Raw genomic sequence first — 72,089 nt, 5'->3', positions numbered from 1 at the left:
TTTGTTAAGACAATATAATGTATTACAGTAGAGTAAATTTTAGTACATAAATAATAAGCAATACTTTTTTGAAGTAGCCTATAAACATTAAAACCAGTAGTTGTTTGTTATTCGGGGTTGAAGGAACAGCGGTGCTTTCTCAACATCAGGTGGGAACGAATTGATATACAAATTTCAAGTTTACACGATTGTGTCTATTAGAAAAGCTTCCCTCCCTGTGATGGTCAACGAGTTGCTTTCCCCTTCTGCAGTGGCAAGTGGTGGAAGATAGGGGAGTTTCCTATCAGGTTGTCTGAAATAGACTTCAGTACAGTTACCGTTTTATCAAATAAGGAATTTACAATGAATTTAGAAGTAAGACAAATATATATTTATTTCCAATATCAACTCTTCTCATACATATATTTTAGTTCAAGCTTAAATCATGTTGTATATGACCTTTCAGCGATTGTACTATTTTAAGTGTTAATCACATGAAAACTACTTGTCCATTGGACGGTAAAGGTTAATCCAGAGTACTAATTAGAGAAATGCAGATGGCAATTGGCTCCATAAATTTGAAAAACAGATGTTTTATTTTTAAGTGAAAGTCTTACACGAGTTAAGAATCTTACCCCGTCCAGCGAAATCTTAAATGATCCTGCAGAATCGATAGCCTGTCAAGAATGTATTAATTTTATTTTACTTCAGCCGACCAATTGTGATATACAGTTCACTCAGATGTTGAATAGCTAGTTTAGGAAGCTTGATAAATATTGTTGAAGCACAGTGCTGATTATATTCCATCCTCCGTATCTCGAGAGAGAATTATGAAACATTTCCATAACACCAACTTACCTTAATATTCCATTGGGTGTTAATGTGATTTCTGAAGTGTATAGCTAAATAATTTCGGCAATAATAATAATAATAATAATAATAATAATAATAATAATAATAATAATAATAATAATAATAATAATAATAATAATAATAATAATAATATTAATAATAATAATAATAATAAAATATAATAATAATAAAATATAATAATAATAATATTAGGAGAAGGAGGAGGAGGAATATGGAATATTTCAAACATTTGTAATTATTAGCTTTAGGTGAATCATTTCGGAAATCCAGATAGTAGATATTTTATGAAGTCATTGACTTGACACACTTTTTTGTGACAAGATGCTATACATACGTATGTAAACTTTCTTCTAGTTCTCCCGTTTTCCACAATACAGCACAAAATGAACGTTATATTGATATTTACATTTATATCTAGTACTACTGTTCTAACAGTAGTGTTTAGTCAAATAAGATTTTAGGATAAAAATTTAAATGTTAGAAAATACAGCGGAGAATGAACGTTGCGCTTTCATAAATATGAAATTTATCTTACATTTAAATTTATAGTGAACACCTTATTTTAATAAACATTATTGTTAAAGTAATACTAGTTATACATATAAATAGCGCTAAAACGTACATTTTGAGCTGTACTGCGGAATGTGTGACAAAATGGAGGACCTCCGAAAAATCCTATATAGCCTACTCTAAGCACCAAAAAATATTTCAAGTCAATAACATTCATAAAATATCTGCTACTTTTCTTTAAAACCTGAAGTTAATAATTGCAAGTGTTTCATATACTCCATACTCTTTTCTCCTTGTTTTATTATTATTATTATTATTATTATTATTATTATTATTTAGAGATGCAAAAAAGCCGGCTTTTTTGAATCGGTTTTTTCACATAAAAGCCAGCTTTTTTGAAAAAACGAGAATTTTGGAAATTTTGGCTTTTTTCATTTTCATAATTTTTCTATCTAAATAGCTTTCTTATAGTATATTCTATAGTTAGATAAAAATTCCATGACCTAAATGCGATATTTCGCTCTGAAATTCACCATCAAGATGGATGGAGCACATGTTTTACAAATTAAAGCTAACATGAAGAATGTAGTATTTGAGAGCAATTTTAGAGACTATTTAACTTTATTTTAACCTTTGAGTATCGACATTTTTTTCTTCTCTAGATCATTTTAGTTTGTCATCCGTGTTTCATTTCTAAGAGGTTTTAGTACTCTAGCTTGTAGCGCAAAAATTAAATTTGCCCGTTTTTCTATTTATCCGTCCAAGCGGACGTTTTTCAATATATTGTCAAGCCGTACTTCCACATTTATGTTATACTGTAGTTGTGAAGTGATTTAGCAATAATTTTCCGGACACAACCTTGAATACCAATTTATACAAATAATCAGTAGCGTATTTAGAAAAGTACTTTAGGGGGGGTTCTGATTGTTTCGTTTCCTAAAAAGTCCTAATTTTATTTGGGAGGTGCTTGAAGTTTATGAGTACAGGCATAACTAATATTTCGTTTCGTTTATATGTTTAGCAATAATCTTCCGGATACAACCTTAAAAATCATTTTATACTGAGAATCAGTAGCGGATTTATAAAAGTATTTTGGGAAGGGTTTTTGTTACTAACGTTTAGTTTTTCTAAACATTCGTAATTTTTATTTGACGGGAGCTTAAAGTTTATGAGTAAAGGCATAACTAATAGATATTTCGTTTGTTGCAGACATTCCGTAACTTTGGGGAACGGGCTTCAGACCGAAAGACCGACCCCCTAACCTTCGCAAAACCGTCACTGCTGGTAATTAGTAATAATAACGATTTAAAAGCAATAAGAAAGGAAGTCGGCCAAATCACAGTACACGCACTATTTCTACATTCACAGATGGAATGAAGAAAAGCTTTGTCAGAATGGTCGAATGCTTGCTGAATCCCGAACTTCCCGATAGAAGCGCAAAAGCTAATCACTCAGTCATATTTGTTGTGCAGTTGTGTTTAGCTTAACTTAAATATATTCCATAGTCATTTTTTTGGGGGGGGGGGGCGGAGTTCCGTAATGATATGTTGAATCCCTCTTTTAAAAATTCAGAAAACTTGAGAACCGGGTAAACCGTGATGGTGGTTATATAAAACTTAACTGTAGAATTTCCAGAATATACAGAACCAAAAACTCTAGATGCGCAGCCTTCAAGTGTATCATATAAATCTAAGTATTTCACTTATGTTTTACTTTCATTTTATTTTGTTTCAAAAAGAGGGTATGGAATATTTTGAAGTAAAAAAACTACATACTATTTTGCAAGTCATTTGTGTATTTTTTTTTTTTTCTTTAAAAAAGTGTTTACTTTTAGGGTTGGCTGGTTTACACCAACTTTTTTTTTAAATAACTGGTTTAAACAAAAAAATAAAAAGAATGAAAAATGCGAATCGTGTGAACTTCATGGTGACGTTTCCAGATATCAAACCACCTGCAATAGTTTTATTTCTCTTTCACCTTTTAATCAAGGTGTTCCATGTTCAATTCTCGGTCGAACCACAACCCTTCTTTCATGCGTAAACCAAGTAGCGGTTCGGATGTCACTTTAAGCGAAAGTCTTCTCCTTGATAACATCGGTATTTTGTAAGGATGTTAAGCGTAAATATACGAAACGAAACCAAATTGTATATTTCTGCATGCATAAATGCTTGTTGTTTTATAAAGAAGCCAAGATTGCTTAAATATATTGATAGAAATTGGCAAAATTTATCGATTGCCTACGTAGCTTCCAACATTAGCTTCGATTGGATTTTCAATGGTATCTACGTACTAAATTTGTAATTTAATACCTCAGTTTTAGCGTACTGATTTGATACGTTGACCTTGAAATTTTACATGCAAAGCAATAACATGATTTTCCCATTATTATCTTACATTTCAAGTAATGACGGGATTTTCCCGATGACTAGGGCGGGAGATTGTCAATTTAAGAAATTTACTGACCGGACTTCTTTAAGCTTATGGGAGTTCTTCCTTCATAACCCCGCTGTTGCATAATAACACAGGCGAAAGAAACTCATTTCTGTGAATATGTAATATAAACACATAAAGCAAAAAAGAATCTAAATCAAAAAGCCTGTTTTAAACCAAAAAAGCCTGGTTTGAACATCCCCCCAAAATCGGGTGTTTGGCATTTTCAAAAACAATCATGATTCTTGCCAACTCTGCTTACTTTTGTATATAGGAGGTTAAAAAATTTTTATTATATTCATTGCTTAATTCTGTGGAATTCATAATGTAAATATGTTGAAGAAAAATTGTTTGAAATATCTTTTCGAAATTCATAGTTTATTTTCGAGGTTTTATATTATTATCAGCATCAACCACTAATTAAATGACTTTTTGTGTTATAGGGAAGCGAAACAAAGTCTGCTTTATCAATTTAAATCAGAATTTTGAAAAGAGCCCAACATTCCCAAGCAAAAAAGCGAAGCAGGAAAAACCGAGTTTTTTTTCAAGCCCTTGTATCTCTATTATTATTATTATTATTATTATTATTATTATTATTATTATTATTATTATTATTATTATTATTATTATTATTATTATTATTGCAGGAATTTTCTTTACAGCCAAACGTGTCACTCTAATGAGCAAAAGTATTTCAAGTCAATGGCATTCATCTGCTACACCAAGTTCTTGATAATTGTTGACTTTCATGAAGAGTCAGTATCCGTTATTATAGAGACCATAACAATGATATTTTAAACTAAAGATTATCTAATATACCTCTTAAAGTAAGTATTCCGAAACATATTTCCACAATAAATACTTCTTTTGTGCAAGAAACAATATAATAAATAAGTAATGTTTATATATAAAACCATATGGTTGTTTAATGGTCAATTTCATTTCCTCTTCTTCCTTTAATTAAATAATAACGGACTGACTTTAGGGTACACCAAGCATGAAATTGATTCACATGCATACTTGTTTAAAGGCGTGCTAAAGCTTTTATATGTAAACTTGCTTTTTAATACGCCTTCCTTTCTCGTTTAAAAATGGATATATATATACTGTACGCGTGTTCGAATTCTTGTTCTATTTCTGGCAGCGTATATATAGTTCTGATCCCAAGTTAAGTATTAGGCCGAATACTCTTATAGCCTTGGTACTAAACTCAAAAACAATTAATTTAAAAGTGCTAATATTTTTATGTATTTCTTTAAAATAATCCTTTGTCTCCTAGACATACCAATTTATTTTTTAGTACGTATAACATATCTTCAATATATGCGAAAAATATATTTTACCGAAGCAAACACGAGGCAACTGAGTGAGGAAACCAGATGTAAAATGGTATCTTTCTGGCTAATTTGAACCCGAGTGCCATCGCGCAACTGCCTAAAACGGAAAGTGTAAAACCAAAAGGTAGATTTAGACTTAATGATTCGTTAACACTACACTAATTTCTAATTAATTTACTTTTGTCTACACTTTGCCCACTAAAACTCACACTTTAACCGCTTCGAGGAACCGATTTTTGAAAAATGTTGAAATTCGGCCCATATTAATGGATATACAGGGTGTTGGAGAACTATACCGACAAACTGTAAGAAGTGATTCCTCACATAAAAATAAGAGAAAAAAATCATATGGATGTATGGCGAAAACTGTATAGTTTCAGAGCTAGGGCTGTCCAAATCCCGAAAGAGACAAATTTAAAAGGGCCCTATTTTTAATTCGGGTGACTGTGAATGGTGGTCCTTATCAGCATAAAGGACTTCACGCATACGTAATCCAAAATTGTATATTTCATTAATGTTCAATGGGTGTACAGAGTATTTTATGCAGGGTGAAATTCCCAGAGATGCCATCAACCGAATTTTGAGATATGCTCTGGCTTTGTGATTGGTCGAAAGTAGGCAAACAGCCTTGATAAGCCTTGATGGCTTACTTTACGCTGATAAGAACTACCATCCACAGTTTCTGGAATTTGAAATAGGGGCTATTGAAATTTATCAAATTCGCGATTTTGGACAGCCTTAGCTCTAAAACTATGACCTTTTTCTCTTATTTTGATGTGAGGGATCGCATGGTACTGTTTGTGGGCATAGTTCATTAACAACCTGTATATAGATATATGTGTACATATCACATAATATAAAAAAATAATTGTGTCATTACTGTTTATCCTAGGATCATTGTTCGTACCTTATTCTCTTTAAAATAAAGCTACCGTTCGAAGGTTTCTACTCGCATGCCAATATCACACACTACAAACGGGAAGATAGGGAAAATAAGTAAACTTTTCCGAATAAATTCCTTCCTCTAAAACTTTGAGCACCTTGGGCCCGGACCCGGATTGATGTCTCAAAAAAAAATATAAATAATTAGAGAAATGCTTATCAAGATTTTCAATACGATACCTTGAAGCAAAGGGTGGATTCTTTTTTTGAAAATTGCGTAAAAAAATGTGACGTCACGCCCCCAGTTCCCTTTGGCTCCCCAATTTGACCATCTGGTTCTAAAATACATCTGGAGTGTTCTTTGATCCATGTGTGACTTGACCAATGAAAATAACCGGCTTTAAATGCCAGTTATGGCATCTAAATAAAACGTTATAGCCAACACTACATTATGCACGAAAATATACCATGGATCCATACCAATAAATTCAAAAGCACTTAGTGTACTCTGTTTCTAAACATTTCGCAAATTTCACCTAATTCTGACCTTTGAAGCTAGCAGTAAAAGAAATGTTAAGAGTATATTGCTCGAAAAAGATTATAATAAGGATTTAGCCCAATTTAGTAACAAATTGCAACTTAGTTTAGAGGTGCCTCTCGTGTTTCAAACCTCACGAAAAGCACTAGAAACGCTAAAACACGATTAGGTTATATTAGCTGCGACTTTGGCGTGGAACCTCGGATTCGATTATCGGCAGGAGCTCATGTGGTACGGATTCTACGTTAATCAGTAGGTCCTGTCTCTTATAGGCTCGCTGCTGAAAGAGACATTAAATTCAAATTCAACTCAACTTACGGTTTCGCCTCTTCCAAATAGGACCTATTTGTGCATATTGTATTTTACATTAATGAAACCTTACATATCCACATATTATATAAGAACTTCAAATAAATATTATTCACACTTTGAAAATGAAATCAATTGTTTAACGTCCCACGTTTATGCCATCGAGAGCTAAAAGCGACGAATGATATTGGAAGTGAATGATGAAAGGAATGGTGGAATAACAAGTGGGAGGAAACTGGAGAACCGTGAGAATACACAAGAAAACGATGTCGTCACCACGATAAGTAGAATAAGTAACGATAAGCAACACCTTTGGCATTGGGATGGTCACAAAAAAAAGTAAATATAAAACGTTGTTCACTCTGTCATTTCGCGGGCTAGCTGTCACAGGAGTTGAGATTGAACTTGGTAATAAATGTCATTGAATTTATCATCAATCAGTCTAGTGATCCTGAAATCTATATTAATTCAATGGAAATCTAAATCATTTTTCAACATTTTATTTATTTATTTATTTATTTATTTATTTATTTATTTATTTATTTATTTATTTATTTATTTTGCCTCTTTTCATCCCAAACGCTTCGCCAGTGGGGTATGCACTTGCACTTAGTATTGTGAGTGTCACTGTTCACTTTAGTGACCCTCCAAAATATACATTCAATACTCACATGTATCACTCTCGATTATTTTTACATGTCATCCACTTTTCCTGTCCTTGAAGGACATCCTAAAGACGTCTTACCTAATAGAATTCTTTTCCAGATTTATGTCATATGTGTATGTCATCTTAGATTTAGGACTGAGATTTCATAGTAAGTGACATATTTGTAACGTGAAGTAAGATACTGTATTTTCTCACATAATTGCATTTAAAACTAGGGACTGCCAGAACCGGTTCAAAGAAGATACCTTCCATATTTTGTGAAAGTTAAATAATTTCTATGATTTTAAGTTTTCCTACATGCCCTTCTCGGTACAAAGGGGCAGTGAATTGAATATACTACGTACTATTTTATTGCGCCTTAAATGCAGATCAACACTTCATATAGCTTCTCTACTAGACTTGCTGCTAAATGGTTTATATATACGCTTTTGCTGAAAAGGTTCAGGTTCAATTCCCGTTTGAAATTCATATGATTTTAATTCTTCATTAAACAGTATGTTCATATCTGACTCTTGAAAGGTATGCTGAACACCAATCTAATAAGGCGTGGAAGTCCTTGGTTCGATTTTCGGCGGGAGCTCATATGCTTCGGATTACACGTTAATAACGTATCATATAGCCTCGCTGCTGAACGGGTTAAACGGTCGCTGTTAAACTCAAAATCAACTCACTCAACTCCAATCCAACATACCATCCAGGGTTGATACTGACAAGAGAAGTTAGCTTTTAGAAAATGATTATTATTAGTACAGCTTTACTATTATTATTATTATTATTATTATTATTATTATTATTATTATTATTATTATTATTATTATTATTATTATTATTATTATTATTATTATTATTATAAACTAAAACTGAGTTAACTCATCCATATCTCCATGAAGAACTTCAACGCAAAGAAATGAACTCCATTGAGTTCCAACTAAGAAACACAGGACATGTTTCATGAAAATCTAATAATATTAGGAAAGTTATCCTTAAATCTTTATAGTACTTATTTTTTAAATGATCGTGCATGCTCATACTTTCCTTCTAAGTTAATATACTTCTCATGATTTATTTATCGTTATTACCTATTACAGAGCTATTGCTCCGTTTACAATAGGTATTACAGGTACTTTTCTTATGAAATTACACAGTAAAACTAATAAAGACGGACATTACAAAAAGAAAAGAATAAACAAAGTGAAAAAAAAGTAACAAACATATACAGAATAATGAAAGAAAATAGTACATATATTCAATACATTACGTAGTAAAAGAGTAAATACATTGTTTTGTTATAAATGTGTATTAAATGAATACATGAACAAAGTGCAAACCGTAGATATTCCTATATATAATTTCATATGCATTTGATATTTGTTTTGTAGTTTCTAAATATACATGGTTCAAATCGCATTGCAAATCAATAGGTTCTCATTAGCTACAAAAGTATTGTTTTACTTATTAATGTATTCTTTTATTATTCTAATATAATGTTCAATATTCATTGCAAAGTCGACACCACAACATTTTTTCACTAATAGATTATGCTTTCTAGTTATCCTTGCTATTGGCGAGTTTTGATGTACGAGTGTATTAGACTTACAACAGTGAAAAGGTAATCGAACTCGTAGACTGTGCTTCCTAATATTAAAATTTAATGAATGTAATAGTTCCTGACTATCGACCAAACCATTAACTATTTTGTACAAAAACATTTGATCAATTAATTCCCTCCTATCACACAAGCTATCATAATGAAATTCCGTTAAAAGGGTTTTATACGATATTCTCTCTTGATACGATGATCTTTTATGTTTTTTTATAAAAGAGACATCTTAAAAATTTATTTTGTACTCGTTCAATCCTTTTTATATAATATTGATAGCAGGGAACCCAAATTATACATCCATATTCTAATTTAGTTCTTACAAAGCTATTGTATAAATTGCAAATTGCATTTATATTTCTGAAATCAACAGTATTTCTGTTTATAAATCCCAATGTTCTATATACATCATTAGTAACAGATTAAATATGGTTTTCATATGTAAGACTGCAACTAATTGTCACACCTAAATCTTTCACTTTATCCTCTCTTCGTAGTATTTCGTCATTCATCTTATACTCATATTTATATATTACTAACTTTCTAGAAAATGATATAACAAGACATTTTCTTACATTAAAAAAACAATCTGTTTTCTATGCTCCACTTGTAACAATTATTTAACCCTTAAACGGCCAACGTGAGTCCAATGGACTCATCGCGTATAATTTTTATCCAGGTGCAGTTTATTTCTTGCTCAATAGATGTCTCTTTATAGATATGCTATCGGTAGGTAATGCAAAGTTTGAATACAATTTGGAATTTAAAAAATATACATTAGGGTAGGTTTTACAAATATATTTTTAATTTCGTAACATAAAAGGCCAACATGAGTCCAATGGACTCATTACTAAATTGCTTCATATATTTGGGTTCCCAGTGGTAATATAGGTAATTGTCTTTAAATTATTAATTATATGGCACATTTTTATCAGTTGATTCTTGTTGTGGTGCAGGTTGTGGAACTGTTAGTGTATATTAGTGTTAATGAAAGTGCAGAAATGGCTGCTTCTTCAAATATTGTATAAGGAAATCGTCAGTTGTTGGGGATGAAGACGAAGACATTATGTGGAGTGATTGGTAGCGGAAGTGATTGGGAAAGTGAAGAATTGGAAGTTTCTGATACGATTAGTAATTCTGAAATTGAAGATGTTGGAAATCGGTACCAAAGTAATGAAAAGATTTTATATGAAAAAGGACGGAACCACATGATATTCTGAACCTCCTTGACCACAGAAGACAAAGTCTCAGAACATCATCAGGGGGGAGTAAATAAGGTTTCTTCTTCAAAATAAAATAACCGAAAATCCCTTAGACGCTCTGTTATTATTTATTCAAGACGACGTGTTCGGTATACCCATGAAGAAGCAACATGCAGAATCAGTGTAGGCCGGTCGATGAGAGAGAATTGAAGTATTTACTTGGACCTTTGTATACTACTGGTCGTCTCAAAGCCAAAGATCTGAACATAGAACTGCTATGGGACAAAAAGTATGGACCACGAACATTTCGCGGTGCGATGAGTAAAAACAGGTTGAAGTATTTGCGCATATTTATCCAACTTGATGACAAAACAACAAGAAGTGACAGAAGAAATAAAGATAAACTGGCGTCAATACGTGAAGTTTGGGAAAGAATGAACCAATGCTTGAAAAGCCACTATGATCCTGGGCAAAATTTTAATGTCTATTTAGGCAATAAATGCCGTTGAAACCAGGTAAGTGTGGGATGAAGGTATGATGAATAGCAGATTCCAAAACACACTATCCTTTTGTATGGTACACTTTACGTTAGGAAAGAAAATAACAACCAAAAACTTGGGACAAAATGTGGTCTTGCATTTGGCGGAGTCTCGCTCTGGGAGTAATATATATATATATATATATATATATATATATATATATATATATATATATATATATATATAAATCACATGCAATAATTATTTCACACATTTTGATCTCGCCATCACATTGCTTTGCAATGGCCTTACACTAGTGGAAACACAGAAAAACAAAAGACGTTCGTTCCACCCGAATTCTTATCAAACTGAAGGAAGGAAGAGACCAATTGGCCCATGAATATCCATGGCAAACGAAGACTAATATATGATTATTTATTTTTTATGAATTTCTTGATGTATGGGCTGTTGCAGCCTATTCGTCTGGAGTACATTGCATCCTGATCGGGAGACTTCTAGAAAGGATATCCTTACTGCAATAGCACAAAGTCTCATCCAGCCACATATTGGCAAATCAATCCAGTCTGTGGCTGCCGAGTTCAAAAATAGTGATATAGGCTAATGCATGTTACCAACATGAGGTTGGAGAAAGAAAAAGAGAAGATTTTTTACTTGTGTGATGCGCGAAGAGGACAATTGCAAAGGCAAACATGCAGGACCTGCCAAAAGCATGTGTGTCCTAAAGATTCGGTTGTTTTTAGATACTGCAAAAAATGTAAATCAACAAACAAGTAAAACGAAGCATGTTCATCAGATGTCCAGGAAATTACAACAACATTCAAAACCAGCAATTCAAGAGCTCAATTCCAAAAGAGCCTAAGTCAAGAAAGTAAGCTTTTCAAGAGACGATATTTTGTGAGTTTCCATCATTCTATTTCCGTGAAAGAAAAGTAATCTTCGCAAAAGAAAATTTTAATTTCTACGTTTCGTAAGATAACGGTGAAATGAATATAGCAAGAGTTTTATAAGTGTTTGTAGGCATGAGTCACAAAATAACTTCAGAGAATGATGTTGGCTAAGGACATTTCGGACAATAACTCAGTTTTCATTTGCCTACAACTAATTTGATTTATGTAGTTTTGTCATGAAAGCATGTTCAATATACGAACATGCTGAAGTGGAACTTAATAGAACCAATATCTCAAAATTGACAAAGGGGGGCGCGGTGGCTCAGTGGTAGAGCGTTCACTTACGGTGTTTGGGGTTCCTGGTTCGATCCTAGCTCGCGGCGTGTGGACTTTGTGGTGGACAAACACCGTGCTCGTGAGTTTTCTCGGGGTTCTCCAGTTTCCTCCCACTTTCTTCATTCCACCATTTCACTCATCTCTCATCATCACCGTCTCCTTTAGCCTAACCGCCATAATCGTGAGACGTAAAACTTAAAGATTTCATTTCATTTTTTTTCAAAATTAACAAAAATTGACTCAGGCACTTTTGTAATCCTCCCCTTCAATTGCATTACTTATATAGTTTCTAATAACTTACAGTATTTTGAGAAAAACGTTTCTTGAAAACCTAGTAGTTAGCAAAAGTTGTTTCTACTAAAATTTATAATTACACTACCTTTTAAACAATACAAGAAAAATAATTTTAATTTCCACGAAAATTTTACATCAGATGGCAACACTGACGTTTTTAAAAACACTATAAGAATACCTAGTTGTTATACTTGCATGTTCCGTCGGAAAAACTTAAAATATTATACGAAAGTACACTCAATAACACAATATAAAATCTGATAACACAATATCAACAATGTGAGTCCATTGGACTCACCTTGGCTGTTTATGTTAGGAAAATAGGTTGGCCGTTGTAGGGTTAAGTCAGCCTGCAAATCTAAAGCGTCATTTATTTGGTTAACTACTTTATATATTTTAAGGTCATCTGCAAACAGCAAACAATGAGATGACTTAATTGTTTGCGGTAGATCATTTATAAATAACATAAAAAATAATGGTCCTAAGTTGGAACTTTGTGATACACCTGATAGTACTTCATACTGTACTGAATTAGTCTGATAATAGGAAACGTACTGTTTTCGACTTGATACATAGGATATGATCAATTTCAACAAACTATTAGGGAAACCATACATAGACAATTTTTTGATCAAGATAGAGTGATCAAGTTTGTCAAACGCTTTAGCAAAATCTGTATAAATTACATCAACTGAGTTACCATTGTTAATTGCATTAGATATAAATTGAGTAAACGTTACTAAGTTTGTCACTGTAGATCTTTTAGGACCAAAGCCATGCTGGAATTCAGAAATATATGATTTTACATGATTATATATTCTTTTGTACAAAATCTGTTCAAATATTTTAGAGGGTGCTGAAATTAACGATATTGGTCTATAGTTCTCAATCACATCAGGATTACCCGATTTGTGAATGGGACAAACTTTACTAAGTTTCCACTTATCAGGAAATATTTGAGTTTTCAGAATGATATTATATATATAACACAGAGGCTTCGCTATTAGATCGCGACATCCTTTATATATATACTGAGGTATTTGGTCAGGTCCACTGTATTTACTTGATTTTAATTTCTTTATTGATTCCTTGCATTCATCTTCATGTATGATATCAATATTTAAGCAATTAGGTACTGTCAAGTGATGTGTGCTTGGAATTTCGTATGATGGAGGTTCTGCAGCATACACAGTTTTAAAGTATTGTGCAAAACTATCTGCTATTTCCCGTGTAGATAGTAAAAGTAAACCCTGATATGTCATAGCGTAGATGTTTCGATTGTTAAGTTTTTTACTTTTAATGTAATTCCAAAAATAACTAGGGTTGTTATCAAGATTATTTTCAAGATTGTGTAAATACAGATTATATTCTATTTGTATCATTTTCTTCAACTTCTTACGCAATTCAATAAACATAGTTTCATTATACTCAGAATGTTGTTTTCTCTTTCTATAATATTCCTTTTGTTTCAAGGTTTTAATTATTTCTGTGGAAAACCAATTGGGAAATGATCTTTTCTTATATAACTTTCTTTTAGGGACATTTTTCTCAATAATATTGTTAAAGATCCTATAAAAGTGATCCAATGCTTCATTCTGATCTTTCGAATTATATATTCCATCCCAACTAACTTTACGTAAATCATAATACAAACTCAAAAAATCTGCTTTAGAATAGTTATAAACTGTAATCGAGTTGCATCTAGCATGAGATGGTCTAACAATTATCGATTCTTGAATTAACAAAGCTGGGCGATATAAATCTTCAGCTACAAAAGGTTCTGATATTCTATATACTTTCATATTTTCACTAAGGTTTGTTATTACTAGATCTAATGTTTTGCCAAATCGATTCTTTATGTTATTTATAGATTTAAAGTTGTTCAATAACATAAAATTAGCAAGAGAAGAATATATCGTTCCACCTTGTAATAAATCAAAATTTGAGTCTGTTACCAAAGATAAATTAAAGTCACCAATCAGAATTATATTAAAATTATTAGATTTAATGATTTCTTCCACCCTTGATAAGAAATTATAATAAGTTTCCGCTCTAGAATTGGGCGGAAAATAAACAGCAATTACTAGATACGAGCGATTTTCTACTATAATTTTAAGGCAAACTGCTTCAATATTTTCTATGTTGATGTCGATTCTATATGTATGAAAGTGGTTTAATATTGCTATAAAAACACCACCGCCTTTTTTTACTATTTCTGTCTTGTCTAAATATACTATATCTATCATCTAAAATTTCATTATCATACACACTTGGCTTTAACCAAGTCTCAGTAATAACTATGATATCAAAGTTAGCAGCTAGAACACTTGTGTACAATTCACTTAATTTTGTATTCAATCTTCTTGTATTTTGATAGTAACATGTAAGACATTTATTCTTAACACTCATGTTGCTTAGTTTAGCTTCCTAACGTCTTCCAGTGTTCTAAGTGAATATACAATTGTATCTTCAGCATTCTTCTTAAGCTTAATATTTCCCGACCAATCTATAGAAAAGCGAAATTTTTGTCCCTTTTTATTTTCTTAGCTTTGCTAAATATAATCCTTCTATTTGAAGATAAACTCTGATTTATATAAATAGGTCCCCCATTAGTGTATCCTAGGTCTCCACAATTTAGATTTCGTTTTACCTTTCTTCTCTGAAGAAACCTGTCTTTATCAAACCTTCTTACAAATCTAACAATTATGCCAGGATTAATCTCATTAGGAGACTTCTTTAACCTATGACATACGTCTATCATGTCATCATTAATTGATATATCCAAAGCACGACCTACATTATTCACAACAGAAACAACATTTTCATTAGGTAATTCTGGGATACCATACAATTCTACGGTATTCCTTCTACCATATTGATCTAGATCATCTATTTTTAAATTTAGCCTATCAATTTCCTTCTGTAACCATAAGTTTTCATTTTTTAGATCATCAATGAGTTCGGAACATTTTTTTCAGTGTTTCACCCTGACTTTTTAGTAGCTTCGAGTTGTCATCAAGTTTCTCGTGTGCTAGATTCAAATATCTTCCTAAATCGTCTTCCGTTTGCTTTTTGATTTTTTTCAAATTATTAATCTCCTCCCTAATTGATAATAATAATTGATACACTTCACTAAGAGTAGGACACTTACTTGTAACTTCTATGGAGGTATCACCACTCATACTTCTTCTACGCGATTTCTCACAACTATCGCATCGCCACACTTGTTCAGTAGAACGTAGAAATTTGATATCTTCCTCTTTTAACTGGACACACGCACCATGAAATAAATTATTACATTCCCTACACTGGATTTTTTGATTATCTTGTCTAGCTACGGCTTTTGAGCAGTTACTACAAATCCCCATCGTTTCTGAATAAAGGATAAAAGCGTTATAAGCAAGCCCTCAATATAAATATACATAATTGGACTACTTTCTGTTCTGCACTATCTAGGATATATAGTACTAAACTGAATGTTATTTATTCTTATTAAAACATCGCGTGACGTTATTAAAATTCCTTACGAAGTTTTAATAAGGGAATTTTTCACTCAAAAATACCCCTTGCAGAGATTGCAGTTCTGTCTTCGTTTTGTTTACATTCAAGAATCGTGTTGCTTTAGTTATTTTAACAGTTCCACTTAATCCGCATTATATCACGACAAACGAATTAATTTTAACTAATCACTAGTACTTACAGATGTGTTTTATCATATTTTATAACTCCATATGTCCTTAATTCCACACTAATTAGCCTGATATTGAGGGGGCTCACTTTCACCACACTACACAACTTGCAGCATTGCCAACTTGATATGATAATTGTATTTATTAAGTCTGAAATAATGCACGCTATAATTTTAAAATCGTTAAATTTGAAACATTTATGGAACAGTTTTTTTCCTTTTCTAGTTAGAAATTAGCTCTGTCATCTTAACCGATTTCAAACACAAGCAACAGCTATATATTCACCTGTTTTTATCAAAGGGAATACATTTTTTTAACTTAAATCATTATTATCGAAAATTATTTTATTCATTTTTATATGAGGAAATGCTATGATGGAGACATTATTGAACGAAATGAAATTTCTAGTTTTGCATCCAACAATTTGTCATTGAGACGAGTGGAGACAGTTTATCAATTAAAGTGAATAATTATGAAATAAATGGTGTAATAGCAATGTGCCAGAAATTGAAACGACTCGTGAAAACACATGGGTACGATGTTGTACAGCACTAACTGATGTGGTCATAGACAGAATAAAGGATCCTAGTAAAAGCATTGAGTCACTGTGCCCTCTTTCATCACTTCCTGTGTACGAAATTTTTCTAATAGAAGAAATTTATGTATTAGTGCAAAATTCCATGAAATATTTTATTCTTGTGTTTATTAGTTGAAGAGAGCAATTTCTCTATATTCTGATTTCTTCACGCGAGAAAAATATACATATATAATCAAATAAGAGAAAATTCATATTGCGACTGCCTATTACTACTCGTTAAATTGAAAGTTTCAATAGCCAACTCCAACCAATAGCCTCATTTCGAATTATGAAAGAATACAAAAAAAAAAAAAAAAACTTCATTGAAAAATTAATGATATGGAATAGAAGAGCAGAGACTTTTAAACACAAACGCACACACTAATACATGTTGAATGCAATAGTGGAAGCTTTTTTACTATCGCTTCAGTAGATTTTGTAACAACTTTACTTCTTTCCTTTAATTTACAATGGAAAGTATTTATTCAATAGACGTATACTTGACAAAATGCCAACTTCAGTGTTCAGTGAAATTTGGGTTAATTTTGACGTTATTAGTGCCATTGTGCTAACACGTTTTGATTTATATTACTAACTGGTGTATCTCACAGCCATAGAATTCTAGTGGGTGCTACTGGATACACATTCAATCTTCGTTCTTCGTCTCTTATCTTTTCTGAGCACTTCGTTACATTTTGTTCTCTCGTGGCTCTTTCCGTAAATGGAAACAATCACTTTGTGAAATCATTGAACGCTCTCTGTGTACTTGAGGAAAACGTACTATAGGACACAGTTCATATTTGAAGGGATTTTGAAAGAGTCAGTCACTGTAAACTCATGTTACTTAATATAGACTTCGCGTAGCAGTGTCGAACAACTGTGACAGGGAAAAGGGAGATAAACAGCAAAAAGCCAGTCTGGATAACATATGCACGAAAATACTACTTAGTCCACCTTATTTGTTCTCTCGTGTAGGTATAAAATACAAAACAAATGCAATATTTTAACAATGCTTTTATTTCTAAGGAAAACTAGAGATCAAGGTTTCGTGTAATGCTTAACCAAGATAACCAATTCCATGGAGACCTTGTGCGCCGTATCCCCAGGGTCCATACAAGCCACGTGTAAGACCAAGTCCATAGGTTCCAAGACCGTATCCACCAAGACCATATCCAACACCAAGTCCATATCCACCAAGACCTAATCCGCTGCCAAGTCCATAACCACCATATACACCGACTACGGGAACTGTAGCAATGGAGAGACGGTTGTTGTTTTGGCTGCTAACTCCAGTGCTGAGGAGGACGGCTGAAGAAGAAATTGCACATATATAAAATAAATAAAAAATAGTAGGCTAAGTATCATAATATCGTTATTAGCATTACCTTTGAGTATAGGCCTAGTTACTTATTTTATATTTGATATGTGAAATTTGGGGAAGAGTGACAAATTCTTTAAATATATAAATTTAGAATTGTTGTATTCCCTAAGTAAGAATTTTATGAGATATGACTAATTATTATAAAGCAACATTAAACTTGCGTGTTATTTAAATCTACTCTTCTTAGCTTCTCTTCTTCTTAGTTTTAAATAGATAGAGAGCACGAGAATTTTAACAGCGTTGACAGTTAATTATTTCTGTTTATTGAATTTTATCTACATTATACTTTATGTTGGTTTTCATATGCATAACTTTTCTTCTTCTTATTATTATTAATACTACTACTACTACTACTACCAATAATAATAATAATAATAATAATAATAATAATAATAATAATAATAATAAATCGTTTACTGTGACTGTTCCAGTTCCAATTTCATAATTTATATTCGAAGCCTATGGTATATTAACAAATTTGCAAACTCTGTTGCTACTGGCGGTTCCAATAGTAGAGGAGTTAAAACTCAAATTTCTTCAATCAGAAATCAATTTACCCTAACTCTATATAAAACTACATGAACTAACATAAAGTAACATCTACTTCCGGTTGACATGCACAGCTGAAATTTATTATGATAGTAGCTTTCCGGGACTAACCCAAGAAAAGTAACCAAAAGTGATTATTTTTATTTTTAAGAAGTCTAAAGGAGAATTAAGAAATTCCCCATGTTATTTAAATGGGCCTTTCTTGGATCTATAATCTCCTGTTTTAGGTATTTAGAATTGGAATAAAAACTTGAAATTCTGTATGCTTGTACGTTTTCGTTAGCGTTACCTAAGTAAAATCACTAAAATTAATATTTTCCAACTTTAGAGTGGTTTCACGGGAAACTGAAAAATCCCATATTTATATGGGACACCTTTTACACACAAAAATTATTATATAATTCCTGTGGGTCTACAATAATTAAATTTGACCTTATTGTAACTTTTTGAGACTAACGCACACAAAAATTTCCAAAAGTGAATATTTTTTAATTTTTAGGGGTTCAAAGGGGCGATGAAGAAATTCCCCATGTTATTTAAATGAACTTGTTTTGGACTTATAATCTCATACTTCAGGTATTTGGAATTGGAATAGAAAAGTAAAATTCGGTATGGTTTACGTTTTCGTTAGCGTTACCTACGTAAAGCACCAAAAATTAAATTTTCCAACTTTAGAGTGGTTTCATAGGGAACTGATTTTTTCCCCCGTGTTATTTATATGGGATATATTGTAGACTCCAAAATGTGTAAGCACTCTGGCAGGATCAGAATGATTAAATTTGGTACGATTGTAGCATTTCGGTACCAACCCACAGGAAAATTGTCAAAAGATGAATATTTTTAGTTTTTAAGGGGTCTGAAGTGGGGATGAATAAACTAACATGTTGGGCTTCTTCTTGGGATACAAAATCTTACCTTTTAGATAGTTAAAATGTGGAAAGAAACTTGAAATTCCGTAGAATTGCGAGCTTAGGAAGTATGAGGACGTAGGCCGAGCAAACGCGGAGGCCTGGGGGTGGAGCCCCTGCCTAGCCGGAGGTTAGTCTCAATACAACATTGCTTGAAGCAAGTAAATTATAATTATCAAACAAATTAAGATGACTAAGTAGAAATCCAAGTTTGAGGGGATTTTAGTAGGCCTATGCTAATCTTGAGGAAATAGAAAGAAGAACAAACTTTAAGAAACGAATATTAGTTACTGTTGGATTAGACCTAACGTAATGGTAGTTTGTATTTACTAGGGAATACAGTAGCAATATGATTTGCTAAACTACAGGTATCTCCTTTATTAAAACATTTTACATGATTTTCACTCTCCCTCAAGTTACTACGAAACAATGTTGTGATATCCATATGGACACGGATGATTAAAGCCCTTTACAACGATTATTTGTATTTCTATACAGCTATTTGTGTGATTAAGATTGATATATTAAAATATCTAATGTAGGATATGTCTATTTTAAACATCAAATTCATTTCTTTAGCAGTTCACTGTAATTATGAAATTTGAAACACATTACATGTTAAAAAAAGTTGTGTATCAAACTACTTGAAACTGAAATATTGATATTGATTGTTTTGAAATGCTGCGTTAAGAAGAACTTTTTGTATTTGGAGAAATATATTGGTTTCGGAAGCGATACTCTAATTGAAGTTAAGTTTAAAAAAGTACAAGCATAAATTAACACGGTTTTCGAAAATAGAAACGTTTTAAGTTCAATCTAAATGATTTATTGTCCTACACGTAAGAAGAAGTCTTCAAATATCTATCAAACGTCTTGAAATTTTATGGTAACATTTCAATATTGAATTCCATACGACATCACTGGAGAAACTTCATGAGGTTACCACCAAAAATAAGTATTAGAAAACAATAGCATGACTCATTTATTTTCTACTTTTTTGGTCAATAGTGATAAATTAGAAGGAAAATCAAAATTTGGATCAATTAGGCAGTAAGATCAAGTACGAGGAAATATTTTTTTTTAATGTAATAAACAGTAAACAATTAAATTTGGTTTTGTGCCAAAAGTAATTTGCTTATACTTTTCATTTCAACGGGCAGACACTGAGCTTGACTTGAACTAAAATCGTAGGCAAGGAAATCACTCGAGGATACTGAATCAGATTAAATATGTATGGTGTGTTTCAGAGCGTAGCGAAAAGAACAAATGTGTACAATGGTTACATTAGGAGGCACGTACTAATTATGGAAATTAATGAGTTATTGTAGCATGCTAAATAATAACACGAGATACAAAAGACATATTACGTTACTTTATGATACTCTCTTCAATAAAAAGAATTCAAGACGATCATTAAATATTAATCTACCAACCATTAAGGCTTATATTTATTTTAAATAATTTCCAGGAAAGAGAATTAACATATTACTTACCATAAGAGGCTCCGAAAGCCAAAGCCAAAGTGAAGAGAAAAGTGTAAGACATCTGTAATGATAAATAATAATGATAAATAATATTAATAATAATAATAATAATAATAATAATAATAATAATAATAATAATAATAATAATAATAATAATAATAATAATAATAATAAATTTAGAAAATGAAATGAAATGAAAGCTTTGAGTTTTACGTCCCACGAATATGCCATTTAGACTAAAGGAGACGGCGATGATGAGAAATGATTGAAACAGTGGAATGAAGAGAGTTGGAGGAAACGGGAGAACCCCGACAAAAACCCACGCACATTGTGTTTGTCCACCACAAAGTTCACTTGGCGCGAGCTGGCATCAAATCAGGAACCGCAAGCACCAGAGGAGAAGGTTCTAAGGGTGAGATACCGCGGCCGAGGTTTTAAAAATATAAAGAATTACATCGTTTAGAATGCAAGATATAATTGGGTTCCTTGTTAAACTATGTGTGGTATGGCTCATATAGTACACTGCAAACATCCTGTGTACCATAATATAGTGCTAAGGAACAAGGTAACTGAAAACAAATTTCAGAAAAGACAGAAATTTGGACAACTTGTTTTGCTGTATCTGGAAAGAAGTTTCTTGTCCAATATTGGGAATCGACATTAGCAGTGGAATATTTTGAGTAAATAAAGCCATACTAATTCAGCATTTATTTACGTGTAAGTAATATCATTAATCATAGATTTTAATTTAATTATTCACTTTAGTTTCCTCATTTCAATGTTCCATATTCCATGTTTCTTTCATTTCATATTCCACAAAGAAAAGAAGCATGAAACTCGGCCCTAATTTAGAATCGCTAAAAGAGAAATTAGACTATATATGTTAGACTAACCGCCAAATGTAAATGTATTCTATTACTATTATTATTTATAAAATCGACATATGTTACGAAACTGCACGAGAACATTTATTTCATCGACACGAAAAGTTCAAAAGAAATTGCAGACCATATTCTGCATATTGTATCAAAATGGCATAAAATTTTCGATTACTAAGGTTACCGTGGTACAACCTAACCTTAGACACTATTTAAATTCATTCTATCATTCCTGACTGATCTTATAGTCGGATAGAGAGCATATATGTGAAGCCCCAGATGTCCTATGTATGTCTTATTCCACTAAAAATAATATATATGTAGTCCTAATATATCAATTGCTGGGATTAATTCATTCCTATATAATTCAGAAATTTTAAATCCATTGGGCTAGGTTCTTTAAAATTAACGAAAAATATAACAGGTGTCACATTACTCAAAGATCAATTATAAGAAATTATTATAGTGTACTTCTGATGGACGAGATAAAACTTGTCATTTTATTCCCTACATGTTTTAACCACAAATTGTGGACGTATTTGGAATGCATCCAAGAAAATGTGGGTAGTGAAATTCAATGAAATCCCAATCGAAGAAACGCTTTTCATTGTCTCTACCCGAGCTTCTCATTTTATTCTAATATAGTGAATTTTATAGTGTGCACTACATGCGTGTTTTCTGCAGATAAAGGGGTATATAGCAAGTTTGATCATGGTATGAACTTCTCTAATGTATACCTATTATTCTTATTGGATAGCAACTGCAAGACATAGGCTACTTTTTTCAACTTGAGGAAACGGAGATCTAGATTTTCATTGAAATGGAAAAATTTTTTGAAAGCTCTCGCGGAATGGATAGTGAAAAACACACGCCTGACAGTTGAAATGAATGGTAGAAGCTTCACAAAAATATGTTTAATTATGATCTAGCTAAATGAGGTTTATGTGGAGTATATACATAAAACTATTTAAAAATTGAATAGACAATACCATTTAAGATCTGTCAAATAATAATAATAATAATAATAAAACATCCGACTCCATTTTATGACATACTTATGGATAACCCATGAAACACATAATATGTATTGGAAACATAATAAGACACCAAATCTTATTTTACAGTACTCAACAAATAAATGAAGAGAATCAATTAAGAAACGATATAAGGAAAACAATTTTCTTGGTTAAATTATTTATGATTAAATATACAGTACATTAGCATTTTGTTAATGGGTAATTTTCTGTTGCTATAACTGCAGTGTAAACACCGACTATGTTGCTCTCTTTATATACCAGCCTCTAAGGAAATTGCTAAAAGAAGATATTTTACAATCTATATAGAAAATATTTCCCCTGTTACATTTTCTCCTATAGTGCAACAAAGAGAATTATGATATTTTGCAGTGATTCGTTTGCTTTAATTAATTATTTATACTACTTTCTTTCACGTATTATTGTTTGCTGAAAATATTTTAAATATTGGAAACTTTTGTCAATAAATAAACATAAATCGGAAAGAAATTTGTAATTTCCTTTAAAAACACGCTTATAACAGCTTTCTTTCCGTTCATTACGGAATAAAACTGCCAGAATTATTTCATTCAAGTACAGTTTAAGACAATCTGGTCTGAACAACAACAGAAATGAACGCATTTACCATAAGTAACTTGAAATTGTTTAACATTACATTTATGTAATTTTGTTACTCCCATATAACCATATAGTGATATGACCATTACCACATATTTATAAATGCATATGTTTAAGTAAGTTAAAGTAGGAAAATATTCCACGGCTCAATTAAGCAGACGTTAACTTAAAAATTTACAACAATGTATAAAATAATACTTTTTTTTTTTACATTTTGTCTGCAATTAATTAAAATTATTTAGTTCTTTGTAATTGAAGCATTAAAAACCACAATTCACTTCTTTTGCTATATTTTAAATTTAACAACAATTTATTATCTCATATTCCCATTCATCACACTTTGTGGATTGGTTTATGGAAAATATTTGAACTCCCTTCCATCTCTCAGAATTGAATTCAAGATAAACGAAATAATTTATCATATGCAGTATTTTGCCATAAAATTGGGCACTCAGTTTCCCGTTTGGATTTCCTTTTTAAATCTAAGTGAAATGAAACAATCTCAACTTCGAGCAGTGGATAGCTATATTCCAAAAGTACTTCTAACAGTTTTCTGTTTTTCTTTTATTAGACTGGAAGCAATGGACAAGGTGCTTTGAGAGTGACGAAACAAATATAGAAATTGACTGTAACTCCTTAAAAAGACGAATTTTCGAAAGAATTTGGTACGCCCGACCGCTTATTTATAATTAGTTAATATACTGCGTTTTTAATATTTCAAAGTTCAGAGGTTCTTGAATCACATTTTGTTTTCTGTTTACACTCTTTTTAGTGTCCTTACATTCAAGGTACGCTTCCCTTAACCTATGTAAGATGACATGGTCCTAGCTTAAGGAAGACAATAAATATGTTTGAAGATGAATTCTAATGTTTGTTGTCAAAAATGTCAGACAACGCACTTTCATTGTAGGAGGATAAATTGTAAATGAAGCTCTTCCCACTTTTCGCATTACTTTTCACAACCATTGGTCACATAACGATCTATCTTCAATGGAGGTATTTGCCAAATTGCATCTCCGTAACTATTAGGTCCGTGTGAAAGTAAAGTTTAGCTTAAATTTTGACACCGTCTATTCTCCATAGAGTGAAACCAAGTCTGCTGTATGCAGTATGCGAATAAAGATAATCTATATTGGGGGGGATAAAATTAGGCCAAAGGACATAGTCTGAAGGTTCAAATTTCAAAATGAGACAATAAATGCCTTACCCCCATATATATATATATATATATATATATATATATATATGTGTGTGTGTGTGTGTGTGTGTGTCCTGCAATAAATGAGAGATTTATTAATTTAATAAATCTACGGACAATAACTATGCACATATATATTGTCTGACATACACACACCCCACTAAACCTTTCTTAACGTGTTTTAATGTTGTACTCACTCTTGTCCCCGTAGCTCTCTAAGGTTTATTTAGTTAATAATTTGGCTCGAGCGATAGCCATGATCACAAGCATATGTTAATTTTTCCACTCATATTGAAAGCTTCCACTTTGCATTAATACATACAGGTTGCGAAAAGAAACCTACTTCAGCCTTGTGAAAACCACTAAAATTATCAGTTAAACCGGACTGTTTTCTTTTTTTAAAGAAAATCTAGATATTAGCCTATCAAATAAAAAATGGATTGTTGCTGGTCCCGATTTCTCACATCAAGGTCAAATCGAAGGCCAAATATTTAAAATCTCTCAATTCAAATTTCGAGCTTGTGCTTCTACTTCCCGCTAAAGCTGTGCTCATCACGACTTTTTTCTCCAAATATCGATTCCGTGATGGGCACGGAAAGTCAACACTTAAAAATTACTTTACTCTTAGGTCGAAGATGAGTTGATTCACTATGGGCTACATTTTTCAAATAAAGTAAAACATTACACTGAAGTTTTTCAGACAACATTAATTGCGTGGACAGCAAACTGTACAGCGAAAAGATGGAAAAATGAAGGGTTAACTTAAAAAAAAAAAAAAAAAATACCGCTCCAGTTGAAATGCTTATACAGACACGGACAATGACACGGAGAACCAGTCGTATTAACAAATGCTGAAACAAATCTTGAATTATTCGCTTATCACCTAAAAATCACCTTCATTAACATGTCTGCTCACTAGGAGCGTATCCCCCAGCATGTACGTTAACATATACTTACGAGAGAATACCTATATCTCAGATTTTGAGTACAGTTTCAAAAGTTCATTTCCGTAAACTGTAAAAGCAGTGATTACTATGCTAATTATCACAAATTAAATGCAACTTTTGAGTTGCATACACACAACCTACTAGGGAATGAAGACCATGTGCTAACAAAGAGTACACTGGAAAATAAAATAACATGTTATAACAAAAATTAAAATAAGATGATAATCGATACAAATATAGAGGATGAATAAGACATATCCGAACTTCGCCAAGTATGGTAGAAAAAGCTATTTGTTTACTTCTTTTTGGCAAACCGCTAAGAACATTTATAAATCTATATGTGGCTTTGTTATACGCAATTAGTACATTCAAATTCACAAACGATGACGAACTGAAGGGTACGAAGGTACAGTTGCAAGTAATAACCGTAGTCATAATAATATAGTTCTACTAAACAACGTTGAAAATAGTGGGTAATTAGGTGGTAAGTAGAAATGACCAAAGCTGAACAGTTTACATCGATCATTTCGAAATACAGCTAGAAGATTAAATTTACAAGAAATAACAAAAATCACTGAAATTTGGAGTTACACTAAGCATAGTTTGAGGGGGGAAAGCGAGCATCCCCGGTGGGGATACTTCAGCTGACTTCTTTGGGGGGGAACAAAATGTGATTGAGGATGAAAATCCCCCTCATCCCCCCCGGTAATTGGCACCCTGGCTGTATGTGATAACGGATTACAAAATTAGTTTCATATGATTGAATTGTTTCCCAGTGATTCATAGACAAAATGATCGTTTTTCGAGTGGATGGAATTCATGGAATAAAATATATCGATGAAAAAGATATATTTTAGTGGCAAATCTCATTATCTTTATTCATAAAACTTAAAATCTTTATTGATTACCAATACATTTTACAAGAATGTTTCAGACTTACAGAAACAAAGAAATCATTATGTTCCTTCCATCCTGTTAAAAGCGATAAGGTTACGAGTTATATCTTCATACTTCACAAATGTTTATTCCTGACTCATGACATGGGACTAAAAGGCATATTTAAAGCAGCACTGTATAAGACTTGTGTTAGGAAGAAAATATATGCGTTATTGTACGCTGTCTTTTAGCATGTTTACTGCTAGTAACGTTTTCAATTAAAGGTGTAACGTACAGGTTCTTTATTTATTCATAATATGACAAAAAAATGCTTTCTGCTTTTTTTATGTAAATATAATTGAAATCTTAAAACATATGTAGGATACAGATCTTTATCCTAAATATCACAATAACTATAGTTCCAGAAAGTCTTTCAGATGACCAACACACGTCTCCCAAGGTGTCACCGGTTTTGTAATGCTCTTACTGTAAATTATTCATCGTACCACACAGGAAAACAGTTTGACTTTCTGTTTTACTGCATTATCAAAATCGAAACGAAGTCCGCTCAGCTGCTCCATCAGGTTTGGAAAGTATATAAACTAATGACGCCAGATGTACTGAATTGAGAAAGATGTACGGCAGTAAAATTAAAACGTAGGCTATTCTCAATCGTAACATCAGTTAGGAATTAATAGCTATACCAGAGAGTAAATGTTTGGGTTAAATAATCTAGTTCGTGATTTCTGTTTTAGAAGAGTAGGGAGCGCGGTGGCTCAGTGCTAGAGCCTTCACCTTAGGTGCTTGGTTTTGCTGGTCCGATCCCAGCACTCGCCGTGTGTACCTTGTGGTGGACAAACAAAATGCTCTGGGTTTTCTCCGGGCTCTTCCGTTTCCTCCAGTTTCTTCACTCCACCATTTTATTCATTTCTGATCATTCATTTCTCATCATCTAACCGGTATAAGTGTGGGACGTAAAACTTAAAGATTTCATTTGTGTTTTAGAAGAGTATAACCCATCTGATGAAAATTACTAGAGATTAGAAAAAGGACTATACAATGAATGTAACAGATTATTAGCATGACTGTATCTGCAAGTGCAAAGATTTATTTACTGCAGATATTAAAGTTTTAATTTTTTTTTACGAAATCAATCATTTTTCGTGATACAGCATTTTTTCACACAAAATCATTTATTAGCTATCATTACTAGTTACGATATTGTTGAAGAACCTCATGATCTTCACATATATAGCGCTCAAGCAACTATTTGAATTTGCCTATCCCTTCCTGTTTTGGGCTGCGGTGGCTTAGTGTTAAAGCGTCCATCTCTGGTGCATGGGGTCCCTAGTTCAATCACAGTTCGCGCCAAGTGAGCTTTATGATGGACAACTGCCGTATGCGTGGGTTTCGAAGGGTTCTCCTGTTCCCTCCCACTTTATTCATTCCACCATTTCTTCGTTTTTTCTCATTACCATCTCCTTTAAAATAGCTAGCAGAACTCAACCATGAGTTGTAAAACTCAAAGATTTCATTTCATTTTCCCTTCCTGTTTTATACATTTTACTGCTCTTACCGTACACAAACTTTACTCAATTCTACTCTTATTCCAGTACTAGTTCCCGTGTTATGACATACTTTATATCTTAATATCGGGTCACCAACCGCCTTTTGTGTCGACTAAAGTATTTATCGCACCATGACGTTTAAGTACGTGCAGAAACATCCCAACCAATTACTGTAAAACTATCTACACGATACTTCCCATAAAGAACTGTTATTCTCCAATGCATGTCGATGATCGACACATCTTGTCCTGTGACATATTTTATAGTCACACTTTGTGTCAACTGGATCAACATAATATTGTTTCGTACTCTTTCTTTCTATGTGGAAGCACATGGAAACCAGTGATGGCCAATTTGAAAACTGCAATATGCCATGACAAAAGTGTCATCAGTGCAATGTAATGGTTCTCACAATTATACATGTGTTTACTTTCTAGAACTCTTATACGGGTCATTATTTTGTAATAGAGCTTCGAAATTACTTGAAAACTATTTGAGCAACAGCTGTACGTATTTTAATATAGTAGTCTTTCAAAAGTGTCGAATAATAAGTTATAATCGGCACTGTTAGAAAATTTGTTCCCAGTAATATCTGAACGTGGTATTAAAATGCCCAGCATTCATGCAGTGTTTATGTGCTATGCTGATTGTATACGGACATGAATTTTAAAATATTATTCCAAATTATGAAGTGATACGTTTACAATATAAATATATTATTAAATTTAATTTCGACTCAAAATATTCTTTTTTTTTTTTTTTTTTTTGTTTTCAAGATCCTCTTTGCTCTCATTGCTCTTGCATCCTCTGCTTACGCAGTTGGTGTTCTTGGAGGAATTGGTGGAGGACTTGATTATTACGTAAGTACGACAAAAATTTACACTTTAAATATTTGATGGAAATTACATGAATTACTGTTTTTACAAATTGATGTACGTTCATCATTTTCAACCTTCGGACTTCATTTACAAGACATTAATGTTTTATTGCAAATTCAATTAAATTGATATATTTCGTTTCAATTAGAATAGTTGTTTTCTACATTATACAATATTTTTATTATTTCAACCATAGTTCATTATTTAATTTTGCATATTTCTTGGAATAATCAGAATTATAGAATCATATTTTTAAAACAATAGTTTGTATTTCCCTGACTATTCTCAACATGTATTGGTTTACATGGAGTTTAGCATCTAGCATAGTGTAAATGCTATACAAAACATCCATTTACAGCTTAATTTGTGGTCTGAGATACGTAAGCTTCTTCCATTAATGGAATCCATGTTCCCGTGACAAATGTGTTTTTGGTAATAATGCATTATTTGCTTTTGATTGAGTAATTTTCCCCATCGGTAATTATTTTTACACCTAATAAATATCATAATACAATTTACTAGGTAACACAACAATAATGATATAAATGAATAGTGACAATCTTGAAGCCATTGAAGTTCAATTTTAGCCCCCATCAGCATGAAAGTTGGAGGGGAGAGGCGGAAAGTAAATATTAAATTTGACCGAAGTTATTTTTCAGTTCATAGTTTTCGAAATCGTCGATATGAATAGTGACATTCTCAAATTTGTTAAATTTAGTCCCTATCAAAATTTGGAGGCGTGATTTTTCATCAATTGTTGGTCTCACGCAACGAAACAAGTACATTCAGATAATACTGTATAATATTAATATTCTAAAGTGAATCCTTAGTGTGGGCTAATTTCACGCAAAAGCAATTATTTTTGTTTCGGGGACTTGCTAATAAAGAAGCCATACACTTTCAGTGGCTAATGTAAACCAAATAGTTTAATTAATGTGTTTTAGACCAGAATTACTAGTTTTACTTGTCAGTAAAATTTTACTAATAAATGGCACGTATATAGATTAACTGAGACAATATTTAGTAAACTACTACAGTGTGTTTACTATTTTAACATTTTCATTGGAATCATTGAGATGAACTTATACAAATCCTTTTTTATTAGTACGTCAGTCCTTTACTCCTAACGATAATTCATGAATGATTGCAATTTCTTTTAATTGTGTTTTTTTTTTCAATCCATTTTTAAAATACGTAATTCTCCCTTATGGGCTCGTTAATGGATGTGATCTACTGACCGGAAGCAGTGGAAATTAAACATTTCTTGTTTTAATGCTTATCACTATAGAGCCGAAACTAACAATTAGAGAGAAGCGGTTTTCTGGAAACTATTAAGCCTCCCAAAAATAAATTTCTTCTTCATTCATAGCATTACTAAAATCGCAAATGGTAGAAATTCACTATATTGGCCCGCATTACGTTTTTCTTTTTCTAAACTTCCATATTTCATCCTATTTTCCACTCAAAAGTATCTGAAATTCAACAAGGAAATAAGTATTATTGATAACTAAATTGAAATTCATTCTAATTTTGAACATGGCAAGCACTTTACCACTTTACATTGTAAATATCAGATCCCCAGTATTGTAACACAGTGGTGCTTGAGTGATTGACAGTAGAAATTCAAACTCCGATCAGTAATAGTTCCACATACTTGTATCTTTAGCCAGCAGAGAGGAGGTTATAGACCATGACTCACAGTTGAGGAGAATGGGTTCTGTTGGGTCATCGCGAATGGAGTGTCGTGGATGAGAGTGGATCAAGGTGGGTCGTCGGTCACGATGAATCAGGTCAGTGGTCCATGCGTTTACTGACCAAGTTCCAAGTTCTCTTTGACTCACACCATCTCTGGGGATTTACGCTTTAACCGTTTAATCACTTCCGAATTTTTATCTAGCTGTATTTTATTAGCTCCTTTTCTAAGTGCATACAATATTGAAAATAAAATTAGTGTATATACAAAGTTCCTTTTTAATAAAAAGATACACTCAGTGATTCTATTTTTGGAATGGTGAAACATTATTTTAAATATTATTATATATTACTGTAAAATTTCCGATAATTAGTATAGTTTACCTATAAAACCTAAATGATCATATGGGGTAGAGGTGGCCCAGTGGAAGAGCGTTCACCTCCGGTGTTTGGAGTCCCTGGTTCGATCCCAGCTCGTGCCGTGTGGACTTTGTGGTGAACAAACACCGTGCTCGTGTGTTTTCTCGAGGACAAACACCGTTTCCTTCCATTTTCTTCATTCCACCATTTCACTCATCTCTCATCATCTCCTTCTTCCACTTTCTTCATTTCACCATAATGACAGACTTCCTATGACAATCATTATTTTAAAATATACAATTGTAACTTTCACTGTCGTCTGTGTCCAATAATTTATGATGATGTAACTTGTAATAATTGTCACTTACGACGATAATACTTGTAATTATTTCATTTTAAGGCCTACCCACGATACCAGTTCGGTTATGCTGTGAGTGATGCCCTTACTGGAGACAACAAGCAACAGACTGAAGTTCGTGATGGACCAGTTGTAAAAGGACAATACAGTCTAATTGAACCTGATGGCAGCCGAAGAATTGTTACATATGGTGCCGATGATATCAATGGATTTAATGCTATTGTGAGAAGAATTGGTGGTAATCTTCACGCTGGAGTTGGAGGTTACGGATATCTTGGTTAATAATTATCATAAACATAATCAAATGAGTACTAGAATGAAATAAAAATAAACTTAATCGTTATAGATATTAGTTTTTTTTTATTTCCATTATGAACTGCGACTGGCGTGCTCTGTAGAAATCTGTTCCGAAATAGGAAAAAGGCGTTCATTCTGGTAATTTTTAAAATGTGCCTGATGTTCTGTATTAATTGATCATGTTACACTGCTGTAATAATTTGTCAGTCGATTTCTCATAGTTATTGACAGCTATATGATTTCGTCATGGAAAATTAAAAATTAAAAGAAAATGAAAATGGTTAGTGTTGCTATTGTGCTTAAACTATGAAGAAGCTCCTTGCCGTTTGCTATTTAAATCGCAGTTCCTCAATGGTAGAGCATTCCCCCTAGTAACTTAGGCGATCATTGGGCTTTGGGGTGGATGAACAGGAGTGCAAGGGATTTCTCGAGATTTTACCGTTTCCTCTCACTTTCTTTATTCGATCATTTTATTAATTGTCATCATCACAGTGTCCTTTAAACTACATTCTATAAAACTGAAAGCACTATCTTTCGTAGGCTCTTTCTACTAGTATTTATACATTCTTGATACTTTTTCTTTCTTTATGCCAGAAAGAGAAAGGCTGTCGTGATCTATACTTGTTGTTGTTGTTGATTGGGAGTTTAATGTCCCTTTCAGCATCTAGGCTATATGAGAAGTTACCTATTTTTATGTGGAATCCGTAACACATGAGCTCCCGCTGGGAATCGATCCCCAGCCTTCCACACCAAAAGCGCGGTCTTTAACCGCTTAATCATGAAGGAGCTGTGATCTGTACTTGGCTAGATGGTAGTTTCAATACTACAATATCTAGGATGTACATTAATGTCAATAATTAACATGAATAATGAGAAAATAATAGTGTAAAAGTGAATAAATTAATGAAATAAGTTAAACATTACAATAATTGGTGTACTTCCTTATTAAGCTATCCATTAGTGGGAAGTCTTATAGAATGTTTTTTTTTTTTTCGTCTGTTAGTCTACCCACAGGTATCAATGCAAAAGCGGTAATTGATATTCAGAAGTGGTCTCTTGCAATCGATTCAGAGTCCCAAGAATATATTCCATTTTCACTATTAAGGCTGTATTCAAATAGGAAGTGATTCAAATTGGCCATTTCCTATTCCTACACTTGCCGCTTTAGAAGGAAAACAGTCACATGTACCGGGAATATTTTTTCAAACGATTAAACGTCAATATAAAATGGCTATCCTCTATAGTCTACCGAAAACTGAACTGAATCAACTTTCGATTTCAAAAGTGATTTCCATAGAACAGAAACGGCAACTATATTACAATGTGTCTTTTTGCAATATATTCAGCTTTCCAGTGATTGGCTCGTTCCCCTCCATTACAATGTTACATCGTTGTAAAAACATCCATGTAATACTGTTATTTTGATTGTAGCGTAAGTGCCACAGAGGGCTTTTGCCTGTTATTTAGCCACGTGATTTGTTAAGCATATGTTTTTTTCGCTTTTAAATTCTGAGAGTGGCGTATTAATGAGAGCCTCCGTGGAGTGCATATTCTCTACGAAGATATTTGATTATACAATTTAGTGTACTTCCAGGAATAAAAGATGATTTTTTTCGAATGTTTATCTTACACCATACTGTTTGTTGAGTCCAACCTCCCCACATTCACCCTCGAAAGGTACTCTGAGTAGAATGTTTTTGGGTTTTGTAATGGGATTGTACAGTGCGCAGCAAAAAATCTGCAACAGGAGCATGTAAGGTAATTTTGAAACGCCGAAGTCTTTTGTTTCAAAATAAGTATGCAGGGGAGGACGCCAATTTTTTTTTTTTTTTTTTTTTTTTTTTTGGCGTGATTCGTGACACTTAGACGTTATGTTGATTCCCTGCGCTGTTAGGCGTAGTTTCCCAATAAACTCATGTTGCAGGTTTTTTGCTGCAGGCTGTACACATTGAATTGGGATTCCATCATTTAATAACGTGGAGGAGATATGATCTATTATGGTTAAAGAAGGTGTGCCTTGGACTCCCACATGGGGAAATTTATCCAAAATTTTAGGGATGTAAAATTTTATAGCCTCTTACGCAGAGAAGTTTGTCTTTATCTCTTTTTCTCTGGAAAATTCCTACGGTCGTGCTTGTTTTTGTTGGCTTTATAACAACCTTCACTGAAAGATCATTACATATGAATTGTTGAGTTCTAAAACCGGTCATCTCCATCGAAGCTAATTTGAAAGGAGACACAAACAGCCAATATACATCTGACATATAGGGTTGTTTTAATTTCCTAGCCAAAGAACTGCCATTTTTTACGGTCTGAAAATGAAAACAGTTCTATGTGCCAAATGTATCTTGACTAATGTAGCTTTGTTTGTCTCTCCTCTCAAAATAGCTTCGCTGGAGGTGACCAGTTTTCGAACTCAGCGATTCTTTATGTTATTATTTCCAATTAATGACCCCTTGTGGATGAAACCTGAGACCTCGGGAATACCAGACAAATGGGCTACTACTGTGCATGCCCATTCGTTTTCTTATATTGTTTTATTGCTTTACTGCCAAAACAATCAACAATATATATATATTATTTTAAATGTTTGAAATACTTTATACCTGGGTCATCCTCAAGTTTAAATATTTGGTTTATTCGGAACCCTAAACAAACATAAGGTTAATTGGAAAGAAGAACGTTGTATCTTTTTCTTTACATAGCTATCTTTTCTGAGATATGGAAGTACAGAAAAATTATTGCCTTCTTTAACTGTCTTCCTCATTTTAAATTAGGATAAAAAGAATTATATTTTCTTTCATATTGCATGACACTTTTCAGCCATAAAAAAATATTTATGTTAATTTGATTGGATTTTGGTCAGAGCAACTAGACTAAACCTTTTTTTTTTTTTTTTTTTTTTTTACAAATTTTAGATTTTCATACGAAAGAACAGGTAATGGTGTAAATTTTCCTCTGAAAAGTAGGCCGGCTGCCTTGTTATTTAAATAGCCACTGTTGGATGTAATTTAGTCTGCCCAATTTAGATTGTGTAATTTTCTGACAACCCATAGAAAATACCGCTTTAATAAAGGTTATAAAATTGGACACATTAGAATACAATACTGTAATGAATGTTGTCATAAAGTGGGTCTGAAGTTTCTCCCCGAAGTTTATTGTTCCGAATATCTACTCTAAGAGATAGTTTTGAAACAATAACCTATTGAGAAGGAAATAAACTTTCTGTAAAAATTTCAATAGTGTAGAATTTATGAGAGTGTTGTGCGTATCAGAATCTATTATCTCAATCTGAACACAATGAAAAATTATGTATTTACTCAAGAAGAAATACACTTTTACAGCAGACCTTAAATTACTTCGTTACTGTTATTATCTCGTTACTTGATCGCATGGCTGAACAAATCGCTAAAATGTGCTGTGTTTTACAGCTAAAACGTTTATGTTTTGCAGAATGCAGACAGAACAACTTCCGAAGATGATTTTCAGTTATGTAGATGTTTGGGGACCTGGTTGGTTACCTAATATTGACTATCAAGCCTAACCACTTAATATACCAAAAAAAGCAGTCCAATAACCTAAAATAATCTGAATGTACTTACATATTGGTGCACTGTTGCCACCCTTGTAGATGAAGGACCGAAAGCGTGTTGCAATATTTGAAATGATCACAATTTAGGCTCAATTAACTAACTAACTAATTCTATGGCCTATGGAGCACGGAGGTTCAATACCGCATGCACAAAAGCTCTCCACTGACTTCTATCCTTAGCCAATTGGATCCAGTTACTACTTTGTATTACTATTTCTGCGAAAATTTAGACTGAACAAATATAAATGATTGGAAACTCTCAAACAATATGTACATCGCATACCACAAAATATAAAATGTGTTCGGAATTCGACACAGCAAAATTATTATGCGGTTATTCATTTTTAAATAAGGTTACTTTCAATTTTGGGGAGACCCAATATCAATTTAACCACTTATCATTGACTGAGTACAAGAATAGCAAATGGGGATAATGATAGTAACATAAAAGTACTTTCGTCAGATTATATCAAAATTGAATAATGTTTACATAGTTTAAACTTCAAAATTCTTTTATGGATTCCACCATAGTGGAAATGAACACTAGTGTGTATTTTTTTTTTCAGTTTTACCCACTTATTCTTATCAAACTGCAATAATAAAGACAACAGTTACTTTTCATGTATTTAAGAAAAGTTATATTCGAAGCTTCATTAAAATCATACAAATGTTTTAAAAGATTTAGCATACAAGCAAGGGTTGATTGGGTCGAATCGTAGAAGTTTCATTACACTCCTTTCGATTACTATTGATATATATATATATATATATATATATATATATATATATATATATATATATATATATATATATATATATATATATATAAATCGTAGATAAAACTCTTAATCTGCATTCAGTAACAATAGAAGTATTTTACATTTTAATGTAAAGACGTTTAAGGAGAGCAATGGATTATTTACTCGTTAAGATATATATACTATATAATGGTAATATACAAGAACCAGTAATTTGGTTACGTATTACACAAGATATAATTAGCGCAACAAATAAACTAAACTTGAAAGAAGAGTACATTCAGAGTTAAGAGCTTAGAGCTTTAAATAACCTGTTAATGCTCAAAATTTTGTTAAATACCTTTTTTTCTTTAATGCAGAACCTAGAGTTCTAGTTGAACTGTAAACAAAAACTATTTTGTTCTTCTTATACACCAATGACTAAACAACACATGAAGTAATATATCTGTTATAAACGTATAAAAAATAGATGGAAAAGAGTTTACCTACATCAACATTTTCTCTTATATTACAGCTAGTAGGATAACTACAGTTTGAATAGTTATTTTACATTTAATTACATAATGAAATTAATAACTTCTAAAGCTTGTATCGTTTAATATGAATACAACTTTCCATTATAAAATAGATGACAGGAGTGAGCATATACCTGCCATAGCATAGCATTTAGTCATGTGAAAATGATAAAGCAGTAGGTGCAGTTTCTGTGTTGAAAGTTTGAATATGAAGGAAAATGCGGAGGCATTCTGCAGAGAAGAGAAAATCCGTCTAAAGCAAATGATGTACTACTAAAGGACTAGCCTACAGACAGCAGTCAAAACTGGAAGAGGTAAGTGTTGGTGCAGTGCAAATGGCAATTAGAAAATATCGTAAATGTACCTTCAACGACAGATCCCAACTGGACGAAAGTCAGGTCCAAAGAACCTGGAATAGGAAAGGAAGATACCCCAGGTGTTTGCTTCCAAAAAAGAACTCTATGTGTGAGGTGTTGCCCTAAAATTCGCAACATTTATTGGAATGGTGCAGTGAAGCGTGCCAAACGGAGACATAACCTAAAATCTTAAAAAATACAAAAAAGAAAGAAAAAGAAAACTAAACGCAGTGCAGGACAGGGAATAGCAGTAAGAAGATTCACAAGAGACAATAATAAAGAGACAATTGTAATTTTACTGTCGTCTGTATGTAATATTTTATGGTGATAACACTTGTAATAATAGTCATTTATGACGATAATACTTGTAATTATTTCCTTTTAAGGCTTACCCACGATACCAATTTGTCTACGCAGTGAGTGATGGCCTCACATGAGACAACAAACAACAAACTGAAGTTCGTGATGGTCCAGTCGTCAGAGGACAATACAGCCTTATTGAACCTGATGGCAGTCGAAGAATTGTTACATACGGAGCTGATGACATCAATGGATTTAATGCCATTGTGAGAAGAGTTGGCGGCAATCTTCACGCTGGAGTCGAAGGTTATGGATATCTTGGTTAATTATCATAGTATCAACAAATATGTTTCTAAGAAAGTAAAATAAATACATTAAATTACTCAGATTATACATTAAATAGAACTGCAATGGATGTGGTCTGAAGTAGTTTAACCTAAAATAGGAGGTAGACGTTCAACTTGCAAATTTCAAAAATGTGCGTGTTGTACTTATCTCCACACATTGCCCAAAATATCGTCAGATAATTTATCATAGTTATTAACAACAATATTATTTTATCTTCAAAATACTACTACTACTAGTACTACTACTACTACTACTAATAATAATAATAATAATAATAATATTAATATTAATAATAATAATAATAATAATAATAATAATAATAATAATAATAATAATAATAATAATAATAATAATAATAATAATAATAATAAAGGGTACTTGTAATGTGTTTAAGCTCGAAATATTTTAACATCTGCTTGCAAGTCACTACTTCGGCAGTAGCGGTTGAGTGGCACAGATTTCAACTTTAGCACGTGCTGTTCCAAGTTGTATCCTAGCTCGCGCAATTTCGACTTTGTGTTGGACAAGCACAATGAATAGATTACCTTGGACTTTCTCTTTAACTCTCATTTTATCCGATCGTTAAATTCATTCATTATGATTAGCCTACGTGTCGTGAACGTAGTTCGTAAAAGTTCACGCTTTACCTTGTTTTGAAGTCTCTATTTATATATATTTATGAATGCTTGAATTTTTTCTTGTTATTCGTCGTCCAACATAAGTTATCTTCCTATCTATACTTAGCTAATTAGTGATTTAAAATATTATAATATTCAGGATCTTCGTTGCTAATTTTAAAAAATCAATAACTATCAGAACAATTATCTAAATCTGAATAAGATAAAGAGGTAACTGTACATAAGCCCTATAATAATTATTAGACAATGTTGTTCAAAAGTTTGGGAAGTCTAAGAGAACTTTTTTTTGTTCATTCTTCTGTTGACAGAAACAAGAGCACAAGCCGTAAGAGGTATTGCGTAGTCTTTTCTTACAATTGATTCAGAGCTCCAAGAATAAATTAAGCTTCTATTGAAATCGATAGAGGTTCAAATTTTGAATTTCCAGTTTTAAAGTTAATCACTGTAAAATGAAAACTGTAACAGGTAGCGAGTTTTAATTTTTTTTGGGTGGGTTAACTATTCAAAGTCTCTGCACCCCCCCCCCTGTTTTAACGCAGAAATCTGAAAAAATCTGTTAAATACTACTCGGTGGACTGAATGATTGTGCACAATTTCAATCTTCTAGGTGCAAAAATAAGTCCGCCAAAAAACGTATATACCGGCAATGTCCCATATTCCCCTACACAGAAGTATATTTTGATAAAAATTCTCTGACACATCCCTAATTATACTAGGACTATAATCCGCCAATCATTCTCTTTAGAATAGAATTGCCTTTCAGACGGTATGCTTCACGTGTCTCCATCATGTATCTAAGGCGGGAAATCCCGAAAAAATTGATTTTTTGGTCTAAATATCCCTTTTTTCAACTTTTAGTCCCTCTGGACGCCTTCTGTTTTAATGCAGAGATCGGAAAAAGTTCTGATAAATACTACTGGGTGTGTTGAACGTTTATGCACAATTTAAATCTTCTAGGTGGAAAATAAGCCCGCCAAAAATATATATACCGGCAATATACCATATTCCCGTATACAGAAGGATATTTTGTAAAAATTCCCTGAGACATCTCTAATTACCCTAGGATTATAATCCGCCAATCATTCTCTTTAGAATAGAACTGCCTTTCAGACGGTATGACTCATGTGTCTCCATCATGCATCTAAGGCGGGAAAATCCTAAGAAAGGGATTTTTTTGGTAAAAATATCCTTTTTTTCAACTTTTGCCCCTCTGGATAACCCTCTGTTTAACGCAGAAATCTGATTAAAAATTCGGTAAATACTACTCGCTGGACTGAATGTTTGTGTGAAAATTCAATCTTCTACGTTCAAAAATAGGCTGGCCAAAAAATAATGAACACAGGCTTAATAAAAGAAAATATGTATTTTAGAATCATGACGTCTCGACGCAGAAAGGTGTGAAACCATACGTAAGGTCTTTTACAATGCATCTGGACTTGGAAAACAAAAACAAAAAACAAAACAAAAAAAAACCGGACGAAAAAGCTCAAATAGGAGAATTATAACGGAATGTACCATGAAATACCCGTATGGTACAAATTGTACCATAGGATCCCCAAAGGGCTAGGGCAATTTTTTGTTTTCTTGATATAGGATATTTTCAAGAGATTCTTTAGTTTCTCGAAATAATTAATTTGTTCATAATATTCAACTTTCTGTTTATTATTAATAAAGTACACTTTACTCTCTTTATTTTCTAACACTAAGGCTACATCGAAACCTAAATGCATTTCAAAAATTATTAAGTTTACACTTAACTTAGGCGAAGTTCACCAACTCAGCTTTTTTCAATCAACGGTAGTTCCTTCGTGTAATGCATAAAAGCATAATATCTTAGTGTTTCTCAATTTAAAATTTAGGCAAAATAGATTCCTTACCAACAAAGTTTTTCAAATGCCATACTGCGATTTGCTTCAAACTCCTGGAGTGAATAAAGGAATAATAAGTAGGACATACTGTTTTCTTTATGTCGGCCAACATGGTGAGTGAATGGGGAAACACCCCTCTAAATTTCAAACAGGGCAATATGACACACTTTAGGAAAGCCATAACTAGCAACGCACAACGTGAATTTCCTTGAACTCCTGCACTGAATAAAGAAATCAAAGGTAAGACATATGTGTGTTTGCGTCTTTTTTTATATCGAAGAATGTGGTTGATGAAGGTAGTAAACACAGTCTTAAAGTGCAAACAAAGGGTAATATGACACATTTTAGAAAGGCCATAACTAGCAACGTATAATGGGAATTCGCTTGAAACACCGTTAGTCAATACAGGAATTAATAGTAGGACATACATGTTTTTTTTTTACATTAGTCGTGGGGGATGAAGAAGGTTAACCCCTCTATAAAGTGAGAACACAAGGCAATATGACAGATGTTAGCAAATCCATAACTAGCAACGCACAATGGCAATTTGCTTGAAACTCCTGGAGTGAATTAAGTAATCAAAAGTAGGACATAGGACATATGTGTTTTATATCGGCCAACGTGGTGGATGAAATCAGTAAACAGCCCTGTAAAGTGCGAATATAGGGAAATATGACGCGTTTTAGCAAAGACGTAACTACCAATGCATAATGCAAATTTTCTCGAAACTTCTGGATTGAATAAAGGAATCAAAAGTAGGACATACTGTTTTATTTTTATATCGGACAAAATAGGGATGAAGTGGCAAATACCTATCTAAAATGCGAGCAAAATGACACATTTTTGCAGTGCTATAACTACCAAAACACATTGAAAATTTTCTTAAAATTCCTGCAGTGAGTGAAGGAATCAAAAGTACGACAAATGTGCTTTTTTTCATAATAAGCACGCTCCTAAAATGTGAACATAGGGCAATATGACACATTTTAACAACTACATAACCACAAACGCGCAATGGAAATTTGCTTGAAACTCCTGGAGCGAATAAAGGAATCAAAAGTAATACATACGTTTTTTATATCAGCGAACGTGAGGATGAAGGGGGCAAACACCCCTGTATATTCCGAGCATAGGCAAATAAGAAACATTTAAGAAGGCCATAACTAGTAACGCACAATGGAAATTTAATTGAAATTCCTGGAGAGAATAAACAAATAAAACGTTTTACATACCTATTTTTATATAAGCCTAAGTAGAGAATGAAGTGGTAAACACCCATAAATTGCGAACATAGGAAAATATGACTCATTTTAGCCAGGCCATAACTAGCAACACACAATGTTTTTTTTTTAAATTCCCGCAGTGAATAAAGACATCAAAAAGAGGACATTTTTTTATCGACGAACGTGGGGGATGAAGATAGTAAACACTCCCTTAATGTGTGAAAATAGTGCAATATGACATATTAGAAATGTCCTTAACCAGCAATGCACAATGGAAATTTGCTTGAAACTCCTGGATTCAATAAACAAATCAAGAGTAGGACATACATGTTTTTCTTATCGGCCAACGTGGGGGATGATAAGGATAAGCATCTCTGTAAATCGGAAATATAGATTAATATGACACATTTTAGCAAGCCTATACCTAACAATGTGGAATGGAATTTCCAAAAAATTCTGGATTGAATAAAGTAATCAAAAGTAGGTTATACATTTTCTTTTATGTCGGCCAAAATGGGATGAAGAGATAAATATCTCTCTAAAATGCGAACATAGGGCAATGTGACACATTTTAGCAAAGTAATAACCAGCAACGCAAAATGGGAGTTTTCTTGAAATTCCTGACGTGAATAAAGGCATCACTATCAAACAAGGTAGAGACAAAGGTGTCGATTTCTCTGTAACTCTTTGGTGGGTCCATTCATAAAACAATACATATAACAAGAAAAATCCATATAAAATTACATATTCATAAACATATAGGGGGGCACATGAGCATGGCCCGGGCCCCCCAGGATCGACGCCCTTAAGTAGAGACACTGCAAACTTCCTCCTTGAATTTACAGGCTGAACGAAGTTGAATTATGGAAGAGTGAAAAATGAATAAGATTTTCGTAACGTCCTTTATGAGAGAATACAAGAAAGTAACGTCCCGAAAACACTCCTGCCGTTGGAAGGAACAAGTCTTTTTAGCAAGAACATAGAAAGACAATTGCGTTTGGTGTCGGTCGGCGTGCTGCAAAAACTTCAAACCGCTGTCGGTGCATATTTACCGTTGCATAACATAGAACTGCAGTGGCGGGCTCTCCAGGCAAGTCAGGAGCAAAACCTCGCTTCAGTTACATGGTTCTGACCAACTAAGAGGGAGTTCTTGATGTTTCACTTAAAATGACCAAATTTACAACTGCTTTCAAATATAGACGGTATGTATCTCTAACGGCTTAACTAGTTATGGTTTTCGTAACAGGTGAAGTGTTGTGTATGTTCCCACTTTAGATTGGTGTTATATATATTCATCATAACATCGTTGTGACTAATACAAATTTAGAGCAGATAAATAAGCGTAATTGTTGATTTTGTAGATAATGTTAACAAGTAGGAAGAAAGTAAAAGATGATAATGGAGGTACAGCCTTGATAAATATTCATTTTTAGGATTGTCCAAGTAAATTTGGAATGTTAGTATGTTCGTTCATTAGACCGCACGTTAACACTAAAATGAAAGATCTTTTTGAAAAATGTTTTTAGTCCTTATATTATATTTCTTCCTACAAAACACAGTTCAACCGAATATATCGAAGGAGTTCGTTACCTGAGTCAATGTGTTAACATCGCTATTTCTGGTGATTTTAGTGATAGTTATCAACATCGCGTTGCCAACTATTGACCAAATTTATAGAATGTTAGAAATTACCAATCCCGACTTGAGAAGATACAAAATCCAGTTGTGACATCTACCAGCTGAAACTGAAATTTCTTCAACTGAAATTGTGCTCCTTTTACTGCTTTATCAGGGTTTACATAATGTAAACACTTAAAAGGCTAACAATTGCCATGCTAAAGTTGTCAATTACTTGAGTGTTTGAACCGTTAGAAACGATTATAAAGTGATCAGAACGAACAACGAAGACTGCCCTATAGGCGGCTGCAGATATGAAAAAAAAAAAACACCTAACCCTCAAAAAATTCCTACAAAAGGTTTCTCAACGGTTTTTTGTAGCATCGGAAGCGCTGAATAACATACGAAAGTTTACCCAAGTATGATCACCGGAAAACCCCGATTTTCAAGATTGCGTTTAAGATGGCCGTCAAAATACGGATTAACCCTAAAAAATTCCTACAAAAGGTTTCTCAACGGTTTTTTGTAGTATCGAGAGCGCTGAATAACATCCTATAATGAACTCACATAGTTTTCATTATATAAAAGTAACGTTGGTGTCCACATTTTGTTAGGGTCTTAGAATATATTTCGTAGGCGCAAAGTAACTTTGCTCCAATTTGCGCTTAATACAACCAATTGAGTATTTTTCTCGTATGTTTACCCTATTTTCGAGCATATTCGTTTACTGAACTGTAGCTTTTTGCTTTATTATATTACTGTTGTGTAGTTTATTGTGCGATTTAAAAAACGTAGTAATATGACCCTTCTTTGAGAAACATTGTTACGGGTGTAGTTGCCAAAGACGATGTCAATGTGCATAATTCAGAGATTGTTTGGAAAAATATTGTACAAGATATGGTCGAGAAGCCATTCTTTGATATATCATTTAAACGAAAAGACCGTGCAAAAACTCTTGCCGACGAGTCGAGCATTAAAATTGACAAAGACTGAAACTTGATCCTGCTCTTCTCTATCAGCGATTTTTGGTTATATTAAAAACTGGAGACCTTTCTCTGGAGCATGTTTTGAGATATGAGCTCAGTCCATTCCCAGCAGCTCTGTTTTGTAACGTGCCCGTTACAAGTCACGGAAAAAAAAAGAAATTATAAAAAAAAATAAAAATGTAAATCTACGATGGAGACATAAGCTTATATAAAAGAAATATCATCTTCGAATTTTTTTAAAAAAATTAAGAGAGAAAGAATAGAATGTAAAAATAACGCTTGTGAGAAGATTTCCTTAGCCTTTCGTAACCGAGAAATATCAAGGTCTTGGCTTATGCGCTGGTCGTTGACTGCGCATGGTCACAGCTTTGCGGCCGCAAGCAGCTGGCCTCGGCTAGCTGACTTGGGCTGTGTTCTGCGAACGGGTAACATCTGGAAGGATTCAGTTGTTCGAATGGATTACGAATCTAAATGGACGTTTCGTGTTGGTGCACGTTTCTTGTATTGAAGTCTTCGTTTGTAGAAGAGTGTGTTATTGAAAGAAATAAGAATATTCATTACAAGCGAGGATTATGATTATAGTGATATTTCATTTACTGCAATATTTCGTGTATTTGAGTTTTTCGGCAAAATTAGTGAAATTAGTGTTACTTGGAAAATCGATAAGAGTGTTGGAAGGGAGGCTTGGTATAGCTCTCTCTGCTTCTATTAGTAAGCAAATTACAGAAAGGTGCGTGAGTAATATTCAGAATCACGTAATTATAATTGTTTCTGCAATTTTGCTCGAATTCGTGAATATTGGAAATTGTGGATCCACGTCCCATTTTCTCATTTGAGTTTCTTATTGAATTGGGATCATTTAAATTGAATCCTGAGCATATCCTCACCTTACAGTGGATTATTCTTGTTTTGATAAGAGAGTCCGAGACGATTGAGGTCAGAGAAACTACAAAAAGGTAGAGGTAAAAACTTGGATTTTCAGAGGTGAGTTAATTTTCAATTTTTCTATTAGATTGTTTGTCTACGTCCATTCTGTGTTTTCTGTGGGTTGTCTTGTTGGATTCCATTTGGTTAGATAATCAGCGGAATATAATTATCGCGAATAAGCTCGGCAAATCCAGGGGAACAAAGGTGGAGGGATTGTACCCGAAACCTTTGAAATGTGTTATTTACCCTATGTTCGTTACAGGTCTGAATTTCATGTTTTTGATTCAAAGAGTAAAATCCGAAAGGCTTATTAATGCTGTTTTTGAATGCTGAAGAATTGATAGTAAAATTTAATTCTCTTCTTCTAGAAAGTTAAACTTCGTTTGACTTGTTCGTGCTGTTTGAAGTTTGTTTGACCGGTTTATGTTTGATATGTTTCGATGTTGCAGCGCATTCAATTAAATGTAGTAAAGTTATTTGCGGTTGTTTTTCATCGGGAAATTTCCATTTTTAAACTAAATTGCTACAAATTAATAAAAATAATTTCTTTTTATGATAAGTATTTATGAAACTTGATCTTCGGTTTGAAAGAAAGGAAAACTTCACTCGAATAAAGGTACGATTTTATTTCTTATTTTTAGAAGAAAGGAATATATTAGTACTAGACAAGAGAGGTCCTGGACTGGCCTTGAGTATTCATATTAGAGTTAAGTATGAGAGGTCCTTGACTGGCCTCGAATATTTGCGTCAAACTTAGAGGTTCCTGACTTGACTGGAGAATTTGCTTTATTATTTAATTTTGAAGATTTACGATTCAGCGGACGATTCTTTGGAATTATATTAATTTTTTTCTTTTCTCAAACTGAGAAACAAAATAATTATTGAATTCAGATTTGACTTGGCAGCGAGAAGACAAATTAATTATTGTAATTTATTTATAATAAACGTTTATTCCTGAATTGGTTGTGTTGTTATTTGTTTATAAATATATATTTACTGTTAAATTGTGAACTATTACTCCTCTGGATTTCCGAATTGAAATAACAGCCTGAGCTATCCGGATGCTTGCTCGTGTGAAGCCCCTTCTGAGGCCAGGCTGGATTGGTTTTTCCCACCTTGTCCGCTAGGGTACGGATGGGTGCGTTACACATTTGAAACACAGCCCAAGTCCGTTCTAAAATTTTTGGGTTTGAATTGTAAGTCCGCTCTAAAATTTTTTGTTTGGTTTGGTAAGTCCTCTTAATTTTTTTTTTTGTTTTGTAAGTATTCCAAGTCCGTTGTTAAAATTTTTTTTATGGTAGTTTATATCTTGCTTTTGCATTTCAGAATTAAATTCGTGATTGATAATTATAACTTATGGTTCATATAAGAAAACTAGTATGTTTAATAAATTGAATTAAGGTGAAGCAAGGTATTAATAGGATTATTTCCATTTGGTCAAAAAAGTCTGGGTCGCAGTAGTGTTCGTAGTTAGTATTGTATTTTGTATGTATTATAATTATATTATTTATGTTCTATTTATATTTGTATTGTTCTATAATAATACTTATGTGTGATCCGATGGAGTATGTCAGTATTGATATTCCGGAGCAATATTCCGAATTGATAACGGTAGATAGAACTGGTAATCTTCAAACAGATACTAGATCTGATTTTGGACAGTTGAATATGTCACTAACTCCGCCAACTCAAGGGAGTTTTCATATTAGACAACCAGCTATGAGAGCTAATAATTTTGAATGTGGAGGTAGTTCGCAGTCACCTGCGGATGAATATAATTTTAGTAGATTTGTTAATATTGGGAGTTTGAATGAATCGTTTCGAGATCAAAGGCAAGTTACTTTTAATGAGCCTTTAATGAGTTCTGGTTCAAATAATGATAGAAATTCGATAAATTTTGGAAATTCAGGTCCTGATAAGAATGAGATTCCTTCTAGGTATTTGAATCTTAGAGATTATTACCGAAGGGTTTCTCAAATTAGAAATTCCACTCCCAAGACTTCGCATCCGCGGTATGGTGCTCCACCTAAGAGAACTCAGATGGGTGAAAATGTGTTAACAGGGTTGCTAACTTTGCCTAGTATTAATGAATCTTCAAATGTTGAGCATAATCTCCTGATGAAGTATACATTTAAAAGAACTAGTGATTTTCTAGAGTCAAAATTTAAGGAATTTAAAACAACTGATGGCAGTAATAGTTTGCTAGTTTTTGAAATATTAGCCAAAATTGAGGAAACTCTAATGGATACTAGCTACTCTTTGAGTATGATTCTTTCTGTTCTTGTCGGGAAATGTGAAGGTTCGTTATTAAAGGAAATTTTGTTAGCATTAAATCATCAAATAGCTTGGAATGAGATAAAATCTAGGCTTGTTAAGAATTTTATTACGCCTGTTGCATTGCATTCACTTATTTCTAATATAATTTATAGACATCAACGCCTGTCTGAATCAGTTACTCAGCCGAAGAGCCAAAGAAATATTTCGTAAAAGTGACAAGGCTCAACTGGCTCATACAATTGAGGAGCATGTTATCAAGAAATCCCAAAAAGCCATAATGGATTCGAATCCCAGAATTGAACATTATGTGTTAGGCGGTGGTTCCCTTCTTCATCGCTTGCCTTGGAAAAAGAACGACACGTATTGTGCCATTGCACGCTCATACGCATAATTTACATAATACGGAAAATCAACTGTTATTTTGATGGTTACGAAGCCGGTCCTTCTATCAAGGATAATGCTCATCATCGACGAGGTCAAATCACCCACTCGACCATCAGCTTCAATGCAACAACAGAATTCGCAGGGAATAAAGATGATTTTCTTTCTATATCCTCCCAGAAACAAACATTTATTCACATGATTACAGCAGAACTGCGGATAAGAGGATGCAGTGTTATTAATCCGTCAGGGGATGCAGACATGGACATTGTCAAGGCAGCTGTCAAATCTTCAGAAAAACATCCAACAACGTTAGTAGAAGAAGATACAGATTTACTTATCCTTCTCCTATACTATGCACAGCTAAATAATAAAGGACTATATTTTCGTTCGGAAAGGTCTGCATTGCATAAAGTATATATCACAGAGATTAAGCGAGTTCTGGGTAGTAATGTGTGTTCGCAACAACTGTTCATTCATGCTTACACAGGATGTGATTCAACTTCGCGTATTTTTGGTGTAGGCAAGAAGTCAGCATTCCAAAAACTTATTAGCAGTGAGCAAACGATTCAGAACTGTACAAATGTGTTTCTGCAGACACAACAAACAAAACCTATTATAGAGATACTAGGAAGCAAGGTAATGGTAGTTTTATTTTGGGCAGAAATACTGACTCTCTTACTTCTTTGCGCCACCAACACTTCCGTAAAAAACTTGTTTCTGCAACGTCATTCGTCACTCCAGAGCGGTTTCCTCCTACCGAGTATTCGACCAAATATCACAGCTTTTGAGTATACTATCAAATCATGGTTTGGATTGGGAAGGACATTGATATGAATGCAGTTGATTGGGGTTGGAAGCTGTTGCACAATCAGTATGTACCATTTATGTGTGATATACCTGTTGCTCCAGAAAATCTTCTTCATATGATCCACTGCAATTGCACGACTGGATGCCTAACGAAACGATGCACTTGCATGAGATACGGACTACCATGTACGTCTGCGTGTGGGCAGTGTCAAACTGAAAACTGTGAAAATACTTTTAATGATTCTGTTTCGGAAAAAGAATGGGAGAATAAATATTTGTAATTATTTCAATGTTCATGAAGAATTTTGATATTTTTCGTAAATTAAGTATAAGCAAAATTACTGGTAAAACCAGATGTAAAATTGTTTGATCTAAATTATAGTGTGGACACTAATTTTACTTTTATAGAATGAAAACTCTATGAATTAAGTGTTTGATGACCATCATGGACGCCACATTAAGAATTGGGCCTTTCCGGTTGTCACACTTAGGTAAACGTTTAGTATAGTTCTTGTACTATAGTTTCAACGCAAACTATAGTACAAGAAAAAGCTTAAAAAAATCACCGATTATCGTGTCAAAGAAAACTAGAAATTCTCTCAATGAGACTGTTTTGGAAAAGGAATGTGACAATGACTATTTGTAAATACTTTAATGTTACGAAAACAACATATTAAGATAAACTAACATTAAAGAAAGCAGTTTTGGTAATATTGGTGTCATAAATGTATTGTAAGACCCTGAAAACATAGTGTAAACACTAGCTTTACCTTCATAGGATGAGAACTGTAGACAGGTTTGGCGACTATCTTGGACATTAATTTGAAACAGAGGCCTTTAAGGTGGTCAGATTTGGGTAAACTGAGAAAATTTTGTAGAAAAAAACGTTGAAAAACTTCTTTGTAGAAATCTTTGGAGAGTTGAGCCGTATTTCCACAGCCATCTTGAAAATCGAGTCTTTCCGGTGGCCAAACTTGGTTAAACTTTTAGTATGTTATTCAGTGCACTCGATACCACAATTAACCGCTGAGAAACTTTTTGTGGGAATTTTTTCAGGGTTTAACCTACTTTGACGGCCATCTTGGACGCCATCTTGAAAACTGGGTCTTTCCGGTGGTCAAACTTAGGTAAACTTTTAGTATGTTATTCAGTGCACGCGATACCACAATGAACCGCTGAGAAACATTTTATGGAAATTTTTTGAGGGTTTAACGTACTTTGACGGCCATCTTGGACGCCATCTTGAAAACTGGGTCTTTCCGGTGGTCAAACTTAGGTAAACTTTTAGTATGTTATTCAGTGCACGCGATACCACAATGAACCGCTGAGAAACTTTTTGTCGGAATTTTTTGAGAGTTTAACCTATTTTGACGGCCATCTTGGACACCATCTTGAAAATCTGGTCTTTCCGGTGATCAAATTTCGGTAACTTTTAGTATGTTATTCAGTGCGCTTGATACCACAAAAAAACGTTGAGAAACCTTTTGTAGGAATTTTTTGAGGGTTAAACCGTATTTTCAGCCGCCTACTACTCTTGCATTAAGTAATTCTATATTTCCTTATGTATGGTAAGAAGAATATAGCTTTATTTCCTTATGATGTATATAGCACAGAAGATTATTGGTAGAATATGTGGCCTACTGCTTCATTAAAAATATCTATATGGCATAATCGTGAAGATTTCATTTCATTTTCAAAAAAAAAAAAAGAAAGACAGCAGCTATTATTATAAATATAAAAAAAGTAAAATAAGTCAGATTATAATTCCGGATCACTTACTGACTGGGACGAAAAAATCATCTTTTCTAAATGTATTTCTTATTCTTTGAGAAAGATATTTTACGGGTAAGTTAGCGAATGTTGAAGGAAATTAAGGTAGTTAAAATGTGCATTCCACTTGTATGTAAGTTCGATAGAATTACACAGTCTTTGGTACCTTCAAATTTGGGATTTCATAAAATAGAGGAAAAGAAAAAAATAAAACAGCTCTTCCTTCGATTATAATTATCACTCAAGTATTACGTTAAATTAAATCAACTTCGGTCTTCTGCTGATTTGTGTTCAACGCATTAACATCATTATTTTATTTTGAGTTAAATATGAATTAAGTTAACATACAATGAAAAATTTTGTTATGTTCTTCTCTAATCATTAATTTAAAGGAAAGAGAACCTTTCGTCTAAGAATTTGATTAATTTAATTTTTTTATATATATATATATATTCCCGTTATTTTATTTCCGTATTTCCCAGTAGTAAACATTATTTTAAAATCTAAAACGAGTCAAGTATGTAATTTGGAAAACAGTATTTAGAAAAAAATCAAATTTTGAAATGAATTCTCTTTTTTTATTATATTATTTGCATTACATATATTTCAAACTCTTAACCAAGATAACCGATTCCACGGAGACCTTGTGCACCATATCCCCAGGCTCCATATCCACCACGTCCGTAAGCTCCAAGACCGTATCCACCAAGGCCGTATCCTCCAAGACTATATCTACCAAGAAGACCATATCCACCAAGACCGTATCCGGCACCAAGTCCGTAGCCACCATAAGCACCGACTACGGGAATTGAGGCGAGTGAGATACGGTTATTATTCTGGCTGCTGACTCCAGTGCTGAGAAGAACGGCTGAAGAAAATGCAAACATGAAATTATTATCAATGAATGAAGTAATGTATAAACTAAAATAACTTTTACTTTTAAACAAATTTCTAATTATAAGTGGAAGTGAATAGATGAATCAGTTTATATAACTCTTATGTATTGTAAGTGAATGATACTTTGTCGTTTATTCCCAGATCTGCTTTTGATGCGTTAGAGCATCAAAATTCTGACACATATCACAGACGTTTCTTCCAAAAGTGTTTTTGATTTACTTTTGCTCCAATTTTTTACTCTACTCGTTCAAAATGAAAATGAAATTCTTTAAGTTTTAATTCCCATGATTACGCCGGTTGGGCAAAACAAAAAACACTGTGGTGATGGGAAATGAGTGAAATGTTGGAATGAAAAAGTGAAAAAAAACAGGAGAATCCCGAGAAAACCCACGCACATGGTGTTTTCCAGCAGGAAGATCACTTGTAGTGAGCTATGATCATAATAAGGACCCCACGCACAAGAGGTGATAGCTCCACCACCGAGACATAGAGACGAATCAATATGTCGCTCAATTTTATTACTCACTTTGCAGTGGATATATTTAAATCTTGAAAGCTCATTATTTTCCTTGTATTCCTATTTAATATTCTTTGTTATTTTTCAACTTTGCTATGCTCACGCGTTCGTGAGTTTATCAATGTTCCCAAAATAGCAAGACAGAACGAAACTACAGCACGCATATACTATATAAGATAAAAAAGAATAATATAGGGTAATAATGAAGAAATGTGTTTGCTATTCTCGAAATTTCAATTGCGACTAGTACACCATTATTTTTCCTGTGATGGGGGTCAAAGTCTGTAGCACCTCTACTGAAGTACAGCATACAAAACGAGTATATACTTAAAGTTATGTAACTCATTGTTGTTCAATTAAAATAATACATACCGTAGGAAGTTCCGAAGAACAAAGCGAGGCACAAAAGGAGAGCAGAAGACATCTGTAGACGATAGAAGTAAAATAGTTATACACAAAAATTTATACACATTTTATACACAAATTTTATATATTAACAATATTACAAGATTTAAAAAGAAATATAACCCTTAATTACTGAAATAGAGTAAAAACAGTAAATTTCGTTAAATGTTCTATTTCAATTACAAAGAAATATATGACGAAGGTTTTATGTATAACTTAGCATGAAATATTTTTAATTTAAACAAAAAGGGTGTTCTAAAAGAAAGAAAGATACCTGTAAATATATCCATTATTCCTTCAACATGAACTAGATACGATATAGATTGAAGAAGTGAAAAAAATGTTTATAATGTTGATATTATTATTATTATTATTATTATTATTATTATTATTATTATTATTATTATTATTATTATTATTTTGAAGATTTTGTTTAGCTTAATACTAATAAATTCACGTTCTTTTCTCTCTCTCTTTTTTTTTTTACAAAAATTGACTGGCACATGTTTGTACATCTTTACTTCAAACTTTCATTATTTACGGAACTCAAATCCAAGGACATTTAAAAAAATAATAATAAAGGAGATACAGATAATATGCGAAAAGATGAATACACTTTATACACGGTTATTTTTTTTCCACTCTCTATCTAAATCACAGCTGGTAGGGTCTTAGATAAATTATTATGAAAATCAAATAATTTTTACATAATTAAAGTTGCAAAATATTTCTTTGTATACCATAACATTTGCAGCTTTGGGCAATGGTGTACATCTTTTCAAATTGCAGAGATTTATGCTTATTAGATTCCAATTTTGTTTCTTGAAGAATGTCATATACTAACTACAATTAAAATTAGTTACATTTTGCGAGAGTTATCTCGGCGTCAACAGAAAAAACTTAAATGTATAAAATGTTAGTTATAGAAGTTTTGCTGCTTTAGCTTCAATTATTGTTATATCTTATTTATGTACAACTAACGGGAATAATGAAAAAATACGAATAGATGAAACTATTTAACATTCACGAAATAAACATAGGAACATCGCACTCATTTAGCACATACCACTGGATTTTATGTCTTGAAATATATATTTGATTGTAATATACTAAAAAGACTAATTGTGTTATGGAAGTAACAAGAATTAGATAACTATAACTATTCAAGAAACTATATCTATAAGGATATCTAATCTCGAAATTAACTGCTTAGAATATCACATTATATACATTACCATTTTGTTAATGTTCAAGTTTCTTTTGTAGGTGAAACTGAACTGTAAAAAGAAATTATTTTGCTCCCTTTATATACCAGTGACTAAGGAAATCATAAAAGGAAATATTTTTTATGATAAATCTGTACAGGAAATGGAAAATCATTTCACCACCTCAACATTTTCTCTCGAGCTGAAATGGGGATTATAAAGTTTTAAATCATTAGGTTTGTTTTAATTCTTTAAAGAAAAAGAATATTTTCCCTTGATTATTTTATAATTAACATTCTTCATTTATAGTTTCATTTCTATTACTATTTGCCACATTTTACATGTTAGACATTCTTGGCATTTAAGAAAATTATTCGGAAGCCAATTAACAGCTTCCTGCAAAAATGACAGTCTTAGAGCTTTCTTTCCGTTCCTTAGTGAATAAAACTGGTAGAACTACTTTGGTCAATTACAGTTTAGGATAATCTTGTCTGACCAACAATCAAAATGAACACATTTACCGTAAGTCCATTAATCTTTTTAAAACAATAGCATTATATTAAATTTTTAAATAAATAATCATACACTGAGTACAGACATATAAACCAACGTGTAGAAGGAAGTTAAAGAATAATAAGCATCGCATGTTTAGATCAACCAAAGATAAACTTGAAAACTCATAACAATGTGTGAAATAATTCTACTTTATCGTGTTTTGACAGGAATTAATTATAATTATTCACTTCCAGTCATTAACATTTAAAATTCATTTTACGTATGAACTGCATCTTAGCTTTAGAAATTAGTAGCTAAATCTCTATATTTCGCACAAGGCACATATATTTGTCAAATCATTTTAGCCCTTACCAACCTTAGAATAAAACAGTTTAATAAGATATAAAGAATGATAAAAAAAACATATGTTACTGTGTTTCAACAGAATTTTGAACTCAATCTTTCCTTTGAAACTTGTGTTTTATTCTATGTGACGAGACAAAATTCCAGGCTGTGGGAAGTATTATGTTATTTTAAATTCATTTAAATTGGTTCAACAGTTTTCACGTAATATGGTCACACTTAAAACACAATACATACAAACAGTGCCACAATGTTTCTCTTAAGATGTTAGTTTTGAAAAGAAAAAAGTATTTTTTTAAAAAAAAAATTCGAATTGTTTTGAATTTGGAGTTTAAAATATAAATATCGTTTTTAAAATTTCAGGGTCTAGTGAGATATTTTTCACCTACATTTCGAACCCACGTTTCACCATTAAAATACATCTTTACAACAAAGCATTTATTATTGGAGGAAAATACTAACTGCATTTCTAAATTTAATTTAAACTCTTTAGCAGTTCTTTCTGTGATACAAGTACAAACGACATGTAAGTTCTTTTGTAATGTGGCAAAAACTATATAAAATTAGAATTTGTGGAAATGCTGGGTTACTATTAAATTAATTTTTAACGAGAAATTTATATCTGAGGATTAAAATTCCTAATTTGACGATCTTAGGAAACGTTCATATTTTCCAGAAATATTACTGAACGGGAGATCATTTGTATATGTATTATAAAAGTTGAATTTCTATTCTTCGCATGGGGAGAATGTATTTAAGGGAATACTGGAACTCCTTTTTCTTTTTAGAAAAAGCAATGTGATAATAGTGGAATGATAACAACTGAAGAGATTAATATAAAATACATCTTTACACCAAGAACACTTGACAAAACTCAGCTTGACATATGTTTAGAAATTCATATCAAGCGCCTCAGCTGTATTTCCGTGATGTGATCAAAACAACGGGCAACATTATTTCAACGAGGCAAAGATAAAACTATTATACAGGGTGGCCCAAATGTAAATATACACCTATGCATTGATCAAGTATAACATTCTAGCCTATAGGTTTATTTCCTTCTGCTGTTCCGAGCTTAAGACATAAGTAAAAAGTCATTAAGAACAAATAATAAAGCGCTAAGTCTGCCTGATAGATAACAATACGAAATGGTAGAAAAAGGAATGATTTTATCACTACGGGACTCTATACCTGCTTTTGGCCACCGTGTTCTCTAGCATTCCCTTATATTATAAAAGGAAAATTTTATCTCCCCTCTTTACCTTTGCTTTACAAGCTAAAGCTGCAAGTTATGTATTCATGCTTCAGATATGTTTATCTCTGAATCATACAATTTAACTCGCAAACCTTCATCAAAAGCTAGAATGTAAACAATTAACTTTAAGGGTAATAAAATTTGCATACCATCTTGGAGTTTATGTACCTTGTAGTAACATATTTGCACGAAAACCTATCGCACAGGTATTCGTTAAAGCAAAAAAGTGTTCCTAGATGCTGAACATTAATTGTGTGAAAGACACTATGTTTATGCATCCAAAATATTTTCTGTTTAAATCAAATGCATCTATTACTAAAACTTTAAATTATAGATGATAATAATCATTTTTCTATATAATATTCCTGAAAATAAAACATTTTTCAACGTGTCATTAGTTTCGTAATAATTTCATTTTAAATGGTTCATGCAACAGATGGAACCGCAACCTATTTTCCCGTTTAAATTCATTGACAGAATCAAAACAATGTATTGTTAGATTTCTTTAAGTTTTAGAGAAAGATAAAACATCGATGGACACAGATGTGGTCTTTATGCTGGATAAAGTATGTCAATGAAAAAGAAAACGTACCAAATCTTTCCCGTTGTTTACAACTAATGTCTGGGAAAGCTGAATGATTAGTTGAATTTTGGACGAAAACAACAAGTCTGTGCTTTTAGTTTTGTTAGAAGGTTACAGAAGTAATAAGAATTGATGATAGTGCTACTAGGCAGGAATTCAAAGAGCAGAATACCAAGAAGCTCCCAAAAAAAACTATCAGCATGACTCGCCTGCGAATCGAAAAATTTGGAGGAATTGGTGCCTACTGGTGACACTTCGTGGAGCTCTTCTTATTGTCAGAGTTAAAATTGTGTGTTGAACCATCGTCATTTGTTGCAATGTCGTTCAAATTTGACCAACTGTTCTTCATTTCATGGTGTTTAAATAGCTCTCTGCAAATGCCTATTTCGTACAATTTCATTTTTGAAGAGTGGGTGGTCATTGTCACACTGGTCATACGCTGGTCATGCACAAACTTTTTGGTGTTCCAGATCTGCAACTACCCACTCCTTTTGTGTGGCACACTTAATAGCCAATTTTATCTGTGTGCTGTTAACTCTGTTGAGCTCTTCATAAATAGGATTGTAATGCAGTTTCTTCGTTGTGGCACGTGGCCTTGCACCTCAAACTTTGTCTAGGAAGGCTAGGTTCGCTCTAGGGAAATATTAAATACGCAATGTGCACGGTGCATTCAATAAGTTACGGGTTATCCTCAAACCGACATACATCATGATGCCAGAAAAAACATTATCATACTAGTTTTCTACGTTCATTCTTTCCTGCACCATACACTTGTTAGATAATCCATAGATGTTCTAGAACGACCTGGGAATGTCGTCTGCTGAAATACTGTTCAGCACCGTCGTCACATTTGCTAGAATCAATGAAACGTTCTCAACAAGTTCCTCATTGATGGCAAATCTGAGCTTACAAACGAGCATAAACTCCTCTAGGACAAAGTAAGGCGAATACAATGATGCCCAAGATCCGTTTCATTCCTTTGGATAAAAAGACAAGTATGACCAGCGATAAATCATGACTAATACCTTTCTGCATTCTCGATCGACGTACCTATACGGTGGTAAAATTGTATTTAGCATAAACCTTGATTACAATATGTTGATCTCTTTCCTTTCGGGTGATAACGAATAAAGAAACGTCGTTACCTCTTAAAGAGGCAGTAGTAATACACAATGAGAGGGAGGTATTGAATAGTATTCCAAATAACTACTCTTCTTCCACACGGCTCTAGGGCTGGTTTCGCGAGCGCGTTAAGAGATATATGTAAAATAGGAAAGTAGTAATACATAATTTTGATATCTATATCTTACTTCGAGGTTACACCGCAAATTTTGATTGGACACTCTACCTTTAGAAAAGTGTCACTAATACAAGTCGTTTCTACTCACAGTCAGATGTCTGTTTACATACTAGACAACACATACGATATACTACTTTTAAGCATTCCTTAAGAATAAATTTAAAACAGCTCAACACATTCTTCTTAAAACAATTAAATTTATAATATTGAATTATACTAGGTTTTATTGGAAAACCTATTTGCAGAAATACATACACTGTGAACTTAAACATATCTAGCAACAATTGAGTGTTTAAATGCTATGCTAATTGTGAAGAAAAATGAATTTTAAACTTTCATGTCAAATTCTGAAGTTACACACTTCCTTCACATTTAACTTAGTTATCTTCTCTAAATTCCATTTTGGCTCAAAATACTATTTTTCTTCTTTTCAAGATTATTTTTGCTCTAGTTGCTCTTGCATCATCTGCTTATGCAGTTGGAGTTCTTGGAGGAATTGGTGGAGGACTTGATTATTACGTAAGTATAATGAGAATTTGTTTTATAAATAGTTACTAAGCATTACAACTCTTGTTAATGTTAAACATTGTTGTGAGTGCATGATTTTCAATTTTTCGATATCATTTGTGCTATGTTTACAGTGTATTCGAACGCTAATCAAATAGTAACAATATGTTTATATCAACGTTATCTCTTTTCCCATTTTTTCACATACTTTATTATTTAAGCCTTTACTGTTTTCTATTCTATGGCAATAAACAAGAATTTTAGGAAAACCAGAATGAATGAAAAGATTGCGATCTAGATCAATAAATAGTTCTTTTTTGATCAAAGCCCACAATATTTTTGAACGACCTATAAATCGAGTTTTCTTATTCTCAATGGAATAAGCATATCATACTGAGTCACTTGATGGCTTGGGTTTGTCTACACTGTATGTAGTTCTCCAGATGCGACGCATATAAAAAATATTGAAATTTATTGGATCTTTCGATCCAACGATGCAAAAACGATATTTATTTCAACTACTTCCAATTTGAGTGGAGTTAAGAAAGAAAGAAGACCATATTTATCTGAACTGTAATTCTAAAATCAGAGGTACCAGTAAGTTCAAGCACTTCCGATTTACATACAGTTTACGGTTTGTGATCATATTTATACACTTGAGACAACGTATTTATTGAAAGAATAATTTGCTTTCATGCAATGCCATTTCTTACCTATGCCGATAAATTCTGAAATTGTTAATCAGATCCAATTTTGAAACTGGACATTGTTAATCAGATCCAATTCTAAAGAAATCAGTATTAAACCTGACGTGCTAAGGAATTCGAATTCCTTCCGGTTTTGGAAGAGTGCTGTTGGTTGTGATGATATGTTACCTTGAGATCCTGAATCTATTGCAGAAACTTTTTTGTCACTACCCATTGTTTTCTTTTGTCATCCTTTCTTTTTTCTTTTCTTTTTTTTTTTTTTGTTGTGTAGCGATAAGTATTGAAACCAAAAATTGTTACTTCAAGTAAGTGTAGATTGAATAGAGGCTTTATGAAAATGAAAGGTATCAATAGGACACTGAACCAATTGGAAAACTCTGATTCTTGATGTCGTTTATTGTAATTGCTTTATTCAAATCAATATTGAAACCGAAAGAAATAGTAAATATAATACATTACCAGTCTTGTTAGAGAGTTGGGTATAGTCAGTATATGTTGTATGAGTGAACGTTCGTTTCAAAGGCTATGACATAACGTCACCAAGATAAGTGTGAATTGAGCAATTTAATTAAGCTTTCTATTTAAAAGTATAAAAATGTATTATTGTTCGGAGTAATTAATATTACATTAAGTACATTTAAAATTTAATTTAACAGCAATTGCTCTCAGTTTATTCATATATCAAGTGGCAACAATCAGTACCATACTAGTATCATTTTGCTATATCATACTATCATTAGAATACCCACCCTACATTCGCACTTTCTTCTTAAACATATAAACTTTGTTTTCATTATTAAAATTCCATATATATCAATGCCATGATAACCCAAACTTGCAATTCGTCGACGGATTGAATATTATAGGGAACTAGATTAGATCTACATTTTAATCTTAGAAACCTTTCTGGAAATATTTCTACCGTATTGTATTAGTTTTATTTTATGTAAACGCACTATTGAGAATGAAATTAATGAAAGCACAAAATTGGTTTTCAATAACAAAATGTAAATTCGTTGGTTCCATCTCCGGAACACAAAACATAGCATTTTATATAATCTATTCAACGAGTTAATATTTTATAAGTATCATACATATACGCAAAGGTCTTTAAATGCTACTGGTCTTGACAGTATGTAATAATTTAAGAAAATTAAGTCATTTGTTTTCATTTAAGGCCTACCCACGATACCAGTTCGGCTACGCAGTGAGTGACCATCTCACAGGAGACAACAAACAACAGACTGAAGTTCGAGATGGTCCAGTTGTAAGAGGACAATACAGCCTTATTGAACCCGATGGCAGTCGTAGAATAGTTACATACGGAGCTGATGATATCAATGGATTTAATGCCATTGTGAGAAGAGTTGGCGGCAATCTTCATGCTGGAGTTGGAGGCTACGGATACCTTGGTTAATAATCATAGTGTAAAAAAAATTCAATTTCTAAGAAAATAAAATAAAAGCAATATTGTACAATATAGCCGATATTCTTGTCTTTCTAAGTGTACCAAAATAATGATACATATGTTAGAGTTCAAATAATTACATTAGTGAAGTTAATATGATCTATACTAATGTGATCCGAAGTATGAAGTAGGTACTCATGCTCGATGCGATGTTCTCCTCATATGCACCTCGAACGTACTAGTGTGGTGTATCGAAACCTTCAATACGTTAACAGCATCCTGTGGTGAGTTACCTCTAGTACGATGTACCTGAAGTACCTCTGACTAAAACACAAATCAGATGAACATACTGATTACAGTACTTCAGTATTTCCAGAACATAGCATGTTGTCACTTGTACCTAAACTTAAGCCTGAATTTATGACGAGACATGGTGGATATGGGGAACTGCAGATATTAGTCAGGAAACTAACGATCTTTTTTATCACTTTCTAAATCCTCATGGCCCAAGAACCTCTTTTAAACTTTGTACGAATGAGAAAGTGTGGATGCCAATCATTAAGGTTGCCAATCATTTGAAACTCACAACCACAGAGCACACAGCACCACTCCTACAGGTCGTAACTTTCAATACCAGTGTCAAACTCTGTATGCAAGTTAGTCAACTATTTACCTCACGAATGTCTTAATAGCAGTGTTATAGGCAGAGAAGGAATAACGGACACGTTTTTTTTCTTTTTTGTACAAGACATGATTCATAAATTATGCAGGGGGCGCGGTGATTCAGTGGTAGAGCGTTCACCTCTGGTACTTGGGGTCCCGGGTTCAAGCCCTGCTCCCGCCAAGTGAACTTTGTCGTGGTCAAACACCGTGCTCAACGGTGCAAATGCTAATTACATTAAAATAATTTTATAAATATAATACCAACTTGTATTGTATTGTAAACAATCTTTCTGTTTCCCCTGAGTGAGCCGAGATAAATTTCGAGTTTAATATTTAAAATACTCTTTTTTTTTTTTTTTTTTTTTTTTTTGAAATTGTATCGATTATTCCAAGCAACTGTATAATGTAAGTGCTCGGATAAGAGGGTTTTCGGATAAATGATTATTTACGAAGAAAAGAAAAGAGTTGCAGTGCCAAAGGGGCAACATTGAAAAAAAACATTGGTAATATAACGTATATTAATGAATTTGTTATTCACATTGTGTTATCATTAAGCTCATGAATATCCTGTATCGTACTTATTATTGTCAGTAACTTTCAATAGTTGTCAGCAGTTTATTATCAGTCTTAGAAAATTTAGAAAATTGATTATAGACCAAGGTTTTTCAACCTGGATATCGCGATCTCTACGGGGGCCGCGAACTTAAGAGGAAGAGAGAAATATAATTAGAATCTAACACAGAGAAATATTTTAAAACATTATTTTGAATTTTGTTTTGATACTTTTCTTCATACTGTTAAGAACATTTTCAACAGGTGCAAAGTTACATAAAGATCAATATAAATTAAAGAGGTACGATATGAAACTAATGAGAACTACATAATGAAATACCAGAAAAACAAATGCAACAAATCCTACATATTGAAATAGAATTAAAATTGAAAACACTAATCCTCAATAGTTATGTTGCGTTTGTTGATAAATCAAAAAATTACAAATTGTTCTGTCTACAATAAAAGGGATTGTTTCTGTTTGGGATTCTCTGTTGTTCTTTGCAGAATTCTACACATATGTGTGTGAGCGAATAGTCAATTTTCCAGCAAGCTGGCCACAATGAAGATATATTTTTTGGTGTTTAGTTTTATTTGTTTCCTATGTTTTAAATGTAAACAAGTTGCTTGTAACATTTTTGGTAATAGTGAACACATACACAACGATGTAAAAAAAATCACAATAATATGAAGTTAACTCAAAATGGCGGCCTCTCGAAAATTAAAACAGTCAATAAATAACTTTTTAACAACAGTCTACTTTTTTTTTTTACATAAATTAGAAACCACTTTATATTTTTATAATTTTTCCCAAAATTTAGGGAGTTATAAATTGTGAAGACTTTCAAACAGCCTCCATTTTGAAACAGTATGACGGATCGGATTAAATATTTGTAATATGAATGAACTGACAATATTTGGTTTTCATCCATTCTCTTTTACGGAAGTTATTGTACAAACTATATACAAGAAATGTGTTCTACTATTATAGAAATAAATGAATCTTTTGAGATTCTGCAATTGGTATATTAAAAACCCCACACAACCTTATTTACAAACTAGAAATTATAAGGGGGGTTACTTTCAAGAGGATGTGATAGGAATTAGGTTTAGAACCACTGTTATAGACTTAGTGCGTATTATTCTACAGACTTAACTACTACTTGCTTGTAAAAAATACACTTTACAAACTAGTAATCTACTTGTACAGAAATTCAATTGAGAGAATAACTCTGGGGAATAAACATCACAACGTTTGATATAACAACAAATAACACATATAAATTTAAGAATAGAAGTTGTGTCCTGGAAACATTATTAATTTAAATAAATATCTATTTTAAATGTCTTGTTATTAATATTAGGTGAATATAGGCTATACCATTTTTTTGTGCTTTTAACAAACAATTTATTTCTAAAACAGTTTTGAAAGTGTATTCATGAATACAAGTTTACAAAATACTTTTAGTAACTAACATCTGAAGTGAAAGGGAAAACAAAATCTATTTGTGTAACTAAATGTACACCTTCATCAAAATACTTGTGACGATAGGAACAAGAACTTCAATATTGAAGTCAGTAGAGTGGTGGCACTTGACGGACATGTTTTGTACACTAAGGGACACTTCTGGATGATACAGTCATATGGAAATTACGGCAAAAGTGTACCATCCAGAAGTGTCCCTTACTGTACCAGATTTCAGATAATTTTTGTAACCAGATCCAGTAACTTTTTGTATCCTTTCACGACCACTATTTTACAGGGAAAGAAGAGTAGGAATACTTTATTCATTTTCTTGTTATGATTACTTTCTGTACCAGTCCGATTCGTGTTCCGATTTCAGCACCAGTTCCGTTTCCAGGAGCAGTCTTTTCAACGCTACGAACAGCAGAAAGGCTGTAGACTTATACGGTCAGTCTCTAAGACTACGAACACACGCATGCGCGCAACAGTAACCTACAAACATAACAGAGCTGATAAAAGACTATGGCTTATTTTCTCAACTCCTATGTAACATAGCAAGATTACAACCATGTAACGTAGAACCCGTTTTCTTTTACGACCACTTTCTTCAACCTCTATATACCGTTCTAGAGGTTACACAACAAAGGCTACAAGCATTTTTCCAACATAGAAGACCTGATAAATGAGTATGGCTTATTTTCTCAACCATTTTAGGTAGTAGAGTTACAAAATAGAGTTAACAAAAGAGTATGACTTATTTTTCCACTGCTATTAATACAGGAGAAAATACATAAGACTATGAACCAATAGCAGTGGTACATTTTATCAGTCCCTAGGTAACATAGAACAGAATACGTAAGAGTAAGAGTACATATTCAAACCCCTAATTAACAAAACAGAGATTATATAAGACTGTGAATGGCTATTTTCACAACATCCCTATGTAAAGTAGCTGAGCTGATAAACGAGTAGAACCACCTTTTACACCCCTATATATCATACCAAAGATTACAAAAGATTATGGTACGTAATAGAAATGCCAGCCCCTAGCATAGCAGAGAGTAAAGAGTACGAACTCATATTCCAACAGAGTAACCGATAAAACCATATATGAATGTACCCGTTCTCTTTTATGGTAACATTTTTTCAACCCCTAAAAACATAACATACATTGTAAAAGACTATGGAGCTTTTCTTCGCCTATTATCACCAAAGGATATAAGAACTGGTTTTTAACTCAGAAGCAGAAAACTAATCTTTTCTACAACCCATATTTCGAACATGCAATTTACAAATATTATATTAGTTTATGTGGTATACACCCTATCATGATAATTTAGGCCGATTTGGATGAAATTCGGTACCTAGATGTTATTGAATATTCTGATAACGACTATGATATTCATATTTACATAGGCCTTACAGTTTATGAGGGATACGCCCATTTATATTAATTTTCGCCGATTTATATGAATATATACGGGTATATACGGGTTTTTGAATATGCTTATTACGAATGTAGTATTTATTTTCCTACCTAGACCTCACGGTTTATTTGAGATGCGCATTTTTTATGACAATTTCAGCCTATTTAGATGAAACTCGATATCTAGATGTTTTCGAGCATGCTGATTACGAATGCCATATTTATTTTTAATCTAGGTTTTACAGTTTGTGTGTTATATGTCCTTTATATGAAATTTCAAACGAATTAGATGAAATTTTGTTTATAGGTTTTTTGAACATGCTGATTACGAATATTATGTTCAATTTTACTTCGGACTTACAGACTATATAGGATATGATCATTTTAGCCTGTCTGGAAGAAACTTGCTATACAGAGTTTTCGAACATCTAATTACAAATATAATGTTTGATTTTACCTTGGTCTTATAGTTTATGTGGGATACGCCCTTTTATGACAATTTTAACCTATTTGGATGAAACTCGGTATCTAGAGGTTTTCAAACATTCTGATTACGAATGTCATATTTATGTTTGCTTAGTCTTTAGTTTATCTGGGATATGCCATCTTAATCCAATTTTAACCGATTTAGATCAAATTCGGAATATAGAGTTTTTGAACGTGCTGCTCACGAACATTATGTTTATTTTTACGCCGTCCTTAGAGTCTTTATAAGATACGAGCTTTCTATGACTATTTTAACCGATTGAGATCAAAACTCGGTATGTATGGGCTTTCGAACATGCTGCTAACGAATATCATGCTTATTTTAATCTAGAAAATATAGATTATGTGGGATATGCTCTTTTTTGCAATTTCAACAGATTTGGATGAACTCGATATTGTTCTTTGAACATGATGATAACGAATAGTATGTTTAGTTTTACCTCGGTCTTACAATTTATGTGGGATATGCACTTTTTTTATTAATTGTAGCCGAATTGGATGAAGCTCGGTATGTAGGGTTTCAATATGCTGTTTACGAATATCATATTTGTTTTTACATCTGTCATTAATTTATGTGGGATATGCCCTTTTTATGTAATTTTAGCCGATTTAGATGAAACTCGATATCTAGAGGTCTTCCTACAATCTGATTACGAGTATCATATTTACTTTTACCTAGGTCTTATAGTTAGTGTGGAATATGCCCTTTTTTGCAATTTCAACCGATTTGGATGAAAGTCGGTATTTGGTTCTTTTAAAATGTTGCTTACGAATATTATGTTTAGTTTTACCTTAGTCTTACAATTTATGTAGGATAGGCTTTTTTTTATATATAAATTTTATCCAATTTGGATTAAACTCGATATACGGAGTTTCTTCATTATGCTGATTAGGAATATTATGTTTATGTTTACTTACGTCTTACAGTCTATGTGCAATATGTCCTTTCTATGACAATTTTAGCAGATTTGGTTGAAATTCGGTACATTAGGTTCTCTGAACATGCTGAATACGAATATTATGTTTATTTTTAACAAGGTCTTATAGCTTATGTGGGATACGTCCTTCTAAAACAATTTTAGCCAATTTTGAAGAAACTCGGTATATAAAGCTTTCGACATGCTAAAAACGAATATCGTATTTGCTTTTACCTACGCCTTATAGTTTATGTATGGTACGAGCTTTTACGACAATTTTAGTTTTTCTAGCCTTTTAGGACCACCTTTTTCATGGCAACATAGTAGAGAGGAGATTGAAAAATAACAGATGCGATGGCTCAGTGCTTCGCTTTCACTTCACATGTCTTATTTAGCTTATTCGATATATTCGTTGGACATAAAACATTCGGCTTACACACACACTCACACACACGCACGCGCGCACACACATGGTTGAAGCACTTGGAGACGTATGTGCAGCTCTAATTTTGGTTACAGTGCAAGTCCCGGTTGCAATTACACATGAGCAGACTGCGATTATATTTAACATAACAAAAATTATATCAGACTATACTAAAACCTATTGGCACATTTTTTTTAACTGTATGTAACATTCGAGAGCTACAAAAGAGAAAATCATACTTTTATTCTTTGAACTACTCTGTAACATAATAAATTTACAACCTTTTAACTCATTATATGTAGAGATTTTTATAAGGCTATGGCATATTTTTGCAATTCCTATTTAACATACCAAACGTTACATAGCCGAAGCCGCAATCTTTTTCCAGCTAGTGGCGGGTTTCTGGCACTGTTTCTACTACAACAAGAGAACTGCAATTTTTGCTGTGTTGTAGATCTTTCTGTATGCTGCACGTAGACAGAGAACACTCATATTTTTGATTTAATCAATTTCGTAATGCTCAACAAGATGGAATGACTCTAATGCGTAATATTTGAGGTGATGAGCGGAGAATCCCCTCATTCTGCAGTTCAAGACTATCGTATTTTGGAACTACTGTAACTTTCTTGGCAAAGTACAGGATGGATACAATAGACCACTGCGTGTGAATTGGGTGGCACGGTAGCTGAGTGATAGGTCGCTTACCTTTGGTTCGTGGGATCCTTCGTTCGACTCTTTACAAAGTAAGGCCAACCATTATGCCTTCCCGTTTCCTATCAACTTTCTCCTCCCACCAATTCTCCCATTATTATGTCTCCGTTTGTCTAAAAGGCATAATTGGAGACGTTAAACTGATGTGACAGAGATTGAATTATTATTATGTGTAGTTTTAGAGTATTTTAATGCTGCTAAGAATATGTTCTTTGGTTAAAAAAATAACAGTCACGGTATTTTGTTCACTGTTCGCGGAATTGTGCTTTGATAACTGATACCAGCTGGTTAACACAGTATTACAAAACACTAAAGCCAGTGCTCATGTTGCGCGAGAACGCTAAGCATCACGTGGAAACAAAATAGCATCTGCCATACTCCCCGGACATTGCACCTGTTATATTCCTTGGAAACGCCAGTTCAAATATTATCTTCGGGATGGAATTCATGGCCTTCTAGAACGTTGACAGAAGACCGTTGATGCTGATGGGAGCTATTTTTGATTTCCTATTTGACATATCGATGTTCAAAGTGATCAACCTGAGGTCAAAAAGGTCAAATATTTGATTGCATACAATTCGAGGTCCATAAATTTTTTATACTCTTCCACATTTTTAAGATTTAGTTTTAGCTTTAATATTAGCTCAGCACATATATAATGTACAAAAATGGGGCAACAGGTTGCTAAAGTGGAACTTTTAAATTATTTAGTCGTTTCTCATTACGAAATCGGCGTTTTCTCACTAGCAATTGACAGCCACAGGTCTTGAGTAAGACTTATAGGTGGCGATGGCAAGGTGACCCTCGTAGAAGGATACAGAAGAAGAATCCAAACATGTCAGGACGGAGTTCCGATTCTTTGGAGTCGGACCCCAACACTCTTACGCCTTAGTCATTCGCAGTTGTTGCATCTCAAAGCAAAGAAGAAATGATAGTAGCCTTTTTGCATAGCTTTAAAACGCCATCATTAAAAATATAATGTTATTATATCCAAATTTCGAGAAACGCTTCAGGCCGATTGCTACATTTACTGTAGAAGATGACAAACGAGCACCTAATTGCTTGCGTGAATGACTGTGAACTACATTATTCAGTTTATTAACTTAAATTCCTTAGTTACAAAGTGGGTATTATAAAAGCTTACTGCAGAAAATAAGGACATGGAACAATTGTTTATTGTGTTGGCCCATTGACTTACAAGCATTCCAGGTACGCATGCACTGCCAACCTCTGAACAGAAAATAGTTTGGTCATACGCACTCCAACTGTTAAGACAGAATGTCATTAACGTAGAAACGCAATAAATAATAAAAAGCAAACAGCGCGAGTCAAAATGTGAAGCAATTTGTGCCCGCACTACCGCTAGCAGGAGAAAATGTAAGTTAGAAAATAGTGTATTCTTATAAGGAACTGCCATTTCTCCAAATGTTACCATAACTATACTCATTTTTGTCGAGACAAATTTTTTACCATAATTTCAAAGGAAATTCACTGAATAAGTCCAGATTTTGGCAATGTATGAAAGGGTTTTGTAATTTGCGTGCGGCCGTCAAATAATGGCCAGATCGAACTCAAATATAGCTCGGAAACCTTTTGAGATTATATTTTCAGATTCGCTGTTAAACAGGTACGAAAATAATTTCTCGTCCACCAATTTAGGTGGCATTTTCGAACCAAATTTAGTTACATCATTGTTCTTTTTTAGGACCTTGCTTTGACAAGCTGAATTATTGCAATGATTTTTAAAATGAAAAAAAAATAAAAAAATAATTTAAGTATTTAATTTTTAGTTTGGGAAATATTTTATAAAAAAGCGGTTACAGCATATCTTCCTTTAGAAAAGTATAACCTAAATAATTTTGGTATTAGGCCGTCACAGAAAATATATAAAAAGTAGTCAGTTTAAGGAAAAAAATAAAACTGGGGAAAATATTGATATTTGGTTTTGGTTTTGCTTTTAATTAAATATGAAAATAGTTTCTGGGGACAATGATTTCGGCGACATTTTCGATAAGGATAGCCTAAATAATTTAACGTAGATAACTATTGTCATTGTTTTCAATTTTCGTACTAGGTTCCCACATAGAAAATTTGAAAAAAAAAATGGAAAGATCAAGGCAACTAGAGAAGATTTTGGCATTTTGTTTCAGTTTCGCTATGAAATAGGTATGCGGCATTTTGTAATTAAAGTAGTTTTATTAATTGTTGTCTTTATACGTTAATGACATTCTCTCTAAACATTTGGAGAGCGTATGACCGAACTATTTTCTGTTCAGAGGTAGGCAACACACGCGTACCTGTGATTCCTGTAAGTGCATGGGCCAACGCAATAAATAATTTTTTCATGACCTTATTTTCTGCAGTATGCTTTCGTAATACCCACTTTATAACTAAGGCATTTATGTTTAAAAACTGAATAATGTAATTCACAATCAGTCATGTAGTAAGCAATCAGATACTCATTTGTCTTCCTCTACAGTAAATGCAGCAATCGGCCGGAAGCGTTTCTCGAAATTTGGATATAATAATATTACATTTTTAATGATGGCGTGTTAAAGCCATGTAGAAAGGCCACTGTCATTTCTTCTTTGCTTTCAAAATAAATAATTGCGAATGCCTAAGGCGTCCGACTCTGAAGAATCGGAATTCCGTCGTGATTGGTTTCGATTACTGTTCCGGATCCTTTGACGAGTTTCCCCTTGCCAACGCTACCTGTAAGGGTTATTCAAGACCTGTGGTTGTCAATTGCTATTGAAAAATTCCGATTTCGTATTGAGACGCGACTAAATAATTTTCAAGTTCTACTTTGGTATCCAGCTCCCCCATTTTCGAACATAATCTATGTGCTCAACTAATATTAAAACTAAACTCAAATCTTAAATATGTGGAACAATTCACAAAATATACGGACCCCGACTATTATGCAATCAAATATCTGACCTTTTATAACCTCTGATTGACCACATTGTACATCGATATAACACCTAAAACATCAAAAATAGTTCCCATCAGCATCGACGTCCTTCTGACTGCGTTCTGGGAGCCCATGAATTCAATCCCAAAGAAAGTATTTGAACTGGCGTTTTCAATGAATGGAACAGGTGCATCATCCGGCGAGTATCTCAGATGCTATTTTGTTTCCCGTGATGCTTAGCGTTGTCGCGCAACAGGAGGACTGGCTTTATAGTTTTATATTATTGTGTTTACCAGCTGGTAGAAGTTCCCGATGAACAGTGTCGAGAACTGTGAACAAAACACACGGGAAGAATTCTTTGTATTGTAAAAAATATATGGTGGTAGGAAACACAGGGATGGCCCAAAGAGGCTTTTTTCTGAACCAAAATAACGTAATCTTAGCAGCATTAAAATACTCGAAAACTACACATAAACATTGAATCTCTGACATCTCAGTTTAACATCTGACCATTTTAACTGTTAGGCTAAAGAAGACATAATAATGGAACAATTGGTGGAATGAGAAAGTTGGGTCGAAACGGGAAGACATAATGTTGTCTACCATAAGCTTATTTCGTAAAGAGTCGAACGAAGGATCCCATGGACCAAAACTATGTGCTCTGTCACTGAGCTACCTTCCAGCCAATTCGCACACTGTAGTCTATGTTACCCAACCTGTACTTCTTCGGGGAAGCTGCAGTAGTCCCAAAATACGATAGTCTTGAACTGCAGAATGAGGGAATTCACCTCTCAGAACCTCAAATACTACGCATAAGACTGCATTAATCTCGTTGAGCTTTTCGAAATTGATTAAATCGAAATTATGAGATTTCTCTGTCTTTACATGCAGCATATAAAAAGATTTAAAACACAGCAAAAATTACAGTTCTCCTGTTGTAGCACAAACAGGGCCAGAAAACCCGATCTAACTGGAAAAAATTACGGCTACGGATATGTAATTAGTGGTATGTTAAATAGTAATTGCCGAAATACGTCATAGACTTATAAAAAATTCTACATGTAAGGAGTTAAAAGGTTGTAGATTTTGCTATGTTACATAGGGGTTCAAAAGTGTAAAAATAAGTATTTCTCTTTTATTAGCTCCGCAATGTTACATACGGTTAAAAAGTATGCTAGTCGCTTTAAGTAATAGTATGTTATAATATTTTATGTTAATAATTTTCGGAATTTGATCATGTGTAATTGGAACCGGAACTCGCTTCGTAACCGAAATTGGGGCCGCTCATACGTCTCGAAGAGCTCCGTAAACCATGTGTGTGTATCACCGAGAAAGGAAAATTTTAAGCCAAACGATTATGTCCAATAAGCTAAAAAGGGTGACACGAAAGTTGAGAGCAAACCACCGATCCATCGCATCTCTTACTTTTTTAAATGTCTGCTCCACTATGATGCTATAGTCTTTTTTCACACCAATACAGGTGGACGTTGTATGTTATTTACGGAAAAATATAGGTCACAGTCTTTTATACAGGTCACAGAAAACCCCGCCGCCAATGTCACATTCGCTCTTCGATGTTCGTAGTGTGCTCCTGTGTAATTGGAACCGGAACTGTACTTTTTTTCTGTGCATTCGTGTAATTTCTACTAAACTGGAAACGAAATATGAACAGTATTTTTATTAGTCATACGATACCACGTCTCCGTGAACCATGTTTCTCTCTCTGTCTCTCTCGGTAAGTGTGTGTGTGTGAGAGAGAGAAACGGAGAGAGAGAGAGAGAGAGAGAGAGAGAGAGAGAGAGAACCGAAATCCAATTTTTAACATTTTCGTCACACGAATATTTCGAATAAGCTAAATAAGGCGACATGCAGGTAAGAGTAAATCACTGCCCCGCCGCAGCTGTTAATTTTTAATCTCTGCACCACCATGTTGCCATGAAAAAGGTGGTCGTAAAAGGCTACACAAAAAATTGTCATAAAAGCGCGTATCACATACGAACTGTAAGACAAACTAAAAAGCAAATACGATATTTGTATTGAGCATATTTAAACTTCTATATACCGTGTTTCATCAAAATTGTTAAAATTGTCACAAAAGTGCGTATCTGACATAAACTCTAAGAGCTAACTAACTAACTCTATGGCCTATGGAACCCGGAGGTTCAATGCCGCGTTCACAAAGCTCTCCACTGATTTTTATCCTTAGCTAACTGCATCGAGTTTCTACTTTGTATTCCAATCTCTGCGAGATCCATCTTAATATTGTTCTGTCATCTGCGCCTAGGTTTTCCTAATGGTCGTTTTCCGATTGATCTTCCAGCCAAAACTTAGAAAGCGTTTCTACTTGCTTCCATTCTAGCTACATGACCCGCCCACCTAAACCTCCTAGACTTGACGACCCTAACAACGTTGGGTAAACCATATAAACTATGTAGTTCCTGAAGTTTGCGCCATTCCCCATTCCCGTTCCTCTTGGGTCCGAATATTCGTCTCAGGATCTTGTTCTCAAATACTTTCAGTCTATGTTCTTCCCTCACAGTAAGTGACCATGTTTCGCAGCTATACAGAACAACAGGCATGATTATCGTTTTATATATTTTAAGCTTCAAATTCTTCTACAGAATTCGTGACGAAAAGAGATTTTGAACCGAATAGTAACACGAATTCCCTGCTTTTAGTCGACATTTAACTTCTGCGTGAATATGATTTTCCTCTGTTAATATTGATCCTAGATATTTGAAACTATCTACTTTATTGAAAGTATTATTTAATATTTTAAAGCATCTATAATTTGCTGTATTGCGGCCCCGACGCACTTCCATGCATTTAGTTTTCTCTGCATTTACTTCTAAACCTAGCTAAAACTCTAAGACCTAGCTAAAAGTAA

The 72,089-nt window shown here is 33.1% G+C and overlaps 1 protein-coding gene across 1 annotated transcript; it reads left to right on the top strand.

The window, feature by feature from the left end:
* Positions 1-30,710: 30,710 nt before the first annotated feature.
* LOC145685556 (uncharacterized) lies at positions 30,711-59,653 on the top strand. The gene is made up of 4 exons (XM_081757952.1): positions 30,711-30,719; positions 31,382-31,616; positions 57,474-57,541; positions 59,414-59,653. The coding sequence occupies exons 1-4, from the start codon at positions 30,711-30,713 to the stop codon at positions 59,651-59,653; spliced, it is 552 nt and encodes a 183-aa protein (XP_081614078.1).
* The last annotated feature ends 12,436 nt before the right edge of the window (positions 59,654-72,089 follow it).

The sequence above is a fragment of the Thermobia domestica genome, chromosome 5, assembly GCF_964235325.1.
Source record: "Thermobia domestica chromosome 5, izTheDome1.hap1.1, whole genome shotgun sequence".
Classification (NCBI taxonomy): domain Eukaryota; kingdom Metazoa; phylum Arthropoda; class Insecta; order Zygentoma; family Lepismatidae; genus Thermobia; species Thermobia domestica.
The sequence above is the reverse complement of the archived record's forward strand: the minus strand, read 5'-3'. Positions and strand labels throughout refer to the sequence as shown.

What these genes read in the sequence shown, in the direction of transcription:
- LOC145685556 (XM_081757952.1), top strand. An exon ending in TGGAGGTTACGGATATCTTG is followed by an intron (nt 31,617 to 57,473) that starts GTTAATAATTAT and finishes TTTTTGCTCTAG; the next exon opens with TTGCTCTTGCATCATCTGCT. An exon ending in GTGGAGGACTTGATTATTAC is followed by an intron (nt 57,542 to 59,413) that starts GTAAGTATAATG and finishes TTTTCATTTAAG; the next exon opens with GCCTACCCACGATACCAGTT.